Source organism: Lygodium microphyllum, chromosome 3, assembly GCF_053477565.2.
Source record: "Lygodium microphyllum isolate KBCC chromosome 3, Lygodium_microphyllum_v1.1.10, whole genome shotgun sequence".
NCBI lineage: Eukaryota > Viridiplantae > Streptophyta > Polypodiopsida > Schizaeales > Lygodiaceae > Lygodium > Lygodium microphyllum.
In genome coordinates, this window is record NC_141137.1 from 3781331 (window position 1) to 3853419 (window position 72089).

Consider the following 72089-nt stretch of genomic DNA (forward strand, 5'->3'; position numbering starts at 1 on the left):
TTTAATGGATAAAATAAATCGTCGTTTTTCTATTAAGGTTTATCGCCTAATTTAAAAAATCACATTTTGATAATTAAATTATAAAATAAACCTACAATTCAATCCCCCTTTCCCCTCACATTGCACATTTTACCTTTTAATAAACGTGTTACATAGGGTGGGTGACGTTGATGTCAGTTGAAGTCTTTATTGGTAGTCTTGGTCGGTTGAAGTTTGGTCAATAATCAATTTGGTGGGTTTTATTGGTTATTTGATTTGAGTCGGGGATATAGTATGCATTTCTTTTTCTTTTTTTCCTAATACAAGGTTTATGGGTGCTTAAATGTATGCATCACATGAAGCTTTCAGTCGCATAAGTGCAGAGGTCATGTCAAAATTTCTCTAGGATGTGGATTGTTTGGGGTGGTCACTCAGTTGGTCTAGTTTGTGAGAGTTTTTGTGCTTGCTATCTTATCTCTTGTTATTTTTATTGTTTTGCAGGCATTCTTTGTGTGTGGTGTGTGTAAACCATCTAAATGGCGCCTCGTACTCCTCCCCCAGTCCAGTACGTTCCTTTGGTGTCTCATGACTACTCATTATTGTTGGATTTGGATATTATCAGTAAGGTGGGTTTAGCCAAGTTTGTGACACTTTCCTTGCCACTTATCCCAGAGGATACTGATATTTGTGATCAATTTTTAGCCTCTTATAGTAAGAGGTATGGTCCTACTAAGAACAATTATCCATCTGACGCCTAAAATCTTGGGCAAAGCTCTATCTTTACCCTATTGAGGAGACTCTTTTCAGACTGCTCGACAAATTTTCTCTAACGAGGATATCCTCAATTTATTGCAGACTCAGACCCAGGATGTGTTGGACCCTAAGAGGGTTATTACTACTTTAGGAATTAGTGGCTCCATGATCTCTAATCCTGTCTAGAAGCAGTTATGCCAATTCCTTCGGGACAGGTTTATGCCTGCCAAAAAACATTTTGTCCGAGCTACATGGGGTAATGTGACTAATGTCACATTTAGTTCCTATCTTTCTGTTTTCTTGGCGTATGCTACCCCTCCCCAAAGGAAGTTCCTACCTTACTAGTGGATCTACTATAGGTTCCTCTTCCTCCTAGCACTGATGTTGTTATTGAGGATCTTGATCCCCTCCCGCTTGTGGTAATTCAGAGGAAGTGACTTAAACGAGTGGCTGAATCAGTCCATCATCCTCCTCCAGTCTCTATTCCTGTTCAGTCTAGCAGTCAGTTTTGCTAGCTTTCCTCACAATGCTGAATCTTTTCAGAGCACATCGAGATGGCACTCTAGAGATTTCCATTCCCTCTGTACAATGCTTGGTGGTAGGAGACACAATTCCTTTCTTATGCAAAGATATCCAAAGTTTTATTTAACTCTTGGTGACTGCCTATATCGAACAACTCTATTCTTCATGTTATGAAGAAGTTCAACACACCAAAGAAGAGTTGAATAAAGCGAATGATGAGTTAGCTTCTACTCAAGAAAGATTTTCTGATCTTTGTACCCAGATGGAGAAATAGACTAAGTTATTGATGCTTACAAATTGGAGACTAATGATTTGCAAACTCAGTTGACTGACACTAAAACCCAAGTGGTTATTATGACTGAGGAGAGAGATAGATTGTCGCAAGAGTCTCAGGATCTTAAAGCTTTGATAATTGCCCGGACACAAGAGCTTAAATTAGCTAATACCACCCTCGAACAGAGCAACATTCAAATTCACCAACTTAAGGAATAGTTGGTTCAGTCCCGTTCTACTTTACAAAGTCCCACTGTACAACCAGGTACTTCCTTATCCCCTTGGGATTTTGCGATCCTTCAAAGGAATGCTACCTTATGTCCCTTGTTCCAAGCTAAGGTGGAAACACTTCAATCTAGAATGGATTTATTGTGGTCTTCGTTTGAGCAGTTTCAGGAGTTTGTTCCTCTAGACCACTCTTTCTTTGTTCATTATTAGCAACACAAGTTGGCTTTCTATATCAAGCTCTCAATGATGGATTTGCCTCTTTCAAGGATGGTTGGAGTGGAGCTTGGTCTATTGATTTATTGACTAAAGTGGTTAGAATGATTTTTGAAGACTTTGTTAGGCTACAAACACTATGTTGATGTCTTATATGTACTTGACAGATGATTTATTAATTCTAGATGATGAAGATCTAGATGGGTATGTCGGGAATGTGGTACAAGAACTTACATTATATGTCAGATATTTGGAGTTGCAAATTGATCAAATGTTCCAGGCCTATTCTTTTAAAATGGCTTCTTGCCCTGAAACGTCTTGGCATACAATGATTAACTCTGTGACCTTGAATCAATGACAAAAGAAAGCCTCTGTTCATGTGCAGAACACTAACCAATTGAGGGTGGACTTCTTAGCCCACCTTTCAAAACAACCTCCTTTCAGTTCATCTTTCTTTGATGCTGACCATCGTCGATCCGCACCTTAGGTCCATCAATTTCTAGCTTATCTTATTATCAATAGATGGCCCATAGATGTGAAGCTTGTATTGTTGATAATGAAGAAAGAAAGAGTGGTCTGGAGGAACAAACTCCTAAAACTGCTCAAGTGAAGACCACAATAAATCCATTCTAGATTGAATTCTTTCCACCTTAGCATGGAATAAGGGGCATAAGGTAACATTCATGATTGAACCAACTATTCCTTAAGTTGGTGAATTTGAATGTTGCTCTGTTTGAGGGTGGTATTAGATATTTAAGCTCTTGTGTCCAGGAAATTATCAAAGCGTTAAGCTCTTGAGATTCTTGCGACAATCTATCTCTCTAGTGTTAGCCTACTAAGTTTGCAAATAAAAAATCTATTGGAATTAATTGCCAATTGATCTCAAGTCTGGTAAGAGAATCTCCCGTACTCCATCCTCGTCTTCTAGAAATATTCTAATCAAAGCCTGTATACCCACTAACCAATTGAGGTGGATGAGGGATAGAAGCAATATGAGAGGGAAGATGAACCAATGAAAGAGGATGAAGAGATGGGTAAGCAAAATCATAAAAGGAAGAATGTGCTAAAGAGGGATTAGTTGAAAACGTAGGAGAATCCATTAAAAAGGATGTTAAAATCATAGAAGAAAGAATATGCTAAAGAGGGATTAGCTGAGAACTTAGGAGAATCTATTAAAAAGGATGTTAATAAATAGGCTGAAAAATTGGAAGGAATATTTATAGATGGGGAAGGACAAGATGGAGGAGGGGACAATACTTGATCCTCAAGAAAAGAACATTGAGTGAAAATAGGAATTTGAGAAGCACCTTGAAGTTGAAAAAGAAGAGGGGCAAGGTTTGTATATACCTGATGTAGTTGGAAAGCACCCATACATGACGATCAATCCATGCTTGGCCTAGCACTCTCTCTTCTCTCTCAAGCTCTCTCTCTCTCACTCACATTGCTACTGAGACGGAGACTGAGCCTTCACCCCCTCTTTCTTGGGTTTTAACCCCTTGTTCTAGTGCCCAATGTTGCCCTATTCATGCTCTTGCCTTATCAATGGATTTCAACCTCTTTTTTCCCTTGTTTTTGCCCTATTTTGGGCCTATTTACAACAACCCTAAAGCGATTTGCTTCGATTTCTTGGTCCTATCCTACTCTAAATGCAACAAAAATCAAAGCTCAAGTACTGAAATGATTTATCCTACTTGCCTAATCATTAGAAACTCAAAATACTTACTTGCTTCGAGGATTAAACTCCTAAATCTCCTACCTACATTCAACACCGCTCAAAAAAGCTTAGCTAAGCCTTAAGAAGCTCCTTGACAAGTCAGGAGAAAATAACAATAAGCTAGGAGAAGGAAAGACTCAATGCATAGGTTAAAAAGAAGAAATAATGGCTACCATGAAACCTTGAGCCGAAGCTTTGAATTTGGGCTAAAGTAGAGGATGAAGAAGCTCCTCGAAGTTTGGCTTTGATACTAGTTGAAAGGTAAAGCTTGAGTGGAAGCACACAATCAAAAATAAGAGCAAAGCAAGAGTTATGGTGGATGGAGCAAGAGAGCAAGAGATAGAGACACCGTATGTTGGAACTCCAACAATCATAATGTGTAACTGGCCTTCCCTTATTCGATATTCACTAAAGAATAAAAAATGAAGTGACAATGATAGGCACTCGCCACCAATAGTGTACATATGTGCAGTTATGATGTGTGAAGTAAATACGGGGACACACATCTTTAATGAATTCCCAAACGCTAACCTAAGATGCATTGAGTGTAGTATCACTCACATGTATCATGATTGTTTAATCCACAAGATGTCCAATAGTTTTACATCTAGGTCTACAATTCCTAAAATCCAAAAGGTCAAAGCCACAGATACTAACCCAAAAGATGAAAAGTTGATATCTTCGATATATATTTGGGGTCAAGCTAACTACAAAGCAAAAGCTCATCAATGATACTCTCATTAATGGAGGTTTGGATTCCAACATCTTGACTTATGATGCATGGACTGAGATCAAACAACCTAAACTCATGCCAACAAATGTAACTATTAATGATATTAAATTGTGTTGCTTTGGTTATGGAACCATCTTTTAGCCTTCAAGCTTTTGGATTGCAATATAGGAAGGTAAGTTGGTGAGTTCACTACACCTTGAAGCTAGTCGTTCTAATTGTTTTATGTTCAACCTCCTCACCAACACACACACACACACACACACACACACACACACACACACACACACACACACACACACACACACACACACACACACACACACACACACACACACACAAAGAGAGCAGTTGAAAACAATCTATATTAAGGGCTAAAAGGGAAAAAGGAAGACATACAATAAAGGTTGCTTAATGCTTAGTTTTGCAAACTATTTTTTAATGGAAGTCTTGGCCATTCAAAAATGGATGCCATTTTGAGCATCATAATAATTATGACAATGATTATGAGCATGTGCTTATTATTGTCATAATGATTGTCTCAAGATCCATGTGGAGGGCCGATGATACTAACTCGCTATTGCACATAACGAGGTTGTTAATAATGCGATTTTTGTTGTAGAATGGACCAACAGTGCATTGTTATGGCTTATCTTATCGACTTGGAGCACTATAATTGGCTAGCGTGTCTTCAAATCATGCTCTCTTTTTAGTTCTAACATGTCCCTTTCTCAATTGCCAAGTTACCACAAATGTGGGCCTTTTTTGCAACACAACTTAACATTAAAAGGAAATCCTAAACACACTTCATAGCTATGCCTAAACATTGCAATGATATAACATCCCAGTTGCACTAATGCTAAAAGAAAACTCCAACATTTGTAAGGGTAGTATTAGCAACCTTAGAACAAATGCACATATAAGAAATTGGCATTCACACGCTTGGTTGTATATTGTCAGTGTCACATCCTACATTAGTTAACATGATGTGGATCTGGCTAATGCGAGAGAGAGAGAGAGAGAGAGAGAGAGAGAGAGAGAGAGAGAGAGAGAGAGAGAGAGAGAGAGAGAGAGAGAGAGAGAGAGAGAGAGAGAACGAGTCATTTGACTTGCGCAAGTTAGCTCAATTAAGTTGGTATCTTATGTGGCCAATGAACTTGTCTTTATTAAACCCGACCTCTGTCCAAGACCAAGCTTCTCTATAGTGAATAGATTACCCTCCACAATGGTGGATGCTTCGCTAATTAGCCCAAGGAGTGATGAATGTTTAATAGGCATCGACATTCATTTCCTTACCTCGAACGGGTCTTCTCGCTCCTCCTCCAACATGTTCATCATGGCTTGAATAGTTAGGTCCCCACAAGAAAACACTTGGTCGTGTCAACCTGCAAGTTGATGGTCCCTCTAGTTGTCAATGTACTTGCATGTGGAGGAGCTCTAATTACAATGTGGGTTATTGACCTATGTAAGTTCTTGAAGTAGACTTGTTTTGGAGATTGCATTGTTATCAACCTAGTTATGTCCCAAGGTCAAAGAATTTGAAGTTTAGGAGACATGTTTACCCATTTGTTGGCTTAACTAAGGTTGGTTACATACTATCCCGGATAGCTGGGGTAGTGCCAAAACTTTTTGGAGGTTTGCTTACACACCAAAGCATGGCTAATCTCTTTAACAAAACTACCTTGTTCCACTGGTAATAAGTATTTGCCTCTTGTTGATTGGTGCAGGTTCAACTCATGTCAGGTGTGCAACATCCTTTTTGTGTGATGCCTGACATCCTTTTTGTGTGAAAGGGCTTGTCATATTGTGACTTGAGCACATACAAAAATGTGGTCGGGGGAGATTCCCTACCCGAAAGTGTCTATCGTGCGAGAAATGCAGATAAAAAAATAATGGGCCACGTGGCCCTCCAAACACATAAAAAAATAATGGGCCACGTGGCCCTCCAAACATGCAAACCATCCGTCCGCCTTGGTGTGTAACCAACCTAAGATGATGTGTAGAATAACATTTTACAAATGTGTGTGTCATGTGCCTTACGCTAGCTCGTAGTCACGCGGCACGTCACAAGACCTTCTCATTTTAGCTCAAAAAGCTGCCGGCGGTCCCACCTCGTTTTCTCTTCTGGCTATGGAGCTTGCCATGTGTCTTCGTCTCATGTGTTTCCTGTGCGTGCAAGTTCTACCACCCCTGCAGAAGGAAAAGCTCCTGTTTCATCGCCACGTTTCAGAAGGCACAAGCCTCCCGCTTCCATCCACCACCACCTACTCAACCTTTCCCTGCGTCTCTTTTGGCAGCGCAATGGCCGCATCTGTCTGCATCGAATCAATAATATCTACCATCGCCTTCGTATGTAGCAGTTCCTTTTTTCGATTCAGGATCTCGCGCCTGGCCATATCAGAAACGGAGACAGGTTCTCTCTCTCTTTCTCTTTCTCTCTCTGCGCGCTTGCTTCATACTGAATGCCTGCCTGACATCAAATGGAAATTCCTTCCATTCATGATTTAATTGCCGTTCTAATCGATCGCATTATTGCCTAATTAGTGAGGCTATAATATTGCCTTCCAAGCTCGCATTTTTAGAATCCATCTGCATCTGCATGTGTGCCTGCTGCTCCTTTTCAGCTTGCGCACGGTCATGTTTATCCACGATAGCAAGCTGTGTCATCACGTTCTTAACGCATGGCGACCGAGAGACCTCCTGTACTGGGTTGTCGGCTCTCAACTCACGCACGTGAAGAAGGATAAAGGCTTTTTGTCTAACGCTTGCAATTCTGTTTTTCTTACCCTTGCCCCGTCCCAGGCTGCTGCTACTAAGTGACTTGTCCTTCAATGGCTGCTTCCTCACGGCTTGCCTGCGTCGGAGCCACCGACCTTTCCAGGAACTCCATCAGCTGCGCATTTCCGGCCTTTCGCGACATCAAGGAGGTTTGTGAAGTCAGGGCCGCCTGCAAACAGGCTCTCAGAGGAAGCTACAGCTTCAAATGCAGGCGGGAGCCCATAATGATTATTAGCACCGGGCAAACAACTCTAGGCAAGTCCGTTTGTACAATGGCATCATCATCATCATCATCCCTTCTGAATGTAGAGACTGATGTCGAAACACCTGTTGAAGAAAAGGCGACAGTGGATGCAGGGACTGCCACCGATACATCAGCAGACGAAAAGGCAGGGTCAACGTCTATCAATCAGCATGCAGATTTCAGATAAAGGATTGTCTTTATAAATTTCTGAGGATTCTAGTGTACATGTTTGTCCGTCTATTACATGATACCCTTGGACATTGTCCTTTTCTTCAGGAACGGATTGCAAAGTCAATAGTAGAAGTAACCGAGCCAATGACACCACAAGAGCCAGAACGCGATTTTGCAGGCACTCCTTACATACCAATATACGTGATGCTACCTGTGGGTTCACCTAGCTGATCATTGCCTGCATTAGAATATTGTCCTTCCTTTGCTTTTGACTGTACTAAATGATTGCACAAATTGCAGTTAGGTGTGGTGACGGAACAAAACACCGTGAACAATCCTGAACAGCTTTTGAGAGATTTGAAAGCTCTGAAATCCATAGATGTTGATGGGGTGATGGTGGATTGCTGGTGGGGACTCGTGGAGGCTGAGACTCCTCAAAGTTATAACTGGTCTGGCTACAAGCAGTTATTCTCATTAGTGAGGGAGGCAAAGCTGAAGTTGCAGGTACGATTGGGTCTCCGATTCATTGTGGGTGTATCTATACATAATACAGCCACTCGGCATTCTGGTGCTGTCAAGATCCCAGTCCTCAAAGGCCCCCTCACCATTCAGACTATGTCTCTGCTTCATGTTTCAAACTTCTGTATCCAAACTGACTTTTTGAAACTTGAAATTACACTTCTTAATCACTTCACACATGTGCTTGGTTCTTTAGCCTAATTTTGGCAAGCATGTAAATCCAAAACCTTTTTACTTTTTTAATTCTTGGGCTTGCAGCAAGATCATCTAAGATCGTACTGATGTAATGAACTTTGATGTACCACTATATTTTGTTTGATTGTTCGAATTCGACCCTCCAGGTAGTGATGTCTTTCCATCAGTGTGGTGGGAATGTGGGAGATGATGTAAACATTCCACTGCCCATGTGGATTCTTGAAGTTGGCAAACAGAATCCAGACATATTTTTTACTGATCGAAAAGGGAGGCGAAATCCAGAGTGTCTTTCTTGGGGAGTGGATAAGGAGCGTGTCTTCAAGGGGCGAACTGGACTTGAAGTAAGCATCCGCTTATGAAGCTCAATGTAGATAAGTTATGAGAAGAGCTCCATTAGCTCTATACGAGCATACTGTGAACAAAAGTAGCGCATCTAATCTTGCATATTTGTTGATTCAGATTTGCTCAGGCCTTTAGTCCTTGTTAGCTCAACACGTACAAGATTATTAAAAAGAAGCATTAGTACAGGGTCTTCATCAGTGGGAGTAAACTAACATGTTCAACTTTTACTGCTTATTGGACACTTAACTAGGTTAAACATTTCGGTGCTATCTCTTGTTTTCCTTTGATGTAAAGCAGTGCATTCAGAGTAGGGAGAAAGTGAAGATGACATACGCTCCTATTACAGACTGCCATTTGTAATATCCAACGGCAAGTCCTGTTAATGTATTTATAAGCGAAACATTGCTTGTGAGTAATCTAACTAGAGTAATGACAAGACAATGATTGCAAGCTGAACAAACTTAACATTTCTTTTGATTGGAAGTGATTTCAGGGCTTCATGTTGTTTTCTATCCTTTATGTTTATGCTGAAGCTTGAATGGTATTTTAGGAGACAATAAAATGTGTGCATGCCTCCTATACTGTTTGTTTGACAATGTTGATCAGCTAGCTAGCTCTGGTTGTGACCTTTTTTTTTGGGGACCAAATTGGGTAGCCACATGTTATGAGTGGGCGTTTAAAGCATAAGTTTAGGATTATCAGCTGAATACTTACTGAAAATGTTTCAAAGAGTATATCTGAAAGAGGAAAACTGAAGTGGAAGATCATGGTGTTGTTTTCTTTTCAGCTTTACTTTGATTATATGAGAAGTTTTCGGCAAGAATTGGACAGTTTTTTCGAGGATGGCACAATTAGGGAAATTGAAGTTGGGCTTGGTGCATGCGGAGAGCTTCGATATCCTTCTTACCCGGAAAGGCATGGCTGGAAGTATCCTGGTATTGGAGAGTTCCAGGTGTGTTTTTTGCTCTTACACATTTTGCTTCTTGGTAGCAGCTTTCCATGTCCACAAAATAAGAGGTACCTATTTTTTGTACATGCTGAGCCCGCGAGAGAGAGAGAGAGAGAGAGAGAGAGAGAGAGAGAGAGAGAGAGAGAGAGAGAGACATATATTAATGTCTACAAAAGGCTATCAACTTCTGAAAAGTCAAGGAATTTCCCAAGTCCCAAAATAGCTGTCATCTAATGCTATGACTAACTAAATGGAATATAAATAGTAAGCAAGACATAGCTCATGAGTACAAAATGATGTCTAAGTGAGATACAAGGTGAAATTGCTTAGGAGGCACTCTCATCCTAAGATCTCTCTCATGGGTCTATTTAGCATAGAGAAGCTGAAGTGGCGAGATAGGGTCCCTTGATGGCGGTGTAGTATCCTTCGTATGTGCAGATGGTGTCTTCTACAGGGGTGTGGACTAGGCGTGGGTGACGGTCTCTACATCTCTTTGTGGCTATGTCTAGTGTGGTTCCTTGTGGTGGGGCCGCCGATTGGTTTGATGGGGGCTGTGTGTGGTGGAGGGAGTAGTTGATGCTCTGTAGAACTCCGTGAGTGTGGGTTGGTGTATGGTTCCATGTCTTTGCTCTTGGGTCCTTAAGAGGTGCTCTCTATGGCAGCGTAGTTTCAGGAAGAAGAGCCCGAGACATCTCTAATGCGGGAAATCCATCACCCTGGATAGTGGTCCAAATCGCTCTTTGAACAACCAATGGAAGTGCCCTTGGATCTCATAGTATGTCGGGCATCTACATAAGTAGTGCTCTTTTGTCTCTAGCTCAAGCTGATAGAGCTAGCAAATCTTGCTCTCCGGGGGAAGTGAGTTTGTGCCATAGTTACCTATCTCGATCTGGAGCTGCTGCAAGGATGTATGGAGCTGCCTAGTGGCGCATCATACATTATGAGAGAGGTGGGTATCCTTGTGTCTCAAGCGGACAACAAAGCCATCAAGGGAAATGTGTAGAAGATGCTTTTGATAGAAAGACATCCTTCCCGGATCCTCAATAGGTGTCACCCATGTCCTGGTTGTGTGTAGTTGAATAATGTCCATCCTGATTATGTGGTTGAGCTCCAAGTGAGGGCAATCCAAGCTATATTGTAGTGGTTGAGCTTCAAGTGAGGGCAATTAATTCTGATTATGTGGTTGAGTTTCAAGTGAGGGCAATCCAAGCTATATTGAAGTGGTGGGAGGTGATCCATGTGTAATCCATGTAGCAATGATACCTTTATCCAAGCATACCAGCACTCAGTATCCCCTTGTAATGCTAGCTGTCTAGACAACTCTAGTGCGAGCGATGAGTATCTTTGCCTCGGCAAGGTCCAGAGCCTATGTACGAAGGTCACCCTTTGGAAGAGGGTCTCTATCACGTGGGTGGTGCTCCCATCTTTGCTCTGACAATCTCATATGGTACCAAGGGCTTACTCCGAATCATTTGTGAAATCATTAGTACTAGGGGTCTCTCCATCAACTCCCATCCCTCGTATGTCTCCTCCCCCTTGGGTAGTGGTTGATCCTATGTGGCTTTCCTTGTGTGGTAGAGGCTTGATCGCCATCAGTACTAGGGGTCTCTCCATTTGCTCCCATCCCTCATATGTCCCCTCTCCCCTAGGTAGTGTCTGATCCTGTGTGGCTCTCCTTGTGTGGTTGAGGATCGATCCCCATATGGGGGCCCCATGCAGAAATGATTATGTGACTAGAGTGTCGAAGAGCGAGAGCTTTGTCCCGAGGCTCCTAAAACTGTATGCGTACACACTAGCTCTCCATTGACCCTAGAGCGGCATAGCCTTGTGTCAATCCATCCTCTGTTGTGTTAGAGATTGTCATCCCCTAGATAGGCATTTTCCTCAATTAGGTTGTGTATATATGTAGTTTTCCAGTTGGGCAGTCATTCAAGAGAGTTTCGGTGTGCGGAGCAGGCTTGTTCATCTGTTAGTGCCACATCAACAGTAGATGATGAAATCATGCAATGCAAAGGGTGAAGGTATAACCAGGGGGAAGGCCGATGTCGAAGACAAGTGCTAAAACTTGTAGAATACTAAGAGAAGTAGGAACCCCCTCTCAATCTTGAATGTTGATGCCGAAGGAGGAAGAGCCAAATGTAGGGCTTCATATGTGGTACTAAGAACTATGATGAGAATAAGCATCCCAACTAAAAGAGCTAGGTAGAAGTCACCGCCATGATAGCATCAAGAGAGATGTTGTACAATCCGCCTCGGGAGGGGAAGCCTCCATGTTGGTAGAAGAGCAAGAGCTAGGTAGAAGTCACCGCCATGATAGCATCAAGAGAGATGTTGTACAATCCGCCTCGGGAGGGGAAGCCTCCATGTTGGTAGAAGAGCAAAACTCCTAGGAAGATGAAACCAGGAATGGAACGGTGCATATGTAACCAGCCTTCCTCCTCGTATAGGGTGGTAAATAACTTGATTAAGCACTATTTACAGTAATTAATAAATTCACAAAACTGAAATGCATACTTTAGCATACAATCTTGGACATTGGACACCCTGTTGGCCCCAAAACTGGCGCCCGTTTCGGTATTTATTTAACTTAATTGAAGAAGAAGTTGATGTACAATGGGATTCTCCCAATCCCTTTTGGTATTCCAACTCCCCTTGTTGTCCAAAATGACCAGCAAGTCTTTAATTTGATTCGCCCCTTGATTCAGGCAATCAATTGGACTTCATCAGCTTTGATGGAGATGGAAAATGCCCCAAATTCATTGATTTGCTGGTCCCTCCACCTGAATTTGACTGAAAACAGCTTCAGCCCTATTGAATCCAAGTCTTGGAGCTAGCAAATTTTGGCACGCTTCTCGAGGCTACTGCTAGACCCTAATTTTTATTGTAGATTAGGGTTTACAACAGAGAAATCTGAAATTTCTCAGCCTTTGGTGATCTCAATGCTATAATCTTTGGAGCAATGCTGTAGAAAGATTGGGAGATGAGAGAGAATGCTGAGGAGAGAGAAAATTCAGACTTTCTTCGTGGAGAACTGAATAAAATCTGTCATTTACTGTTATTGCCCTGTCTCAACAGCTTGTAGATGCAAAGAATTGAAGAAAATCAGTCAATTACTGTTGCTGCCCTGTCTCAACAACCTGTAGATGCTGTCACCTGCTGTTGATTGGTCTTCTCCTACCTTTGGCTGCCTCGGAAGGTCCTCCAATGGCTACAATTAGTCCAGCAACATCTCCTCTCCCTCTCTTGCAGGGTGAATCCATTAGAATGCCTCTCTCTAGCCTCTAAAGACGTTTTTCAGTCTTGCATGGACCTTTTTGACCAAGTGGCAGCCTTTCCAAATGGTTTTCTCAACATTATCCATGATTAAATATTAACTTTCAGTCTTTAAATATTGAAAATTAATCTAATAGTTATTTTAGTGCCCTGAAAAATAATCTGACTGACCAATAATTAAATTGGCTAGGTAACTTCCATTCCCAAGTGTCTCTGCGCCCATCTTTGACTATTAGATTGACGTTAAGTACCATTAAACGCCACTTCTCTAGTGTCACCAACTAACACTTATGGTCAAATGAATGACCTAGACCAACAACTAGCACTAGATACCACCAAGTACCTGTGCGGCATAACTTATAGTAACTTTTTCCTTTGACATCCTGTGATTTCCTCGAATCTCAGGCTCGTAAATTTACTCTAACACCAGTTACACCTTACATGTGCAACATGAACTTAATCATGCGATTAAAAATTAATCAACATATTAAGTTAGGTTTCAAAAATACATGTTCTCATGACAGCACATCCCATGTCTCTAGCCCAGGTAGGACTAGACAAACCTGCATGTTAGCCCTACAGTGAAAACAAATTCTGCAAAAGAGAGCAAGAGGTAAGTAGTGAGATAGTCTTAAAAAAACAAAGCAAAACTGAAATGGAAAATTAATTGAATGAACAAGTGCAATAATGCAAATGTGTATAGGAGTGTGAATGTAGTGGAAGACAAGACTCATATGGGATTGACTCTAGAGCCTTAAGTCCTAAGAATGCAACAATAAGAAAAAGCTAAGAGGGTGGCCACCATTGTGTGTGCCCACTAGCAGGTAGCTGCTGACAGTGAAATACTTGAGGGGGTGAGGTAGTCCTAGAGAAAGGAAAATGTGATTTAGATGCATAAAGTGCAATGAGATTGGTGCTAGCAAACCAATCAACCAATCCTTAAAGAGCAGAGAAGGATGGTTACTGAGGTTATTCGTATGCCACACGTCCAATAGCGTTGGGGTTTGAAGGAGAAAATGGGGCAATAGTGGGTGGCGTAACCCTACTAGATTGTGTAGACCTAGTAGTCTGCTATGGTTTTCTAGGAGAAAGACCTTGGGCCTTGGTATAATATTTCTCGTCCACATGGCACAATCGATTTTTCTTAGGAATTTGCTGCCAAAGGGGTCGTGTATCTATGTTTCCATTGGAGAAAGTGGTGTCACCCGTGTTTTGGCTTGCCTTTGCATCTTGCGAGTTCTTGCCCCTGTTGGTTTTTCCTTCCGAAGAAGAGGCAATCAACCCTCGCACCTTTGAATGGAAGTGAGTGGACGACTTCTTGTGGACTTGATCATGCAACCTGGCATAATTTCAAGAATTAACACTCAAACTTGTAGAAGGTGGGCGATCTAGATAGTGAAATAATGTGTTGGATAAAATGGAAGTATTTGTCGGAAAACTTGTTTAAGAAGAACGCGACTTGAATTGTCGTCGGACTTCGGAGAGCTAGAAGTGGAAAACTTTATTTAGCCAACTTGACTTTTAGATCATCCGCTTCCTTAATGGAAAACTCCTGAAGCTCAAAGTCAATGTTCAGACGCCAAGTACGATCTCTGGCTGCATAGCGGTTAGTGATATGACTCCAACATTTTGATGCGAGAGGGAAGTGTTGTAATTGAGAGTAAAACTCAGGAAGCAAACCCTACATCAACTCGACATTGGTTGTGGCATTGCAAGCTATCCATTGATGGATGTAATCAGGGTGGTCTAGGTGGGGGGTCAAGCATAGGCAATGACGTCCCAAAGACCTTGCGACTCAAGCACTTGCTTCATATAGTTTGACCAAGTGGTGAAATTTGACCCGTTGAAATGAGTCTTGTCCATGAAGGCATTCTTGGCATGCAATAGGAGGGGTCTGATTGACTCAAAAGGGTTCTACAAACCTAACACAGGGCCTCGCCAAGATGATGAAGATGGATGGCCAGTCATCCCAAATGTCGTTATACCTCCATGATTAGAAAGGTAACTAGCCTTACCAATTGGTTCGAAAGGAGTAGCAAAATTGGAAGAAGGGATGTCTTCTGGTCCATACTTGTTGTCTAGGTACTCCTTAAACTCCTCCTCTGTGAGGTTAATGAAATCTAGAATATTTGGCATGGGTGTAAACATAGAAGGTGATGGTGAGAGTGAATGTGGAGTGTCGTCTTCCTCGCTGAGTCCATAATGCCTTCTTAGGGCCTCCAGTAATGGAGAAAGCTTGATAAGACATCAATGATCATGGGTTCACAAGAAGGTGTCTGTGACATTGTGATTCGGTTAGGAGATGTGTTATTTGCCTCGTGCAAAGACTAGCGCTCCACAATATCTATAGGGAACTCTTTATAAGAGCACTAGCTCTGATACCATTTGAAGAAGACTGTGGAGTCATTGCTAGGGTTTGTGCTGAGGAAACACAGAATGTATGACTACGACAGAAGCACAAGGAGACAAACATGGATATAGAAAGCAAAACTCAAACCCTAAACGCAAAACTCAAAACTCAAGCATAGAAACTCAAACACAAACAGAGAAAGGGAGAGAGAGAAACCAACTCTGAAGTGAATGAATGCTGTAAATGAACATAAGAGTATATAGTGTGCCCGAGGGGAGAGCAATGTGTCGGAGAGTGACGTCCACCAGAGATGGATCCCAAGTCTGTGATCACCAGTTGGAGTGTAGAAAGAAGAGGATGCTGCAAAACGATGAAGCCAGAAGAGCCTGGAGCACCAAAAGAAGCAAGAGAGTGCGTGGAAGAGGGCTGGCCATTGTAGTGAATGACAATGTTTTAGAATGGTAATTTGATTGAGCTAGTTGTCGAGGAAATGTACTAGAGCTAGGCCAATAGCATTGCCGAAGATGGGGTATTTAGTGAATTTTAGTTTTTAAAAGAAAGAAAATAACAATTCTACTGATAAATCCTCTTGGGATGAAATATTTAAGGCAAAATACAAAAGTAGTCATATAAGGGACTTCAAAAAATATAAGGAGTACAAAATAGAAAGGGGTGATATTACAAGGCATGAATGAATAACCAATTAGCCTATTAGGAGGTCTATAATGCTGAACCATGTGTGACTGAAATGAAAAAAGTGCAAGAATCTTAGATCTTGCGAAAAGCTTCTCTCTTTCTCCTTTTAGTCTTTGAATTGCCCTATAGTCTCCCATTTGCTATGGAGATTGTGAACAATCTCTATTTGAATTGTGGGAAGAGCATCCACAGTGGTTATACCTAGTAAATACATAACATAACTATATTTGGCAGTCCAAATAAACAAGCAATGATACTAGCTGTTAGCTCCCATTTGTGATAGTGCCCCTTGATCCACTTTGATTGCAAAAGATCTTGTGTGAAAATTATGCTCAAGAGCTAGTTGGAGATGAGATAGGAATGGTTCTCATGAACATTCTCATGCTCAAGAGCTAGTTGGAGATGAGATAGGAATGGTTCTCATGAACATTCTCATAGCCATAGGCTAGGCCTCTATTTGTGACCCAAGCAACAACCCCCCAATATCAATATCATAGTCTTTGCTTCTTAGGGAGAAGAAAATCATAGCCGTTGCTATGCCATGAAAAATCATATGAGGGCTCTCTCCTCCAAACCTCCTTGAGTTGTGTGACGATTCCATATTAGTGTCTCTTTGTCTCTTCTGACTTTTCAAGTCTAGCATAGATATAAATCTATCATCCAATCTCCTCTAGACATCGACAAAGAAAGTTGCGGATATACGCTATCCAACCCAATACTGAGTAGCAATTGGCATTGCTTTAATCATCTACATTTGGATCATTCTCCCTAATTTATTGGTATATTAAAAAAAGAGGACATCCTTGGGTCTCTCTACAAGGAATGTCTCCAAACCCTCTTCCCATGGTTCCATTGTCTTCTCTGGAGAGGCCTATTTCAATAAACTGAATACCTCCAAACCCACTCCCCATGGTTCCATTGCATTCTTTGGGGAGGCCTATTTTGATAAACCTAATACCTCTAACCTTTCATCATGCACATCATTGGGCCTAGGTCTTGTTGGGGGTAAAGGCGCCTCCGCCTAGCCGCCCGTGTATTACTATACTGACAGTACCCGCCATTGCACATTGCAGGTGGTGGGCGCTTGTTACAGTCACTTATTCTTTATTCTTTTAGTGACAGTTTGAATAAAGGAAGGCCCGGCCACACATTGTGGTTGTTGGAGTTCCCATTTTTGAGTCTCTCTCTCTCTTGGCTCTTGCTCTGCATCCGCCATAGCTCTCACCGCCAAGCTTCTTCCTCCTGGGTTTCACTTCCCTTTCAACTGGTATCAAAGCAAAGGCATTGGAGCTTGCCCAGCATTCTCTTCAGCACGGATTTGAAGAGCTTCAATTCAAGCTTCAATGGCAGCCATGGCACCTTCATTTGCAGGTATATTTTGATCTCCCGCCTTCTCCCCGAGCTTCCAGACCTTCATTGGCTTCTTCGCGGGCTGCATTGGAGCCCCCTTGACCTTGCCAAGTACCCCCGAGGGCTGTTGTAGATCCCCCAGCCCCCAGGAACAGCCAACGTAATTTTCGACGCATTTTTAGGGGGACTGGGCTGATTTGCTCCCTGGCATTTCCCTGCTCCTCCTCGGCTTCCCGGCACTCTTGGCAACCTTCCCAAGCATTGCTCGACTCCCCGGCATTAGTGCTTGACTCCTGGTGATCGATTCGAGTACTTTCCCCTTCAGTCCTTTGCTGTATATACAGTCCCAAGACTGTCAAAACAGGGCAACACTTGTCATTTACTGCTTAATGCTTCTTGGCATTGCCCGTTTGATGCCTATTGATGCCCGGTGATGCCCGGATGTTATGGGATGCTATGTCTATACTTTGGGACTAATTTGGAGCAGATTTGAGCACTGTTTGAGCTTCATATAACAGTAAATTGCTTGCTGTAATACAGTGGGCTGAAGCTCATTTACTTGGTGTATGCATTGGTTCATGAATACAGGGTGCTTCCTGGAGGTTTGAATGATCATACCGATGTATATGGAGGTTGTCAAATGCTTCTTCTTGGTTCCGGAATGCTTTTGAGCTTGTATTAAGCTCCGACTTGGTTGCTCTTCACTGGCATTTGGCTTTAGTTGGCATGCTTTGAACCGGTCTATGCCTATTGTCACTGCTTGACATTTAGGCTTCTTGTCTTTATGCCTTGGTTAGATATGGATGCCACTTGGTTTGCCCATGCTTGACAATTACTTAGAGCTTTATCTTCAGATGTATTTGAGCATTTTGGATCTACTGGGCATTACATTTGGTTGTCAGTTACATGCTCTTTGAATGCTTTCAGGCTTATGCTTTACGGGTTTGAGATAGCTTGGGATTTATGCTCTGGATGTACCGTACTGGGATTTGGCATTTCTGATGCTATGTATTTGATGTATCTTGCTCTTTTTGCATTTGACTTCACTTCTAGTGGGAGCCTCTTGGTATATTCGGATGTACATAGTCTTATTTACAGATGAGCTTGAGCTTGTGGGACAGTTGCATGCATTTGCTCTCTTGAGAGCTTTATGTTTGTAGTTTGTCTGTAGTGGGCTGATTTGATCCACCTATTGGGGCAGGCACCTATCTCTGTCACAAGTTTGTTAGTTTTGTATGCATCTTGGATGGTTATGTATTGAGCTTTTTGCCCTATCAGTTGTGCTTGTGCTTGGTTTCTTCTCTTACCCCGAGCCCCATTACATGCATGACTTCTAGACCTATGAGATGTCTCTTGCTTGACAGGTTATTGGTTTGACAGTTCTTGGTACCTTCTTGCCCCTGGAAACTCACTGTTGGATGTATCTTGCTACTTGGCAGTTGCAGTGACATATGTATCAGTGATTGCTTCATTTTGGGACAGTTTTACATATTGCTGTCATTTATTACAGCAAGCTGAGATCTGCAGATTTTGAGTACTTCTATGAGGGTAATGCTTACTATTTGATGTTATCTTGTTCATATTTGGTGGGCAGGTGCTTCTCTTGGTGAAATCCACCCTTTTAGCCAATTTTAGCAGTGGTTCTAGTGCATTTTGTGCTAATTACAGCAACCTGTAATTTTGCTTTTTTGCTTTTATTTGGGACAGTATGGCTGGTCATCTGAAAGATAAAGCTCTTTTTAACATTGCCAAGTTGGATGGTACCAACTATGGGTATTGGAAGTCCCAAATATGACAGGTTTTGGTGCAGAAGTTGCAGATTAAACCCTTGTGTTTCAAGGGTGTCAAACCTGAGGATATAGATGATGATGTTTGGATGGAAGTTGATGAGCTATGCAAGTCTACCATTATTTTGTCACTCTCAGAAGAGGTCCATCATAATGTTGTTGAAGATGAGAATTAGAGTGCATGGGACTTATGGGAGAAGATTTAGGAGCTTTATGCGCAGCAGAGTACTGCGTCACAGATGTATTGGCTGAAGCAGTTAATGGACCTTCGCATGAAGGAGGGGACCTCTCTTTCATCTCATGTCAGTCAGTTTCATGCTATCATGAAGAGTCTATTGTCACAGGGTATTGAGTTCAACGACAACTTGCACCCATTGTTTCTGCTTGGCACATTGCCTGAGTCATGGGATGTATTCCGTACTGCCATATGTACGAACAAGCTTAATGGGCTAAAAATCAAAGATGTTGAGAGTGCTTTATTGACTGAGGAAATCAACAGGAGAAACAATGATGCTTCCCGCTCTTCACATGCATTGACCGTTAGAGGTGGCAGAAATGACAGGTATGATAACGACCATAAGGGCAGGGACTCTCAGAAGTCCAGGTCTAAGTCACGTGGTCGCAGTAAGTCCTATGGACGGAAGTATGATCTTACTTGTCATTATTGTGGGAAAGCAGGATATATTAGGCCGCAGTGCCATAAAATGCGCGATGATAAGCGCAAGGAAAAGAGAAAAGAAAAAGTACAGAAAAGGTCTTCTGAGCGCAGTATTGTACCTGCAAAGTTCAGTGTGAAGATAGAAGAGGTTAATGTCATGCAGGCCATTGATTTAGATGATGATTATATATTTGCAGCTTTTGCATGTGATGCCTTACAAACTTTTGAGATACATTCTATGTATACGCAGTGCTGGCTCTCGGATTCGAGTGCATCCTTTCATGTGACACCCTGTAGAGATTGGTTTCATACCTATCGTACCAGGTCTGGTTTTGTGCGTCTTGGTAATGACAGGTCTCTTGACATTGTGGGCATTGGAGATGTTAGGCTGCAGTTTCCTTCTGGCAGTTCTTTTGTTTTGCATGATATATGCCATGTACCTGTGTTGACTCGCAGTCTTATGTCAGCTGGACAGCTTGATGATGCCGGGTATTTTGTGTCCTTTGGAGACTTTGCATGGAAGATTACTCATGGTAGGCTTGTACTTGCAAGAGGTGCCAAGTCTGGCAGTCTCTATCCCTTACTTATATCTGGAGCTATATTGGATCATGTTTTATCTGTGGGTTCTATTCTCCATGTATCCCTTTGGCATGCTCGTTTGGGGCATATGTCTCTTAAAGGAATGAAATTGCTCCGTGCTTTGTAGTATCTTCTGCCTTTTGACTCTTCGCATTTTGATTCTTGTGATCATTGTTTATATGGTAGACAGACTAGAAATACGCATAAAAAGTCTGGTAAGAAACGCATGGGTGAGCCCTTGGCTTTTGTGCACTTAGATGTATGTGGGCCCATGCCCTGTCAGTCACTTGGTGGGACAAAGTACTTTGTTACTTTCATAGATGATTACTCACGTAAGGTTTGGGCTTATCCCATAAAGAGAATCCGATGTTTTAGACACATTTCAGCATTGGCTTGCATTGGCAGAGAACTAGTCTGGGAAAAGGCTCAAATGCCTAAGGTTAGATAATGGGAGTGAGTATGTATTACGTGCTTTTGAGCAGTTTTGTGATGAGCGGAGTATTAAGCGTCAATTGATCGCCCCTTACATCCCATCCCAGAATGGTATAGCTGAACGCATGAATAGGACCATTCAGGAAAGGGTCCGTAGTATGCTTAGCCAGGCTGGCTTACCGCAACACTTTTGGGCTGGGGCGGTTACTATTGCAGTGCATCTCATTAACCGGTTGCCTAGCAGTGGCATTGACTTTCAAGTTGCAGAGGAGATATGGGCAGGCAAGTCCCCCTCTTATGATCATTTGCACGTCTTTGGATGTGAAGCATTCTGCTATGTGTCCAAGGACAAACGCAATAAGCTGGATCCTAAAAGTGTCAAATGCATTTTCATTGGCTATGGAGATGCAGGAGAGATGGGTTACCGTCTATGGGATCCATGATGTCATCTTTCATGAGGACAAAATGCATATGCAGCCTGAGAAAGTGGTTGAGGTACGCAGAGTTATCTTTTAGGAGGAGCCACCTACTCCTGTTCAATCTGCTCCACGGCCAGCTAGACAGCGTGCAGCATCACTTGAAGCTCATGGCCCAGATGCTAGACATACTAATGTTAGACATGATGTTGGTTAGGCAGTAGAGCCTGGATTGAGGCGTTCTACTAGAGATAGACGATCTTCTGACTAGTTACAGATACAGGAGAGCCTCTCACTTATGATGAGGCTATGCGCAGGGATGATTGTCACTCTTGGGAGAGGGCTATGTAGTCTGAGCTTGACTCATTGGATAAGAATCAGACTTGGGTTTTGGTTTCCTTGCCTTAGGGTAAGAAGGCTTTGCCATGCAAGTGGGTGTATAAGCTGAAAAGTACCCCTGAACACCCCAAGCCGGCATACAAGGCTCGATTGGTTGCTAAGGGTTTCAAGCAGGAGTATGGTGTTGACTTTGATGAAGTCTTTTCTCCTGTGGTCAAGATGACCACCCTATGCTTAGTCTTGGCCTTGGTTGCATAGCTTGACCTGGACTTGTACCAGATGGATGTCAAGACGGCTTTTTTACATGGGGACTTGTATGATGAGATTTACATGGAGTAGCCTAAGGGCTTTGCAGACCCTGGCAGCAACACCTAGGGAATGGTATCATAAGTTTGATGCATTCATGCAGTTACAGGGCTACAGCCGCAGTGCTATGGATCCGTGCTTGTACACGAAGAAAGCCCGTGACGGTTCTTTACTGATTTTGGTACTCTATGTGGATGACATGCTTTTAGTAGGGACAGCTCATGAGGAGCTAGATGCTCTTAAGGCTCAGCTCAAGAAGAGCTTTGAGATGAAAGATCTGGGACAGGCCTCTCATATACTTGGTATGCGCATTACGCGCGATCGATCTCAGGGACTACTCTATTTGTCACAAAGGGAGTACATTCATAAAGTCCTTGAGCGCTTCTGCATGCAGGATGTTAAGCCTATTGGTTGTCCATTACCTTCTCATGTGAAGGTTTCACAGGCTGATTGTCTGCAGACAGATGAGGAGAGGGCCGAGACGGCCAAGATTCCCCATGCATCAGCCGTGGGCAGTCTTATGTATGCCATGATAGCCACCCGTCCAGATATTGCTTTTGCAGTTGGAGTTGTGGCACGTTATATGGCTACACCTGGCAAGAAACATTGGGATGCCGTGAAGGATATCATGAGGTACTTGAAAGACACAGCAGATATGTGTCTTTGTTATGGCAGCCAAGATACAGGAGTCGTGGGGTACACTGACTTTGATTATGCAGGACATACAGATAGTAGGAAGTCCACTTCTGGTTATGTGTTCACTTATGCTGAAGGGGCTATTTCTTGGATGTCCAGGGCGCAAAAGTGTACGGCTCTTTCTACTACAGAGGTTGAGCATATTGCAGCTACAGAGGCTTGCAAGGAGGCCATTTGGTTAGGCCGTTTGATTGTAGACCTTGGTATGACAGATGTTATGCCTACACTGCATTCGGATTCTATGAGTGCTATTTAGTTGGCCAAGAATCCGGTCTTTCATGCGAAGACGAAATATATTGAGGTGAGGTATCACTTCATTCGCGAGGTCATTGAGGACAAGTCTGTTGACCTTGTCAAGATTCTGACTGAGCAGAATCTTGTAGACTTGCTCATGAAAAGCCTCACTACAAAGCCCTTTGCCTTCCTCAGGAGATGGATGGGCATTGGATGAGATGACGTCTTTTTTCTCATCCTGTTGTACATGTGTACATGTTTTATTGTATTTTTTAAAAAAATTCTCTCTCACACTAGGGTAGATTTGCCTTTAAGTGGGAGGTTGTTGAGGGTAAAGGTGCCTCCGCCTAGCCGCCCGTGTATTACTACATTGACAGTATCCACCACTGCACACTGCAGGTGGTGGGCGCCCATCATAGTCACTTATTCTTTATTCTTTTAGTGACAGTTTGAATAAAGGAAGGCCCGGCCACACATTGTGGTTGTTGGAGTACCCACTTTTGAGTCTCTTTCTCTCTTGGCTCTTGCTCTCCATCCGCCATAGCTCTCACCTCCAAGCTTCTTCCTCCTAGGTTCCACTTCCCTTTCAGGTCTAAGTACTAGCTCTAGACAAAACCATGAGTCACCACTCTAGTCCGTTATCGAGAGCATCCTACAAATTTTGATTTATCTAATTCTTGAGTCCCCTTTGCTAAGTTTGCCATGGTTTTGCCAAGGTTGGTATTTTTGCAGCAACAAGACAAAAACCAACTCCTCAAATGACAAAGCATTGGGATTAACATTTGTCAAACGAAGAATAGATACGAAATTGTGATAATAATCAAGAAGATGATTAAGAGAAATCACATTTGCAACAATTACTTGTTCCTTCAGATCCGTGATCTCTATTAAAAAAAACTATCCATAGAGATAGCTTCATCCGTGTGCTCATTCTCTAATTGCTTATGGAGATGAGCAACACGAGGTTCATTTCTTCCTTGATACAGATGTGTGTATGAAGCTAAAAGGGTGTGTTACAAACTTAAAACCTTAATTAGCTCTTTCAAACAGCCCCAAAACACAAAATTACCATACTTTAGGAGAGAATTACCAAAGTGTGTGTGTTAAGCTAATGCCCAAACTTTGGGAGGACCCACATCTATAAATAGAAGGCTACCCTTCCACTCAGTCCACCTTGTCTTGTAGATTGTTGGTGCCTTGTTCAATGTTGTCTACACCCCTCTCTAGGTGGATATCAAATTGTGGTGTTGTCCATCAGCCAAGCCCTTGAATTAGCCTTCTTCACTATTGCACCTATTGCAGCTCCTCATCCTTAGAATGCCCGTGTCTCGAGCAAGCTCTTGATTTTGGTGGGCTACTCTTTTGAGGCTAAAGTGTACTGATTGTTTGATCCTAAAACAACCCGTGCCATTACTAGAAGAGATGTTGTCTTTGATGATAGGGAGGATATTGTGCAGTGTCTTGAATTGGCTTTTGAGTTGATTCCTTTGCCTACATTACTTGAGATTGTTTTGTCTGAGCTTGGTCTACTTTCCGCTTGTAACCTACCTCTAGAGACTTCAGCTTCTATGCCCCCTCTTAGTAACCCATTACCTCGTTGGTGCCAATAGACCATGCTAGATTTGGGGATTCTTCCATTGGATTCCATCTTGAAGGAACCTAGAAGATTTGGTAGGCCCTCACCTACTGCTACATTTGCTTCTATCTTTATGACAAATTACATGGTACCTTGAGCCAAATAGTTTTGATAGTAGGCTCTAAAGCATCTCCATTGGCAAGAGGCCATGAAAAAGAAGCTTGAGAATATTGACAAAAACAGAACATAGACATTGATGGATCATTTGGGACACAAGAAGGTCATTGCAACCAAGTGGATTTTTAGAATGAGATTGAAAGACGATGGAACCTTGGATAAGTAAGGCTCCCCTTGTGGTACAAGGTTTTGATAGAAGCAAGGAATTGACTTTGAAGAGACTTTGAAGAGACATTTGTGTTCATTGTGCTATTGATTTCATTTCATCTATTTGTAGTACTAGCCGCTCACCATGGTTGGGTTATCCATTATATGGATGCCAAGAGTGCCTTTTTGAATGGTTATTTGGAGGAGGAAGTCTATGTGGAACAATTGTTGGGAATAAAGGGCCATCATGTCTTTTATATGTGCACGGGTGTGAACACACCCTTAGCACATTGTACTTGCATATATATATCTATCTAAAAACCTAAAGTGGTACACTCATCATTGTACCAAAAAAAAAGAAGTGCTCACACTCTATACACTCTACACTGCTTGCTTTCGCTCTCTCTCTCTCTCTCTCTCTCTCTCTCTCTCTGTGTCTGTGTCTCTCACTGTGCATACGACAGTCTGCCTCGATCTTTGTGCCTAATTGATTCCTACAAACTGGTATCAGAGCTGTAGTTGAGGCTTTTTTGTACTTCTCGAAGTTCGTGCAGGTCAACAGGTCACATCTCTGCCAGGCGACAGTTCTAGGGTGCAGGCGTAGGATAAAAATGTCATCTCTAGACAGAGGACAGGTCGTTTTGTGATCTGGCAAGCAGGCATAAACCAGGCGACAGCTCTTAGGCTCGCGGCAGGACAGCGACTGGCAGGCAACAGGCGACTGGGAGGAGTCAGACGAGTTGACAACACGCATCACTGTAGTGGGCAGCAGTCGTCGCGTGGCAGGCTGTGATTGACCTGTGACAGGCGCTGGGACCAGCGGGGCGAGCATGTGACGGGGAGGATGGGAGACAGGCCTGACGGGTCAACGGACCCGTCATCCAAAATCTTTAATAAAAAAAAATCATTTTCTCAAACTCCTTCCTCTAACCAGGGTTTGCGCGTGCAAGCACAAAACATCAAATTTGTGGAATTTTAGCCCAGAAAGTTGGGGCTTTGCAAGATTGAGCATTGTTCGTGAAAAATTGAGGCATCTGCATTGGAATTGCAGACATTGTGTGCATTTGAATTGGGGATTTTGCCAAAATTGTTGAAATTTTGCTCATTTGAGTGAAATTTCTCAACATTTGACCCACAAAATTTGGGGCTTTTCCCAGATTTGGGGAATTTGATGTAGGACAAGCAAATCTGTCTCAGAAATTGCAGGAATTTGGGACATTTTGTCCCCGACATTTGGGGCTTTTAATGTACATGTGTAAATTGGGCTGAAATTTACCCAATTTCTCGACATTGATGCACATTGGACCCCGTGCAACTTGGGTTTTTTTGCAGTTTGGGCAAAATTTGTGCAGCATTTGGTTATTTTATGTACATGCAGGTTGAATTCCGCGCAATTTGGACATCAACACTTGGTAAAATTTGGGGGTTTTGCTGAAAGTGCTTTATTTTGGCAAAATTGGACAGTCCTATGCATGACAGAGGAAATGCAGATGTGTGTTTGACGCTTTGAGCACAAAATTTTGGGGCTTTTGACCGTTCGTGTCAAATTTTATGCCTGTAGGTACATGTGCAACAGAAATTGCAGCTGAAATTTTGGGATTTCTCATGTAATGTGATGCACATGCCCTTGGAACAGCTGTAATCAGTTGGATAATGTTGTAGCACTTGGTTTGGTGCTTCTGAAAACTTAATTACAGATCTGAAATCTGTACTTCTGCATGGTCATTTATTGCTGATTGGTACTTGTTTGTACCTTGGTCACTTGGGTGATAGTTTGGGCTTGCATTTTTTGGTTTTTTGGTCACATTTGGGCTAAAAACCATGGCTGGCAGCAATGACAGCAGTAATTTGATGCATATAAAGAAGCTTGAAGGCGCACATAATTTTGTAGTGTGGCAAAAATAGTGCTACAATATCCTGTTACAAAAGAAGCAGGCAAAGCCGATCAAAACCAAAGGAACAAAGCCTGTGGACATGGATCAGGCCGATTGGGATGAGTTGAATGAGCTTGCACGCTCAACCATAAAGCTATCAATTTCTGATGCCTTGCTCTTCAACATTGAAGGTTTGGATTCTGCATATGCTATATGGACTAGACTGGAAGAACTGTATGCACAGAAGAGTGCTGCAAGCAAAGTGTATTGGCTGAAAAAGCTTATGGATTTGCGTATGATAGAAGGTGTCTACTCACTTGAGTGAGTTTAACTCCATTTTCAGCCAGCTGGTTGCCTTGAAGTTCATGATTGATGAGGAATTTAAGGCTACTTTCTTGCTTTGCACTCTACCAGAGAGTTGGGATACATTCAGGACTGCTATGAGCAATTCTAATGTGATCCTTTTGTATGCTGATGTAGAGAGTGCTCTACTTATGGAAGAGATGAATCGGCATAACAATGCATCTAGTAAGTCTTCCAGTGCTTTGCATACTAGGGGCAGATCACAGCAAAAGGGCAAATATGATGGCAAGGGACACAGTAAATCACGTGACAAAGATGTTGAATGCCATCATTGTGGCAAGAAGGGTCACTTTAAATGTGACTGCTACAAATGGAAGAAAGAGAAAGGAAAAGGCAAAAAGACAAATGATAGCAAGGAAAAGAAAAAGGACAATGAGCCTAAGAAGAGCAGTGTAAAAATTGAAGAGGTGAATGTAGTCACTCATGACAGTGATAGTGGGAGTGATGTACTCTTTGTCTCTTCACATTTTGGTGCACATGCTTTACTTGCAGATACAGATGATGACATGCATACCTGGATTCTTGATTCAGGTGCTTCCTTTCATGTCACCCCTCATCGTGAGTGGTTTTCCGCCTATACAGGAGGTCGACATGGTGTTGTTCATCTTGGGGACAACTAAGCATGTGAGATTGCCGGTATTGGTAGTGTGCAGTTACAGTTTCAGCATGGATCTGTCTTTACACTTCAGCATGTACGACATGTACCTCAGCTCAAGAAGAGCTTGATGAGCACAGGGCAGCTAGATGATGATGGTTTTCATACCACCTTTGGTGATGGAAAATGGAAGATCTGTAAGGGATCTAGGGTTATTGGCAGAGGCTGCAAGAGTGATACTTTGTATCCACTTCATGTATCTAGTGTGTGTGACCATGTTGTTGCTGTGACCGAGCAGCCAAGCGTTTCTTTGTGGCATGGCCGGTTGGGACACATGAGTCAAAGAGGAATGAAAGTGCTTTCTCGTTTGGGTTACTTGCCTTGTCTTCGTTATGCTGATTTTGAGCATTGTGATCATTGCATTTATGGCAAACATGCACAGACGTCACATAAAAAATCTTTCTTTGAAATCTTCTCCTCTAGAGTTAGTACATTCGGATGTATGTCAAATGCCAAGATTATCTTTAGGGGGAAAGAAATATTTTGTCACCTTTGTCGATGATGCTACACGGAAAGTATGGGTTTACCCTATTCGTAGCAAGGATGAAATGCTTGATAAGTTTAAAAAATTCTTGGCATTGGCTGAAAATCAGACAAATAAGACACTTAAGTGTCTTCGCTCTGACAATGGTGGGGAATATGTGTCCAAGGCCTTTCAGGCATTTTGTGACAGCAAAGGGATAAAGAGGGAGCTCATTGCCCCTCATAATCCGCCCCAAAATGGAGTTGCAGAGCGTATGAATCGGAACATACAAGATAAGGTCTGTACGATGCTGTCTCATGCTGCATTAACCCATGGTTTTTGGGCAGAGGCTGTTATGACAACCGTTCACTTGATTAATCGGTCACCAAACAGGTCTTTGGGGAGAGGAGTTCCCCAAGAAGCGTGGTTGGGCAAGCCACCTTCATATGCTCATCTGAAAGTGTTTGGCTGCGAGGCTTTTGTGCACATTCGTAAAGAAAAACGCAGCAAACTTGAACCAAAGCTCTGTAAATGCATTTTCCTAGGATATGGTGACGAGGGTGAAATGGGGTATAAATTGTGGGATCCCGAGAAAAGGAAAGTAGTACGCAGCAATGATGTTATCTTCCGGGAAGATCGCATGCACAAACAGCCGAAAAGACTGAGGAGGTCCGTAGAGTTGTATTTCGGGAAGAAATACCTTTTGGACAGCAAAATGTGGCCGCTGTACAGCAGCAAATACCTGCTGTAAATGAACTTGTAAATGCAGGAAATGATACTGGAAATGATCAGCCAGCTATTGCCCATGAAAATGAGCCATTACATGTGCAGGAACAGCTAGGACAGCAAGCTGTTAATGCTGATTTGCAGGCTGGAATGCCAGGACAGCATGCTGAAAATGGAAATTTGCAAGAACAGCCAGCAAACTTGACCATTGGGTTAGGAGATCGTCTAGGGCTACTAGACAACCTGACAGGTTTGTTCCTGGTGCAATTAATGTGGCTGATTATGTCATGTTGAGAGACTGTGGTGAACCGTCTTACTTCAAGGAAGCAATGGATAGATAGGACAGCAAGAAATGGTATAAAGCCATGTTGTCAGAGATGGAATCTCTTGAAAAAAATGGCACTTGGGACTTGGTGCAGTTGCCCAAAGGGCAGAAAACCCTTCCATGTAAATGGGTTTACAAGACGAAGGTCACTTATGGTTCCTCACCAAAGTACAAAGCAAGATTGGTTGCAAAAGGGTACAAGCAGGAGCATGGAATTGACTTTGATGAGATTTTCTCTCATGTAGTCAAGATGACTATATTGAGAACCATTTTTGGCTTGGTTGTAGTTGAGGATATGGAGCTCATACAGATGGATGTAAAGACTGCGTTTTTACATGGTGATCTGCATGAAGACATATACATGCAACAGCCTAAAGGGTTTGTTGAACAAGGGAAGGAAAAAATGGTATGTAAACTCAAAAGGAGTTTGTATGGGCTGAAACAAGCACCAAGAGAATGGTATCATAAGTTTGATACATTCATGCAGTCCCAAGGCTTTCATAGAAGTCAAGTGAATCGCTGCTTGTACACCAAGAAGGCAGAAGATGGCAGCCTAATTATCTTGGTTTTGTATGTTGATGACATGCTGATTGCTGGCAGGGATACTCATGCCTTGGACTCACTGAAGCGAAGTCTTCATGGCAGCTTTGACATGAAGAATCTCGGTGATGCAAATCACATTCTTGGCATGCGAATGCTCAGAGAAAGATCGAAAGGCTTACTCTATCTATCCCAATAGGAGTATATCGCCAAAGTTTTGCAGCGTTTCAATATGGAGGGGGGGAAAACCATTGGGGTTCCATTGCCTCCATATGTGAAACTTAGTGCAGAGGACAGCCCTATATCTGATGATGAGAAGGTTGAAATGGCCAAGATACCATATGCTTCAGCTGGCAGTTTGATGTATGCTATAGTTGCTACACGTCCTGACATTGCCTTTGCAGTGGGAGTGGTTAGCAAATACATGGTCACCCCTGGCAAGAAGCATTGGGATGCAGTGAAAGGTATTATGAGATACCTCAAAGGCACAAAGGAGTTGTGCATCTGCTTTGGAAAGTAGAAGGCATCTGTTGTTGGCTTTACGGATGCAGACTATGCTGGTTATGCGGACTGTAGGAAGTCCACTTCTGGGTATGTGTTTACTTTCACAGGAGGAGCAGTCTCTTGGAACTCCAGGTTACAAAAGTGTATTGCATTGTCTACTATAGAGGCAAAGTATGTGGCTGCCACTGAGGCATGCAAAGAGGCTTTATGGCTTTCATGTCTAGTGGGAGAGCTTGGCATCACAGAGTTACCTGTTCGCCATTGTGATAGTGAGAGTGCTATCATGCTAGAATGGAATCTTGTCTTTCATGCAAAGACAAAGCACATACAGGTGAAGTACCACTTCATTAGAGATGTACTTGACAGCAAGAGCATTGAGCTTGTCAAAGTGCATACAGATAATAATCTTGCGGACTTTCTCACAAAGGGTCTTCCAACAAAGCGGTTTGCTCATTGCCGACAGATGATGGGAGTTGGATAGATATATTTATTTCAGCTTTGTACATACCTAGACTTAGCTGATTCTTTTCTCCTCTTAAGGCACATTGCCTTTAGGTGGGAGGTTGTTGGGAATAAAGGGCCATCGTGCCTTTTATATGTGCATGGGTGTGAACACACCCTTAGCACATTGTACTTGCATATATATATATCTATCTAAAAACCTAAAGTGGTACACTCGTCATTGTACCAAAAAAAAAAGGTGCTCACACTCTACACACTCTACACTGCTTGCTTTCACTCTCTCTCTGTCTCTCTCTGCGCATACGACAGTTTGCCTTGATCTTCGTGCCTAATCGATTCCTACAGCAATCTCGTGGATTTTCTCTTTTGGATCATAATGATAAGGTTTCTTGCTTGCCAAAAGCTCTTTATGGATTGAAGCAAGCACCACGATTCTAGTTTCATAGGAGGGATGAGTTTCTTTGAACTCATGGTGACCGTTCCACCTCTTTTGACTTGAAACTTGTATATCAAACACACTTCAAAGGGGACTGCATCTTTATGTAGATTATCTTTTCATTATATGCTCAGATTTTGCAACCATAGTAGATATAGAAGCCAAGCTTTGCTCGACTTTTGAAATGAATGATCTCGTTTAGCTATCATATTCTTTGGGCATGGAGGTACTTAGGCATGAGGATGGGAAATTTCATATCCAAGTAGCCCTTCGATTATAGTGGATTAGTATTGCATCGATAAGGCATGGTCCATAGTCACTCCTCTTGATCCTATTGTGAAGCATACTAAGGATCCTCATAGCTAGCCTTTTGATGAGCATATCTATAGATGTGTGGTGGGAAAATCCTTTGATTAATTCACACTAGGCCAGAGCCTGCATATTTAGCTTCATTACTTAGTTGGTATTTCAATGCACCTAAAATGACTCATTGGATTGCTTGCTTGCATGTGTTGAGATATATTAAGTGTACTTATTCATTTGGCTTATATTATGGAAAGGGTTTGATTTTGCAAGGGCACACTAACTTTGATTGGGTAGGAGATATTGACACCCGATGTTCACATGGTGGCTACATCTGTTCCCTAGGCATGGCTCCCATTGTTTGGTCCAACCATAAACAAGCAATATTGGCTGCCTCCAGTGTGGAGACCAAGTATGGGACTTTCTATGATGACACCACGGAGCCATCTACCTGAGGAGCTTTCCGGTAGAGCTACACTTTCCATGTAGTACATTGATTGTTTGTCTTCTGTGACAACCAAAGTGTGATAGCACTAGTTCGGAACCCCGTCATCAATTTGAAGACCAAACATGTTAGTGTTCATTATCATTTTACCAGGGAGCAAGTGGAGCTAAGCACCATCCGTCTAGAATTCGTTTTATCATTAGATAATTTTGGAGATATTTTGATTGAGCAATTCTTGCATATTTATCCGTTTTCCTTCATCAAAGAGTGGTCGACTTGGATCCACCATATTCATAGTAGCTCACGTGGCATCCTCCATGGCAAGACTTCGTTGACAACATCCCACACATATCTTCATATTTTCCTTGCCATCGACACCCATAGGTGGTAGGGATAGCTTTCTATTTTGTGATGTTGGATTTAGCCATCCCTTATTTTTCCCATGGGGGCAAATACTTTTAAAAAAAGAAAGAAAGAAAGAAAAGAAAAGAAAAAGTTCAAAGCAGTTTCGTCACCTTTGTAGGTCTTGGTAGGCCATTGGGCAGTCGACATGCACCCTTTGTCTGATGCCTTGGCTACTTTGGGGTGGGACGCCTTGGGGTTTTATGGGCTGAGTTATGCTTTGCAGTCTCTCTTGGGTTTGAGTTTTGGGCCTAAGAGGGGATGTTAAGCTAAAATGCTGCATTGCAAACTTAAAACCTTTAATTAGCTCTCTAAAACAGTCCCAAAATACAAAATTACCAAACTTTCCTACCTTGTCTTCCAGATTGTTGACAGTCTGTTCACTATTGTCTACAACCCTCTCCAGGCAGATACCTCAATTTGTGGTGCTGTCCATCAGCCAGGCATTGGCATCAGTCTCCTCCACTACTGCATGTGATGTAGCTCCTTCTCCAGTCAGTTCTCAGCTTGGTGACTACTGCAAGGCTGCGTTTTGCTGTCTTGCATTGGTATACAGCTGCTGATGTCATCAGCCAGCTGCCGCCTGGTGTTTTGCAGCTTGTCTTTGGTGTTTGCAGCTGCCATCCTGAAGATACACTGCTTCTAGGGGTTGGTGACTGCTGTAGGTGCTTCCATTTTCATCAGATCAGTCATCTTCAGGCTCAGCCTTGCATTTTTGGGATAGTGCAACTTGCACTGCTGTTTACAGCAGCTGGTCATTGTTTGGAGGCTGCCTGCTATGATTTGGGATCTATTCAAAGTACAACAGTCTCTCCAACTCATCTTTGCCTTGGTCCATTTTGAGATACGAGAATTTGAGGTTTTGTATGCATTCTTGCATAGTGTGTTTACTACATTGAGCCTAGTGTTATTTATTATTCTTTAGTCTTCGTTGTCTCCAAGTTTCTCTTCACCTTTGTGTTCTTCTATTATCATTTGTGTTTTGTCATATACTTGTGTTTATCTTTGGTGCTTGTGTATCTCTTTAGAGTGCAAGTGTATCCTAAGCATTTTTAGCTATCTTGCATGAGCAAATGTGTGGGGTCAGGCATATTTAATAGATAACTCAATCAAGGCATGAGCCTACACACATTTGCCACCCAACAAATCTATTTAGTAGTAGGCAGTGGTGCTCTAGCATTAACTCCAATGGAATTGAACATAGCAACATCACGATGTATATCAATTTCCTAGACAATGTTTCACAACCCTTTTGCAACAATATATGATGCATTATATAAGCCTATTGTAGATAGTTGGTTCCATAGTTTTTATCATTAGTAGATTAGTCAACTCATAAGTGAGTCTGTGCATGTGTATTTGTGGGCTGGGCATAAGAGGTTATTTTTGGCATTTTTTGTTGTTGTCTATTTTTATGGTTTTTGGCATTTTTTTTTTTGGTTGCTTGACTTTCAACCTATAGTCATTTATCACTTGTAGTTTTCTAGAGGAAGTCCTGTTGGAGAAAGGGAGCTAGTGTGAGTGCCTACATGGCTGGTGACTTACTATACGACTATATGGATTCCATTTCCCAAGCCTATCTTCGAGTTGTCTCTTTGTAGTATTACTTTGTCCTTGTGTTTTCTCTTTTCTCTCTCCTCGTGTTTTTTAGTCTTCACAACAATCTTCTAATCTTTCATTGCTGCACCCACTTCTTACATATATCAAATGTGTACGATTGTTGATGTGGACGTATAAAAAATGTGTGAAATTTGGAGTATGATACCCTATTTTAGACTTGACTACTTTTGGGAAAAAAAGGGGCTTGAGAAAGCACAAAAACTTGACAACTTTATCAATAAAGGTGTTGCTTGCCTATAGAAGCATTGCATGGTAATCGTTTGCCATAGTGCTTTAATTTCTTGACCCAAATAATTGGAAATCAAAATCTGAATTTTCTTCGGGAGATCAATGTTGTGTCTTGATCATTGAATGCCTTATTGGAAATAGCTATTTTATAGAATTTGACGTTATTGAAATAGTGAAATTCTAATTTTCATTCAGCTTGTTAGCTTAGTGACTCAGTTTGATATAATGTACTAGATTTAGATACATTTTACTGCTATTTAAAATTAAAAATAGGGCAATATATGATTCAGCCCTAGAGCTTGAATCATGCTCCAATCATACTTTCATGATCGTCTACTTATGATATACGATTTGGTGTATGAAAAAGCTATGGTTGGTTTCATCCAACTTATCCTCAATAGCGAACACACAGAATGTATCATTGTTGTCAGCTATGGCAATTGACTGTAGATGATGCAAAAGTTTTCTCTACAGAGGAAAATTTGCATAAAACTAAGTTGTGCTATAGCACAATACATAATAGCCTGCAAAAGGTCTTGCAAAAAAAGAACCATTTTTGAAAATTCCACACAGAAGGACGAAATAGCCTACACTGTATTGGCAGTAGTACAAATGGAGCCCAAAATAAACTTGAATAAAAGATCAAACAAAAGAGCCCAAAATGAACTTGAATCCCATACTACTAGTTGTCAAATCTTGTGTCAATTAGTGGAGATGAAGTGGAGGGTTTAGATGACTTGGCTTGAGAAGCTAAAGTCTACATTGATGCCAAATGTTGGATTTAGGGTTTCATGAATGCAAACACATAGCTTGGAGAAGAAGAATCTTGAGAGTGCACAATACAAAGTGGATTTAGAAGTATCAATAGAAGATTTACAAGACTTAGGTTTGCCCTAAAGTGGATGGTCATATATACAAGGTGGGGGGAAAAAGCCGCCTAGTGAGTAGAAAAAGTACCTTGGCAGTCCTAAGGGTGTTCACACACATCTCTACCAAAATATGATAACACTTAAGAGGAGCTTGGTGCCTCTACTAGAGGAGAATACTCTTTTGGCAGCTATTCACAATGTATGGAAACTTGGATTGTGAAGGAAAGATCCTTTGTCACAAGGAAGCGAAGTTTTAACTTAGTACTTTTTGGACACTTAAGTTGTGACACTAAAGTTGCACATGTGAGATTAAGTTGAATGAGAGCAATGGTGAGATATTATCCTAGCTAGAGCAACGAGTGTTAATGGAAAAAGTTGTACCAAGTCATGTTGAATAGATACTTGTGTGTGCTTGGTGTTAGTATGGGCACAAGGCATTAAATGGGCCTTTGAAATGTCTTGTGGTGACATTAGGGCATTAGGGCTAGGTATTTAGTTAACTAATTAATGGTACTCTAGGCCAGTTAAAGTTGGAAACGAATTTAAGTCCTAAAGGGGTTAGCACTAGCCAATTAATGGGAAGGGTCAAACGAATAATTAATGTGGGCAGGGTTAGCACATTAAATATGGATGGGTACTAGCCCATTAATGGGTAGGGTCAATTGGATAATTAATGTGGAAAATTGCTTTTGGGCCTCTTGGCAAACTTGCCTATGCAAGCCAAAAGAAGGCTGTTTGGGGCTGGTTGAGTGTGGAGGCAGCCATTTAGAGGCAGAAGCAGGAAGAAGAAGTTGCAAGAGCTGTTGGCGCTTGCTGCCAGGGAGGCTTTCAGCCACCAGGGAAGTCATCTGTTTCAGGCAACAACTTGAGGAAGGCCTAGGGCTGCTGGTGACAGCATTTGCAGCCTCCTATACTGGAAATCAGCATCCTTAGAGGCTGTCTACAGGAGGTGACAGAAAATTGGGGCCATTTTTGGAGACAGGTTTCAGAAATTTCACAACTTCTTCCCCCATTCTTTGGCATTCCCTTAGCAAATCTCAGCATAGTGCAGCCTTTGGTGAAGGAGAGCAGTTATCTAATGATATCAAATCCTGATTTACAGAAATTAGGTTTTTCTCAGCAACCTTGGGATCCATGCACATTGATGAAGACCCAAGCAGAGGATCAACAGCTGTGATTGAAGAAATTGCAGTTGACTGAAAGGGTAGCTTCATCCCCATTTGTTTTGGCCAGCTTGCAAGAGCTTGAGGACCAATTTGTGCCCAAATGTAGCCCAATGAAGGGGCAAATTGGTTCTTAGTGCTGCTGGTCATTTATGACAGCTCATTGTATTGAAGATTGAAGGAGATCAGTTCATATCTTAGTGTACTTCATCTTAAAGCAATACAAGTTAAAGAAATTCAGCATGGGGCACCAATTATTGGGGCAAATCAGGTGTTGGGTGTCCAAGATTAATTGGTAAAGCATGTTTTTTCAGACTTATGAATGTATTGCTTGCTGTAAATTGTGTTGAATCAGGTCAATTACCACCCTATCCAAGGAGGACGGCTGGTTTCACCTTTTTCTTGGAGGGAAATGTGTCATCACAATGAAGGATAGAGGTCATAAAGATGTTTCATTGTGGCTCTTTAGAAAAGATGTTACACATTTTTTGGGAAATTTTCTTGGCCTATTTTGAAGTGCAGTGTGCCTTCAACTAGGCAAAAGAGATACCCCGGAAGAAGCTTTTCAATATTGCAGATTGGACCAAACTAGATGCTTCAGCATGAATTTTAAGTTTGCTTTTTATGTTCTGAGAGTGACAAACATGCAGGTGATTTGGGAATCACAAAATTCCATTAATGAGTCTACTGAAATCTTGTGGCCTATGATTAAAGTCCTCTGGGCTTTGTACTGTTTATGTAGACGTGGAAAGTTATGCCTTTAAAAGTTAATTTTGTAAAAAGGTTCCTGACTTAGTTCTTAGGATAGCTTCTTGTTTGGTTTCAAGTGTTGAGATAAGTACATGCAAAAGCAAGGGAAAATGCCATGTGCAAGTGAAATGGCATGCACAGATCAATGTATATTAATGGTCAGAAGCAGTCACATGTCAACAAACCCTGTTGTGACAGCACATATGGGCCTTTTATACCAGCTCAAACAGCATTAGCAATTTTCACTACATCTGCTTGTGTTAGCTTGTTAATGTACAAAGGTGTATGCATGAAATCTGTTTAAACAGGCTAGTATAAAAGGATACTAGTTAATGTATCAGGCCTCAACTTACCTTACTGGAAAAGTTGCATTCCTTCATACTCCCAATTTGTGCATTTTGTGGGACTGTGTGTGGAAAAGAATCGGGTGCTTTTTCTGCCCAAGCCAATGCCCTTGACTGATTTGTATGTAAGCGATTATGAGCACCAAATCATGGAAACCTTTGGCTTGTTATGTGGTTTGCAGTGCTATGATAAGTATCTTCAGAAGAATCTTAGGAAAGCTGCCGAAGCTCGTGGGCATCCAGCATGGGGCAAGGGCCCAATTAACTCTGGGCATTACAATTCTAAACCTCAAGACACAGAATTCTTTCGCGATGGAGGTGATTGGGACAGTTACTATGGAAGATTTTTCTTGAAATGGTATGCACGCCAGCTAATAGACCATGGTGATAGAGTGCTTTCATTAGCAAATTTGGCATTTGAAGGAACAAACATATCTGCTAAGGTAATGACCTATCTATTCATGGATTCGAACATGTTCTAGATTGTAAAATAAAGTCTTGTGCTCTTCTTTTACTCCTTTTTTTTTTCCCCTTTTCTTTTTCTTTGGTTTTTTGTTTTTTGGGTGTTTCCTCATTACGTCTCATTACTTGTTCAGGACTTTAAGGCACACAACATGCTTTTGAAACGTTACATCTCATTTTACTGCACCCGAATATAAATTTCCCTCTTAAGTTGTCTTTTTGCAGTCCATAGCAGTATTCTACTGACAGGTATAATCACTGTCTGCGTTGCTACAGATATCTGGAATACATTGGTGGTACAAGACTGCCAGCCATGCTGCAGAGCTTGCTGCTGGATTCAATAACTCAACTCACAGAGATGGATATGCACCTATTGCACAGATGTTCAAAAAGCATAATACTGCTTTTAATTTTACTTGTGTTGAATTGCGAACAATGGCTCAAGCCAAAGAGTTCCCTGAAGCTATGGCAGATCCTGAAGGTCTTGTTTGGCAGGTGACTCAAATATAGCATGAATTCAGAAACTTACAGAAGCTTGGCTATTAATAAGCGAAGACCCACTTCCAGTAGTGAAGTAACTGTTTCTTTTTTCCATCGCAGGTTTTGAATGCTGCATGGGATGCAGGTGTTCATGTGGCCAGTGAAAATGCGCTGCCTTGTTATGATCGTGATGGATACAACAAGATTTTGGAAAATGCTAAGCCCAGGAATGATCCTGATGGGCATCATTTATCAGCCTTCACTTACTTGCGACTCAATCCAGTACTAATGGAGGAAAAAAATTTTGCGGAGTTTGCACGGTTTGTCAAGCGCTTGCATGGTAAGTTTGCTTATTTTCTACTGTTTGCTAAACCTTGAATTGGGTTTCTTTCCACCCCCTAGCTTTCCCTTCTGAGAAGTGGATAGAAGGGACCCCCTATGAAGATGGTAGGGGGGGACTTCTTGTGGAATTAGTCAAACCACCTCACGAAATGCAAGAGTTGGCACTCCAAACTCAGAGAAGGTGGGTAATTGTTGTGATTGTGAGAAAGTTTGCTGCCTGAAATTATAGTATTTGGGTGGCAGCTTATTTAAGAACAGAGTAACCTGGTCATCGTTTGAATTTGGAGGGCCAATTGTTGTGAATTCGGCAAGTAATCATGGATGTTTGACCTCATGAAATGCAAGAGCTGGCACTTAAAACTCTTAGAAGGTGGGTAATTGTGATTGCAAGAACCTTTGCTGCCTGAAATTGAAGTATTTAGGTGGCAGCTTATTTAAGAACAGAGTGACTTGGTCATCATTTGAATTTGGAGGGGCCATTGTGGTGAATTTGGCAAGTAATCACCAATACTTGACTTTTCAAGTCATCCTTCTCAGTGATTTTAAACTCCTGGAGCTCATGGTCAAGATTGATGTGGTAGGTATCATCTAAGCTGTATGGCGGTCAGTCAAGTATTTTGAACACTCAAAAGATGTGATCAGTAGAAGACACAATGAAAGAAGAAGAGGGTGGGATGAATGAGAATGTGAGGAGATGCACCCAAAGCAAACTCATTAGAAAAAGCATTTGAATGAGAAGTATTGCCTCTCCTAGCTCGAGAACCACCTCTTTTCATATTCACATAGTGGTATGGGTTTTGGTCTCCATGGTATCTTGTGTCCATAGCTTGAACGTCAGTGGGAATAAAGGACTAACAGAATATGAGCCTTACATTCCCCACACCTAGTTTGGTTGAGACAAAGACATTGGATTTGTGTTGGTGTGTTCTCTTTTAGAAGAGAGAAAATCCGTTTCACCCCTGGTCAGGGCAATTCCTCAAAGCCCACAAAGAGGGGAAAAGTGAACTTGTGGGTGTTGGCTTTGAGGGGAAATGCTTTGGTGAGGTTGGTTGAGACATATCGATAAGTATTTTCCTATGCTCTTGAATGCCAAGCTTTTTGAATCAAGGCTCAAGTATTAGTCAAGAGCACTTGGCTCTGATACCATGTAAGGAAATGCTAGGGCAAATAGGGAGAAATGCAGTGTACAACCTTCAAGAGTGTCATACCTGAACAGATCTCAAGTACAGCAGCTGTTCACCTATGTGATGCCGAAAGAGTGCTGCCCTGCCACATATGGTGCAGAAACAACAAAATGCAGCAATGATCATGATGTGGCAACCTCTGGGAGCATTCAGTGCAAGCAGGAGCCTCTTGATGCAGAATGTACACCACTATGGAGCCTTTGGACAGCACAATCTGGCCTGGATATGCTGGCAATGACAGCCTGCAGTCCGAACAGCAGAAGTTCTACGTGTGTGTGTGTGTGTGTGTGTGGATGACAATGTGGTGATGGCAGCTGACGCAGGGGAGGCAGCAAGTGCAACAACAGATGATGATGATGGCAATGGTTATTTGAGGGAGGAGGGTTGTAGCACGCTTGGTGATGGCAAATAATGATGAGGGATGGAAAGCTGATGGCCATAACTTGTTCTTTTATAGGAGATTCTTGTGCATTTGTCCTATCACCAATCGAGTATCTTTTTCCTTAAGATAATTTTCTTTGGGTCTGTTTTTGTGGAGGACTGCTTTCATGATGACGTCACAGTATTTAAGGCCTTACACCAGTGATCTATCTCTCACTACCACCCAAGAAATGCATGCCATCCTTTCAGGGGCTGCTGCCTTGAATACTCCCATGTGCTGTTTCACTTGTGCTGAGAACTCTTGTTACTCCCATGTCCTGTTTAGTCACACTTGAGGCAACATCCTTCCACTCTACCTCCCCCACTCGAGCCAGATTCCTGGGACACCCACAGCCTACATAGATGCAACCTATGCAGTTTTGTCTTCCCTTCACCTTTCAATGCTTTAAACCTTCTTGCTCACTCACTCCTCACACTGTGCTCTTGGAAGGAGAATGGACCCTTTTCCATGTGGCATTCACTCTCTTTTGTCTTTTTCTGTGCGGTTGGTAGTTGGAATTGAAGAATATTCATGTATACAAGAGGCTGCAGCCTGCCTCCTCTCTAACTCTCTCTCTCTCTCTCTCTCTCTCTCGATGAGTTTCCAGAGCCAGTGGACATTATCGTTGCTAAAAAAGGTTAGGATGTATTGAATTCGTCTTTCGTTTATCTTGCAGGAGAAGCAGTGCATGATTTGCAAGTGTAGGCGGGGCTGTTGGCTGTAGGCGTCCATCATTGATTGTATCATCCTCCCTATCGAGTGGACGATAAGCACCCCTCTAAGACCGAGGGCAAAGTTCGTAAGAAACGCAGGCAGGAGAGGGTGTGTAATCCTCAACTACAAACAACCACAAGACCCCCACAGCCTACAAAATGACTTTTGAAAATCTACCCCTGCCCGTCTCTTCCAAAATTTACAGACTTTTGAGATTGTCTCCTTCTCAGTCTTGTGTTGCGTATATATTACTTTGGCATTCATACATCCTGAAGAGCCAATAATGATAGCCAGCCGAAGTCTAACAGCAAACTACTTTACTGGCCGTGGCCCTTTCTATCCCATGACTCTTAAGAAGTGCATAATATAACATTTGGCAAGAGGGTTCATGGGGAGTTGATATAATGGTTGTTACATATTGGGTGTAAGCCCTCATCCACCCTAAAAAACAAAGGGCCTGTCGCCACTTGGCAAAAATCATTGGTTCCTATATTTGTGGCCTGCTGGACAAATCTGGTCCAGCAATATTACTTGCTCGCGATGCACAATCCACGCCTAACCTACGTAAAACCCAAGCTCCTCCCATTTTAAAAAAAGTGAACCAAGTAGGAATTGAACTCCCGCCAAGAAAAAGGCAGGCAGGTAGCAAATTGAGCTTCTTGAGTTTGCGTTGAGCTTCTTGAATTTTCAATTGGGTGGCTTGTCTATGCGCATGTTCATATGCATTGCATGTATATATACTCATAATATATACATTTGTGTGTGATGTGTGTGTTTGCATTTTTGAAAGTGTGCATATTTGTGAGTGTGCATTTTAAAGTGTATCCATTCCCTCCTCTAATGTCTCTCTATTTTTTCTCTCATATATATGCTTAGATGTGCGAGTATGCATGTGTTTTATACACGTCCATTTGCGTGGTGTCATAAGTATGCGTAATCTCCGCGTTATGTTTCTTTCCTCTCTTTTTATCTCGTTTCTCTCCCTCCCTCCCCCCCCGTCTCTCTCTCTCTCTCTCTCTCTCGTGCATATGAATGTCTTCACACACACACACACACACACACACACACACACACACATTTTTGAGTCTTTGTTTTTCTTATGCTTTGTGTACATGTGCAAATGCATATATATGTGTGTATGTGCGTATCTATGTATGTGTGCGCTTAATGTGTGTCTATTTGCGTGGTCTTGTAAATGTATGTGTCTAATATATGTCTTCGTATGGCCTCATAAATGTGTTATCTCTCTCTCTTTCATAATTTTTTTTTCATATTATTATATTTCTTCACCTAATGTATGTGTATATGTATATGCAGGTATATGTATACATTACATATATGTGTAAATGTATACATTTGTATATGATAAATATATGTGTATGTGTATTTGTAAGTGCATGCTTTATAAGTGTATCCATTCTCTTTTATGCTTTTCATTCTCTCATGTGTGTGAGCATATATACACGTGCATATGTTTGTGTGCGTGTGTACATACATACATACATACATGTTTTTTTTATACTCAATGTGCGCGTGTGTATATACATATGTATGTGTGCACATATGTATGTGTCTAATACTTGTTAATTTGTGTGGTCTCATAAATGTGTATCCTCTGTTTTTCATAATTTTTCTCTCTTTATTATTATTTTTCACCTTGTGTGTGCATATGTACATGTCTATATATGTATATGCACGTGCGTGTGTAGATGTATGTGTTCACATATGTGCATGTGTGCATGTTTATGAGTATCCATTCTCTCATATATATTTATATGTGAGGATGTATGCATGTATACATGTATGTATATATGCTTGTGTTTGTACGTGTATATGCATATATGTGTATTATTTATGTATTTTTATAGTTTGTGCATTTGTGTGGTTTTAGAGTATGTATACATTGCATGAACATGTTCAACCATTAAAATGGTTTCATTTTACATGTTTAATGTAAAAAATTAAACTATTTTTAAATAATGTATACATTTGTGAATGTTTTTGAACTATATATTCATTGTATACACATGCTTAACTATTAAAATATCATATCATTAGCATTGCCCTTTAGGTTATATGATTTATACAATGGTGTGGTGACAAGGTGGTGTATGTCCCAAAAAAATTATCCACTATTAGCTTCAATTAAGTGCTAAACTTACTTTTGATCCATGTGTGGATATTTTACTTTTTGAGAAAGAAGATTGTAGTTTTGAAAAGTTAAAAAAAGTGTGCTCTCTCTCTCTCTCACAAAAAAGGGAAATACTCTCGCATGCAATATTGTATCCTTGTTTTATATGTGTATATGAGAGAGAGAGAGAGAGAGAGAGAGAGAGAGAGAGAGAGAGGGAGAGCCACATACAAATTTTCAAAGACTCATCTATTCTCTTTTCATGATTATATTCTATGTTTCATTTAAAAAGAGAAAGAGAAGAGAGTATATGTGTATGCTCAATTAAAAGAGAATGAGTAAGTATATGTGTGTTGAATTGAGAGAGAGAGAGAGAGAGAGAGAGAGAGAGAGAGAGAGAGAGAGAGAGAGAGAGAGAGAGAGAGAGAGAGAGAGAGAGAGAGAGAAACCCCCATTCACCTTAAAAGAGAAGTCCTCTTTATTTCTTAAATATCAAAGTTCTCCTCCTTGTGCCACACAGGCTTGAGAGTCTAGTTGACAACAAATTTCCTAATGCCCACTTGCTTGAGATTTAGCAGAAGGCTCAACTCTTTAAAGTCAACTTGACACATTACTAGGTGGATGATATGATCAACATTTTAGAAAATGGGTTATTTGAAAGGTTGATTGAAAAGATGGGACTCGCTCAATCTTTTGATTAAGATTTGATCCTATCAAATGATTGCCAATACTTTTAAAATTAGTAACCCCTTAAGATTGTTGAGGTCTAGAACTAATAGTATACAAAGTGCTCTGATTAGTAGAGGTAGTAATACAAGTTTTTTGTAAGTAAATTTAAATTAACTTAGGTTTTATTGAATTTTTGACATTAGCTTTTGAGCATTTTCTCATGATTGAGAAGCAACAACATAATATTGGTTCATCGCATACGAAGAAGACAAAGTAGATTTTAGAGGAAGTTCAGAAATTTGACAAGAGAGTGACAAAGAGGAATGGGCACATTTGGTTTCGATTAGTGTTATCTTATGTTTTTGCTCTTATTAAGTTCAATGCTAATAGAGGTAGGTAGTAATATGAAAGTCTCTTGTTCCTTATAAATGTTATACATATGGGGGGGAAATGACATCTTGCAAAGTTAGCAACATCAAGTTCAACATAGGATAAGTGTGCTATAGTATCTAGTGGTGGCATTGAGATACGAAGAATAGTAGAATAGATGGGAAAGGATTTTTGAAACCTAACCCTAAAAGTCAAGGTAGACAATTACATCTAGGTAGTAGTTGTTTAGGCCTTCCTAGTCTCATTGATCTACCTCCATTTTGAGTTATAATCTCATTTTTTGAGGTTGTACATCTTCAAAACTCTCATCTTTGGCTTGTAAGAACCACCTCTACTTTGTTTATGATGATTAATATTCTTGCATTATATCTTCATGAACCTTCACAAACCTCAACTTTATAAGCCAAAAGGTGTTAGCCCTTTTTATTGAAAACTCCAAAGACTAATGCAAAAGGTTAAATGGTAAAAGAGTCCACCAAGGTGATAAATTTTTGGAACTTACATATGATCTATTAAAATGAATGTACACTTAATACATATTTACAATTCCTTTAATAGCTCCCACTTATATCACCTCCTAATCATAAGCTAATAAGATAATGTTTGCAAAGAAAGTTATTTATACTATATACAAAACCCTTTTAACTTACAAAGTTGAAAGGATTATTTGCCAAATGATGTGCAATTGCCATTTATATGGCTACAATTTTTGTAAATTTTGAGATTTACTTAGAATGAAACAACAAAAGTTTTTTGTGGAAAATTTGCTATTTATTTTACATAAAAACTATGAGTATTGTCCTAGAAGCCTTGTCCTTGACCCTCTAGCATGCATGCTTCCACCAAAATTAACCCATGTTCCTATTGTGGCATTTTTCATGCTATGTAAACCATCTAATACTAAGAATCTAGTGGTGCTCTTAGTTGAATGCATGAATGAAAAAGTGTTAGACATGTGTAGCATGTGACGATCCTTTTCTATCATCATAAGCATTTGAAAATTGTATTATTGAATCCACCCAAATATTCTCCATCTTGCGTAGGCATTGTCTATTTAAGAATCAAGTAATAGCTCAAAATAGTTAGAATCACAAATCCATTTTGGTCTCATCAATTTGTCATCCTTAGTGTAAAGTTCCACTTCAAGGTCTAAACTAGTTTGGCTAGACTTGAGAGAGAATATTCAAAAAGCCATCTATAATTACAATCCTCAAGGCCATAAATATCAACATAAGCATCTCAAAGCTTCTTTGTGAGAAATTTACCAGTCTATTCCAATGGCACAAGCCCAATCTAAGCACTAGACATCATGCATCAATTTGTGTATGCTAGTGAATGAAATCACTTCCTTAGGTACTAAACTTAGGGCCGATTTTGAGGCCAAACAAGCTGAGAGAGAATTTGGATCAATATCTACTACATCCTAACAAGATAAAAATAGGGGAAGAAGGACAACTTATTAGTTGCTTGTTTTTCTCTAAAATTAGGCTTGCGTTAGCATTGGATAATGGTGGCACCTCACTCTTTTTTCTCTCTTCCTATTTGTTTAGTGTTTAATAGTCCCATCAATTTAGTGTTTAGGAGTCCCATTTCCAAGAAACTCGATTATGACCTCGAGAAAACACTCTATTCCTAAATAATTTAGATTATGAATTCAAAATGACCATTCTTGGAAGTTTGACAATGTTTTAGATTTTTTAAATATAATCTATTTTATACTTTCAACATACTTTTTTTAAAAACTTTTGTGCGTTATCTTTTCTTCTTCTTAACTCTTTTTACCATTTCTCTTTCTCTCATATACATGCATCATTGGAAGAAGCCTAATGTATCATTTGAATTGGAAGAAGAAAGAAACTTGTTAATGTATTTTTTGTAATACTAGGAGTACACTTTAACTTTGCGTTTGCATTTACAATGGCTTTATAAGTCTTCTCTTTGACATCTTTATTCTATCATCATTTCTCTTTCTCTTTTTGCATATTTGTACTTGCCATTGGAAGAAGCTCGAGGTATCATTTGGATTGCAAAAATTAAAAGACTTGTCAAGTATTGTTTGGAACATCCATATAAAATTTCTCTTTGTGTTTACATTTGTAGTAGTTTTAGAAGTCCTAACAAGTATATATTTTTATTGCAAATCTCTCTCACCCCTCTTCCTCTTTCTTGCATTATCGAGCACTTAAATATGTCATGAGGAGATACTTAAAACTATCATTTAGATTATCGATAGCACTCTTTCTTTTTGAATCAAGATAGCTATTATCTCGATAAGGCTCTAATTTACATTCAAATTTTATTTTGTGTTTTTGTTTTTTCTTATAGTATAGATTAGAAGTGTTGAATTTTACATGTCTTTCTCTTCCTTCCAAGAGACATGGATGAAACTCCTACAAAAAGGAAGAGTTATACTCATACTAGTGGAATAATCATATTCCACATGGAGAGAAACCACTAGATTCTTTGTGATTATACTAAAGGTGAAGGTTAAGAGATCGAGGCAATAACCATGTTGATCTTTGGATGGATGAAGGATGTAGCCAAGTTTTGAACAACTTACTCTAGATCTTAGACTAATGATAGATCTATGATGTGCTTTTGGCTCTATATGGTCTCTATATGTTGGTTTTAGAATCTATAGGTTAAAAATTTTGAAAAAAATTCAAATTCGGCCCAATAGGTTTGAATTGTAGGGGCTGAATGTTCGATTTGGCCGTTCGAGGAAGGGCCAAGGGCCGAATGAGGAAATGGCTGAATGCAACTCGGCTGAATGTCTGATTATTCAGCTAGTCCGGATGTGGTTGTTTGAGAGCTAAATGGCTGAATGGTAGTGGGCTGAACGCAAAGTTGGTCCGAAAAAATTGTCCTACAAGTCCACCTTGCAAAAAATTGCACATATATTTTGATTTGTAACTTAGATCTCTATGATTTCTTATGTTGTAGTTCTACTTCCAATCCACAATATTGTGAATAACTCAAAACCAAATTCTATCTTTTACTGTGTACAGTCTCAGCCATATGTCAATCTTCTCATCATTGTAACTCTGGCATATAAACTTGGATGACAACCAAACTTGGTAGACCTCTTCCTTAAGGATAAAAGCCCATCCTAGCAGTGACAACTAGCATAAATCCTCGCTCAAATAGAGCAGTTTTCAAGATTTTCAAATTTTCCCCAACCTATCTATTAGAGTGGTATCAAGCATATGCAAGTTCAGATCCCTCATCATCCATCTCCATGTCATCCTCTTCTTCTCTTCCACACTATCATGAATAGACCCTATCTCCAACTCCTGTATCTCGTATGCATCAGGCTCTTGTCTCTTGAAGTGCTTTATCCACTTACCTGCTATAGGAATCCACAATGTAGTCATGTCCAACTCACTGAGTGAATAGATAGCATTTTCATGTACATGTAGTATCACATATGGACCAAAACACTCCTTTGAAACCTTGCAAATAGCACTATGCTAGTTCTCTAAGTTGCTATAATAAATAAGCACCCAATCATCCTCCTATATTACCCTTGGTTTAAGTTGATGCCCCTTATCAAACCTCTTTGTTCTAAAGCCTTGTTATCACAACCTAGAAACTGCTACCTCAATGTCTTCTAGCCTTCTCTCCAATTGTCTAATGGGCAGAGTTAGTAATTCCTCTCTACTCAACCCTTCTTGCCAAGGCATCACACTCCATGTAGTAACCATCTCCTCAATTTGCATAATGGGTTTCTGACCATACATCAATTCATTAGGCATAAAACCTGTTATTGCACTATGTGCCATCCTATCAGCTCATAATGCAAATGCAGCATCCTTGGTCACTCTTTTATCATGCCTTTATATGCTTTTGCTAGTGCCTTAATGATGAGTGAGTGTCCCCTTTCGATCTTACCATTACCTTCAAGATTGTATGCCATAGTTAGAGCCAACTTAATTCAACCATAAGAAGACTCATGAGCCTCATCTGCATCCAATTCCCCTTTGTTAGTTGTAATCTTGCCAACACATCCATATCGGCAAAATACATATTCTAAGAGAAATCTATAGATAGCCTATGTATTCTTTGTATTGAGAGTTCTTCCCTCCACCCGATTTGTTAGTTCCTCTTGTGTGAGTATAAGATCTTGCATCTACCAAAGACCTATAGGCATTGTCACTAAATCAACCACCCATTTATAGTGCATGTACAATGGATAAGTTGACATCAATCTATCTTTGTGTTTCACAACAAAAGTACACCTAGAAATTACTACATGTGTGCTATATCCCTATACATACTTTGCTATTGATATTTTTCCTTGATCTTCTCAAAAGTGCCCTAGACACCTCTATGGCTAGTCCATAGTCTTTCATGAAATTCTTGTATAATCTACAACTAAGTAGCTCTATCCCTAATGACTCCTAATTGAGCCCCATTCTTTTTATTCACATGCTTTTAGAGATAGTAAATCTTTCAAGAGAAATCCATATGCTTTTCTCTTTATTCTTTTACACTTGACATCTGATAACTCCTCTTTCTTGGACATTGTGCTGAGATATTATCCTATTTTCAATAAATCATCTATATACAAGTCCTCTAGAAACTCCTCCATGGCTAAAACATAGCATCTGTAATGCTTACCTCCTATCCATGCATTTTCCCTTGTTGAAAACACTTTATTTTCTGCTAAATTTACTATTATAACAACACCTTTCTCAGTCTACCTATTGTACTTGCTGCATTTTAATGTTGTCCCCACATTTATGACACATGTACTTGCATTTACACTAGCTATCCAATCAACCCCTATAGTAAAATAAACATTTTCAACAGCTAATTCATCATCTACTTCATCTTCTATTATATCCACTTCATCATCAAACCGTGCCATTGATAGCATGTCAACAATTAGATTATCCCTTCCTACAATAGGCTACAATTTAGGAATTAATGACTTAATATACACTATCCACCACAACATAGCAATGTCTGAATTGGTACAACTAGAAAGCATCCCTAATAATGGCAAGCAATTTGTCTCCATAATCACATGAGAACCCACAAAATATACATTATCACATTTAAGGGCTGTCGCAATGCCCCAAAGCTCCCACTTAACTTACATATATCATCTTTGCTGCTCATTAAGCACCTTTGTACCAAACTCTAATGACATACATATTTCCCTCATCATCATTCTGTCTAATTGCCCACCCAATTCCGATCAAGCTTGTATCCACTGTAAGAATAATAGGCCCTCCATTTGAGTAATCCACACCTTTGCACCAAATCTGATCGCATACATATTTCCCTTGTCATCATTTTGTCCAATTGCCCGTCCAATTCCCAATCGAGCTTGTATCCACTATAAGAGTAATAGGGATTCCATTTGAGTAATTCACTTTTCTCAATGTAGGAGTAGACTTTAACAATCTATTCAATTTCCTCATTGCTTTAGTATGCTTTTTTCCCCAAAAGAATATTTTCCCCTTCCTGAACAGTTGATAGAGGTCATCAGTCATGTGCAAAGTGAGGATGTTAACCCCAAGTCAAGATGGCGAAAAATGGAGAAAAAACAAAGGAAGATGAAGAAAAAGAGCGAAGACACGCAAGCGGTCCCTAAAGATGGACCGGGGCAAAAGGAGCAACCATAAAAGAGAAGGCGCCTCAAAAAACTCAAAAAATCTTTGTAAAAGAGCGCCAGGCTCCCTCCTGTGCCCATTGTAAAATATTAGACAGGTGTAGGCTAGAGGCACGGGAATAAAATAGGAAAATGCAAAAAGGACCTTGCCACAATGGCCGGTCATGTAAAAAAGGGATGGGTGCCCATGGGATTTTAGGGTTTGTATATATAAAGTTCAAAAAGTGAATAAGAGATCATTCTTTGGTGTGTGGCAAAAGGAGTCTTCTTCTTCTTCTCTCCTTTTCACCTTCTTGCTTGTGTGTGCTCTTGAGAGAGGGAGTGTGAGAGTGTGAGGGAGTGAGTGTGTGTGAGAGTGAGGGATCAAGAGGGTGAAGCTCTTCACCATCTCCTCTTCTTCTTCTTCTCTTCCCTTCTCTCTTCTTGCGCGTGCGGCTATGGAGGATGGAGCTTGGAGAGGTGGAGGAGGCTTGAGGAAACTTGAGCTAGCATCTAGGATCGTGGAGCTACCGGTGTGTAGAAGAGAGGAGGCAACTCGTATCGGCACTAAGGTAAGCTCACTATACTCATAGGATCGACGGTGCATCGGCTAGGTGAGAGATAGCCATTAAAGCTCGCTTGGAACACTTGAAACAATAAGCGGTCCATGGGTCTTGGCGGTTGAGCGAAAGCTCCCACAATTTGGTTTCGTTGCCGGGACTACGGATTCAAGCTTGAGCACTTGTGCGCCTCATATCGAGCATCGAAGTAAGGGATTCATCCCCGAACCGGAGCTTGAGATCGGTAGGAAGTTTGGGTGTTTTTGATCTTCAAAACAAGTAAGTATTTTGGGTTATTTTGTTTGTTTGATGATTAGGAAACATGGAGAAATCAGTTCAGTATTTTGCTTTCGATTCGTGTTGCATTTAGAGTAGGATAGGATTAGGAAATCGCACCGGAGAAGGGTAGGGTTTACTGTTGCAAAACAGGGCAAAAAGGGCAAAAAATCGTGCAAAAAGCTCGCTTGCGATGCTTAAGAATGGTAAGTGAGTGATTGGGGGCGTCAACACCATACCCAGGAAGGGGTATAAGAGCCAAAAGGCCAAGGAAACACTCATTTGCAACAGTTTAGTGCGAAAGAGAGAGAGAGAGAGAGAGAGAGAGAGAGAGAGAGAGAGAGAGAGAGAGAGAGAGAGAGAGAGAGAGAGAGAGAGAGAGAGAGAGAGAGAGAGAGAGAGAGAGAGAGCTACTAGCCGATTCGATTCAATCGCAGCAACGACAAGCCCGTCACTCCATCCAGGTATATGAATCCCTTCTCTTGCTCCCCTAGGTCGGATCTGGAAGGTTATGTCTGGTATGATTGAGTGAAGCACGAGAGACGATCGAAATCGATTTTTCGCTGTTTAGGTGCGCCGCACTCGGCCCGTCCAAGTGACTACTCCTGGGCCAAGTCCCAGAATCGGCCCTCGGCCACGTGTCGAATTCGGCCCATCCGACCAAAACCCTAATGGGCCCGTCCGAGTCTATAATTCGGACCGTGAACAAACTCGGCCCTCGATCCACTTGCCTCGGACCGTTCGAATAACCTTGTCCGAGTCAACCGCTCGACCCATCCGAGTGACCCTGTCTGAGTGACTCCGTCCGAGTCCACCCTGTCCCAGTCCCTAGATTCGGCCCTCGGTCCATGCGCCTCGGCCCGTCCGAGTAACCCATTCGGACCTTGCAATTCGGACCAGTTGGGCCGAGTGTAGATTTTTGCCAGATCTTCATAAAAATTGGCATGACCCGGCTAGGACTCAACAACTCAGATTGTCGAAAGCCCATAGGGTGCTTAGAACTTGATTCTGGCATACGAAATAGGCAAAGTAGGAGGGCGCTGCTGCTTAGCAGCTAGGAGTGGGCAGTTGCGAGACCTAGAGGCCCAGACTCGACCCGCTGAGTTGTAAGGCCTGATCTGACCAGAAACGAACAAGGCAACATTTTAGGGAAACCCTAAACCCTAACAAGACAGCCAGGAAGTGAGCCACAAGCCTATTCGGCCCAAAACAACGCGAGAGTGCGTAAGACAACTAGGAAGTGGTTGCTGCACTCACGCTGAATTTTTACACTTGAAGTACACTTAAGGAAACAGAAAGCTTGATTAAGCACGAGTGCACGAGGAAAGACACATTGAGTGGCCATGAATCGAGGGCTGTATTAAATAACTGTAGGAACTCACCCAGATAAACCACTCAAGGAACCCATCAATAGGAGGAAACCCACTACAGAGACAAACCGTCAACGATCAGAGGTAGGACCAAGCAAGGGATGCCGACGAAGTAGATTTGCCAAGCCTACTGAACCTAATCGATAGCTTGGGCACGACAACTCGACAATGGCAGAGGAAAGTTCAGACCAAAGATACAACGAGGAATTCAACTTAGGAGCCTTTCCAGATGCAGTTCAACACCTGAACAGTAGTTACGATGCTCATGCTCGGTACGAGCACCGCGGTAGAATAGCGGAGGCTGTCATTGCAGATCTAGAAGAGGAGAGAAAGCTGGCCCGTAAGGCATTACAAAGCATGGCTGAGTACAATATGGATCAGTAGGCTAGAAACCAAAGGCAAATCATGGAGTTGCGAGAGGTGCAGCGGGTACTGGACTTGGCTGGCAGGAATCGAACGGACCATGAGAGGGCACTAGAAGGAGACTTAACGGTGAGTGAGCTTCTAATGAAGCGACTGCTCAATAACACGGTTGCAGAGCAAAGTGCCATGGCTCTAGGGACATCGCTGCTCGCAGGGTTAGGAGCAAACTAAGGCTCAAAGAGCCAGGCTAAAATCCCTATTGTTGCCAAGCAACTCTACAATCCCTACAGCTTTGTCGAGCAGTTTGAGCAAGTCAGCGAAGCCAATAGCCTCAACGACCTGACTCAACGCTCGCAAGCGTTTGGGCTTTGCTTGGGCGACAAGGGTAGGACGTGGTATACGAGCTTAGATAACGCGGAGCGAGCCAACTTTGATGGTCTCAAGGATCTCTTCATCAAGAGATTTTCCGAGCCCGGATACTCCGATAATCTACTCATACGCTTGATGAGCGTCAAGCATAAAGAGAAGGAGGACATTCGTGACTACGTGACCCATGTACGGAGTCTCTTTAAGAGAATCCCTACTGGAGAGCGACCGATTGAAAGAGCAGTGTCGACTATATTCGTCAGCGGGATTCAGAACGAGGAGCTATACAAGGCTTTGGCAGGCAACTCGAGCTTGCAGCGGGATGTGCTAGCCAGGATCTTTGAGGAGGCCATCTGAGTGGACGATCAGCTGAAGGAGCGGAGCTCCAGGAGCGCGAACGTAGAAGAGACCGTTTCGTGAAGCTCAGAGAGGCTGTCAGCCTCAAGTGAGTGATCAGCACCATCAGCCCAGGATAAGGGCAAAGCCATCGAAACAAATCAAGACTTGGCTGATGTTAGAATGGAACTAGCCAAGTTGCATGAAATGTTGAGACGACCAATGCGCCCACACATCTAATACATGTATTGTGGCAGAAACCACTTGCCAGCCGAGTGTCAAGACCCTAGGTCACGACCTTGCGCTAACTGCGGTAGGTTTGGTCATGATGTCGCGCATTGTAGACTGCCAAGGAGACTTCCGTACTCACAACCAGACGACCAACCTTACCTAGTGAGCAGGCCGCAACCATTCTTCGGAAGGGGAGCCCCATTGGCCCTTCTCGCACCCAACGATGTTAAGCCGACTGTTCACAAGATGGAGATAAATCCTATAGGCATTCCTAGGCCACGTGGTCCTTATGTAACCCACCCACCGAGTGACGCTCCTGTCCACTATGTGGAAGAACCAAACGAGGAGGAAGCTTACATATGCCCTTATGTTTCGCAGGACAATGAGGGAAACACTGTCCTCATGGACAATCGACCAGTCCCAGTGATGGCATTAGGAAGAGGACGAGGTAGGGGCCTAGGAGGGCAGGCGCAGGACCCAATTACCTGTTGGACCTGTGGCCACCCAGGTCATGTCTCGTCGCGTTGCCCTGAGAGGGAGCAACAAAATAGAGATAAGGCCGACCAAAGGTGCGCTGAGTGCGGAATCACCCATCTTTTCGTCGATTGCCCAAGGAGGAAGCTGTCACCTGGTTCAGCTAATGAGCTGTCTGTCCCATTGGGGCTGTTCGGTGTCGAGAACCACGACAGGGAGGCCACACCTATCCTGTTGCGGGTCATGACCCGTGCCCAAATGAAGCAAGCTGGCATCTCTCTGCCATGACCTAGCAATCTGGATGCAGCCTCGATAGGGAAAAAGAGCCGTAGACGGCGGAAGAGGAAGTCGGAAGCTAAAATAGCACTAAAGACTAAGAGTGTTACAACTTTGCCCACTGGAAATAAGGTATCCGACGCAGAAGCAGAGACGTCAGCCCCTAAGACGGCCGAAAAGGGAAGCGCTAAGGTAGGGGAGTACCCGCAACCGAAGCGACAACTAGAAGCCATAGAGAAGGTGAGGGAATGGGTAAAGGAAGCCCAAGAACACCTAAAGGACGCTGAGCCCATCATGGAGGATGGGATCGATGACCTCTCTAGCATAAGTGTGCCGACCTCACTCCCACAGCCCAAGTCAAGAGAAGAAATTGCACCACAAGAGGTGCCGTTAAGGCCAAACCTCGACGCTGCTACAGGGTCGCGGTTTAGTCACGGCCACTGGTCAAGACAATCCAGGTTAAGAGAGAGACGAACACCCAATGATCTCCTAACCACACTAGTGACTACCCCTGTAACACTTAGTCTGGGAGATCTACTTAGGCAGCACCCCACCCTATGGCACGACCTTAAGCAGTGGGTTGAAGGGACACAAGAGCAGGTCACGACAGACCCTCAAGACCATGAGGCAGAAACGCAAATACCGAGTTTGATGCTGCACACTGCGCCTAAGTCCTTGCATGTTAATGCCTTTTGGGAAGGCTCCGAGATGCATGCAGTCTTGCCAGTTTTAGCCCTAGGCGACACAACAAGGAAGGGAATCGTAGACACGGGGGCCAGGGTTAGCGTGCTTAGCTACACAGTGCTTCAGACTTGGGGAAACCCACCTGTTGAGACTGCTAGGTTTAATGTCACACTAGCAAATGGTATGAGAGTTAAGCCATTCGGGGTGCTTAAGAATTGGCCAGTGAAGATCGCAGGTGTCCAGTTCTCCGTTGGCTTTATAGTCATGAAGGGAGTGGACTACGACATCCTATTAGGCTGCCCCTGGATGCGCAACGCTAGGGTCATCGAAGATTGGGGTAACGGCTTAATCTTTCTTGGCAATAGGACAGACATCGTGAGAGTAGAGATGGACACCTGGAAGACCTCATCTGTCGACTTAGATGCCATCTCTACTATGCTCAAGGGCAATACTCAGGCCAAGAAGTCCTACGGGCCCTTGACCAGGTATATCCCATGCCCAGAGGACGAGCGGGATTGGATGCATGTCCTTGCTACAATCGACCTGTCATTCTTTGATCACAAAGTATATGAGTAGGCCATCAAAACAATTGATAAGGCTGAAGACACACCCTCCGTGCCAGTCTGCATGATGGCAGGAAGCCTTCAAGGGAAGCCGAAGCCCGTCAACTCCCACGTTCCAACCGACAAAAGGAAACTCTAGGAGATACTGGAATATCTATTGAACAAGCTAGCTAGCAATCCAGCTGCGAATCTCAAACAACTCCGGGATCTCCTAGATGAACCCAAGTGGCAATGGACCAGAGTGCATGACTTAAACCTCATGTATAATTGGGCCCTGGTGCCTGACCAATGACCAATGATAGACCGAGTCCTAGGAGACGACAAGCAGTCTGATGAAGGAAATTCAAACGATGAATACGAAGACTGCCAGTCCTTCAGCGATGAAAGTGAGGGTGAGGTAGATACTGTAGAATACGACACTGAAGGACAAGAAATAGAGCAAATACGGGCAGACTCCAAGCCGCAAAGAAGGAGTATATTCCGGAGGGAACGAGGAGTCATGAGCATGGAATGTGACCGCACCTGGTTGGAACACGTAGGAGCCATAGACCTCGAGCAAGTGGGACTAGCCCAGCCAAGAATGACGTCGGTATCGAGAACTGAATCACCATCTGAACTGCGCCCACCAGGAGAAACCACCTCTTCTAGCGAAGGGGGGGAATTCGACTCTGAATTAGAGGTTAGCTTGGAGAGTGATCGAGAGATCCCTAGGCCGCCCACAACCAAACACACTAAGGGGGACCTACCGGTCCACCTGAGGCACAGGCGATTGAGATAGGAGAAGGCAAAACAACCCAGGGAGGATCGAACGGAAGAATAGCGGAAGCCGCAGGACCTCCCTAAACGATTCACGAAATTCAAAAAGGGGGATAGGATGGTAGTGCTGTTAGGTGCCAAACGTCAAGCACAAACAAGTGAACCAATCGAGGGACCAGCTAGGGTCAAGGAGGTTGACCTAGCCCAAGAGGGGGGACCACCCCGACCAGTCTTCATTGCTGATGATTTGACTAATGAAGAAGAAACGAGTCTCGTCGCTCTCTTGCGAGAGTATGTTGAGTGTTGAAATGACTTGTTTTTTTGGATGATTTTTGTTGTTTTTGAGAGCTGAATGGTTGATTTTATGAGATGATTGATTGATTTGGAAGTGGTTTGAGAGTGTTTTAGATGATATTGATTGTATTTTGGAAGTTCATGATGTTTGTTGGTGGTTTTGTGATGTTCTGATAGGTTCTGTATACCTTCTGTTTTGCTCTGTTTTGGTCTGTTTTGTTCTGATTGTCTTCTGTAAGGAGGGATGAAGTATTGATTGATGAAGAATGAGATATTGTAAAAGTTTATTGAATGGTTTGTGAGAGTTTGGAATGATTTGAGAATAAGTTATGAAGTTTTGATGACCTTCTGTAACCTTCTGTAGGTCTTCTGTAGAGCTTCTGCTTCTGTTCTGTTCTGTACTGTAGCTGTTCTGTAGACTGTTCTGTATGCTTCTGTAAGTGTTCTGTGGAATGTATGTGTGACTTTGGGAAAGTTTTCTAGCCTTGGAAAGAGGTGAATACAAGTGCAAAGGAGCTGAAGGAAGTGGAAGAAGTAGCTGCTGAAGACTCAAGTGAAGACTAGAGTGAAGTGACAGTAGTGAGCTATGAAGAGACACTGTAGTGGCTCTGGTGACTCTTCATATCAGACATACCTCTTGGGAGGGGTATCCACGACCTAAGAGTGATTATTGAGAGTGATTTTTGAGAGATTGTAGTGAGGATATGATGTATTATTGATGGAGTGAGATAGAGAGAGTCAAAGATAGCCAATTCTACTCAAACAGAGTGATTGTATATGAGAGATTGAGAGAGAAGACTATGAAGATATTGAAGATGAATACTATGTGATGTATTTCCATTCAAAGATGGTGTATTCCTTTGCTTTCTTTGTTCCATTGATGGATTTTATGAAGATGTTGAAGAATATGGTTGATTCTATTAAAAACCGTGGGAGATCTACATGATGCTGCATGAAGATTTGTTGTGCCTGGTGTTCTTTTCTTCATTGTGATAATATGAAACATGATAAACAAGCTTTTTGATGTTACAAGATAGATTTTCTTGCAAGATAATTCCCTTTTCCTTGGTGTTCCTCTTGGGGCTCCATGTTTTTGGTGCGCAGCCGGGGAAACTTGCCATCAACAAGCACCAAAAGAGGCTGAAAATGAAGGAAATGGCATTGCCAAGAAGAGAAGAATTCAATGGATGTTTGTAAAGTTCCTTCTTCCACTGAAGAGTTGGAATTTCTCATAATCAAAGCCACTTTCCACAAGAAGTTCATCCCACAATGGCGGAAACACATCACCATCATGATGCATGCTCTATGTGGTGGACAGTTTCCTCTTCCTATTGAAGCAGCAGAAACTTGCATCTTGGTGGCAAACTGTTTGGGAACAAACTGAAGAGCAGAAACAGAGAGAATGAACATCCATGGAAGATTTGGCATTCATTGAGAAGTTTCCAGACAACATCAAGTGGGAGATTGTGAAGAAGCTTCAGGAGTCTTGGTCTGTAGAGGTTCACAAAGACAAGAAGGAAAAGAGTTGGAATTTGTTCGTGGATGCTCAACAGCAAGATACATGGGATGCTTGGTGTACTGATAATCTTCTGTTTGTTCAATTAGCAACCCACTGGAAGTTGGTAGACAGAGTGTTTTTCACAACATACACTATTGAAACCATCAGAACCTGGCATTACTATAATGATGGCACCACCACAATGCTCAGACGTATGCATTTTGACACCTTCAGAACCGAATACCTTCCTCTGTGCAGTGGCATGAAAGCAGAATTTAGGGACGTTGAGAGGAAAGAAGTAGAAGAAATGTTGGCAAGAGAGTCCTCCAGAGACTGAAGTCTTCTGTTAACCCTCTGTGGAGCACTAACAACATAGTGGAGTCAACCCCCTGATGAATGACGCAATAAAAAGGCAAGCGTTGGAACGAGTCCAGAGGTACGTGAGAAGAGAGAAAGCAAGAATCAGAGCCGAGAGCGAGCTCGCAGCAGAAGCTGCCTTTGACGCCCTTGCGGAACTCTTTACAGAAGTCCCAATGGCACATCAAGCCCTTCCTCCTCCTGCTGGAGGTCCACTTCCAAGCCAGATCCGTCCTGGAAATATTGATGACAGGCCAGCAAATGTAGTCCCATTGCCAGTTTTTAAGGGAGAGTACAATGAAGACCCCGATCTTCATGTAGCAGAGTTTATGGTAGCATGTGTGGCTAACAATGCCAGAACCCCTGAGCATTGGTTAGCAATATTCCCCGCCACTTTCAAGGGCGCGGCGTTTCAGTGGTATGAGAGACAAGCAGCAGGAACTTTTGGCACATGGGACGACCTGAAGTTGGCCTTCCTCACTAAATTCAGGCGTGAAGGTTTTGAAGAGCGGATGAGAGAGGAATTTATGAACCTAAGTCAGTCCTCTGGAGAAAGAGTTGAAGCCTATGTCTCACGAATGGAATCCATCCTGAAGAGATGGACTAACCATAATCTAGATGATGGCATTCAGAAGGGAGTGTTTCTCAGAGGATTACAACCAGAAGTCCGTAAGTTTGTGGAGCTGCAAAGACCAGCCACACTGCAAGCTGCAACAGAAGGTGCAAGACTGTACGATGAAGTGGAAGCTCGATTGGCGATGAATTCAGGAAGAGGAGTCCTACCTCCTCTGATGCCAGGAATGATGTACCCACCAAATGCAGTTCCAGGGACTGTTCCCTATCCCTACCAACAGATGCCCTCTGTATCACAGTACAGTGCACCAAATCCATAGTGGCCACAATCCATGCCTCAAATGGTGGTTCCACCACAACAACCATGGTCTCAACCAATTTCCTCAATGCCAAATCAGCAACAACAGTGGAACCCTACCAACTGGAGTCAACAGCCAACAGTTCAAACAGGAGCACTGAATCAGAACCAAAGCAGAGACCCCTCTGTACCAGCCCAACCCGTTTATGCAGTGATTACAGAGACTCCTCAAAACCCTCCTGCCAGTGCCTCAGGAGTAGAAAGCTTGAAGGATTATTTATCTAACTCAGTTGCAAACATTAAGAAGGAGTTGATGGATGTGATTACAGAACAACTACAGACGTTGAAAGTGAATACCGCTAGCATATCCAATGTTGCAGGAGCATGAAGAGATGTGATGCGGTCAAACACTTGGTGTGGTAAGTGTCATCAAGCAGGCCATTTAGCCACTGAATGTACACGGAAACCAACCATTCCTGGAGTCTTTTGTTCCTACTGTTTGCGGAAGAATCATATAGAGGACATTTGCTCCCTGAAGGAGATGCATGATAGGAGAAGAAAGGAAGAAGACGCAAGATTTAACTTGCTGGAATCCAAAATGACAACACAAGATATTGGACCCAAGCCTAGAGAGTTTGGTCCTAATTTCGGACCCAGAAGATTTCCTTCTCAAAGTTACAGAGGAAGACAGTCTGGCGGTGGTCAGAGATCAGAAGTGGAGTGTTACAGATGCGGAGAAAAGGGCCACATCTCACCAAATTGTCCAAATCCTCGAAGGTCAGTGGATTACAAGCTCTTATGCAGTCGATGCAAAGGAGAAGGCCACATTGCAAAAGACTGTCCAAGCCCAGCCCCAGTGAAAAACAGTGCTACTGATAGTCCAGCCAAGGCCCAAGAGCCTACCTCCAATTTGGTGGAATTGGAAGTTGCTGCCATCATGCGTGCAAAGCAGAAGGAACCACCTATCCAGAAAGAAAATAACCCTTCTGCCAGAACAGTGAAGTTCAATCTTCCACCAGAAGAACAGAACAACACAGAGCCTAACAGTGCCGTACAGAGCACTACAGTGCCACAGAGAGTTACAGAGACAGTTACAGAGAAAGGACCAGAGGTCCAGGATACAGAAGAGGAGGACGTGCCACAAGTGGCAGAAGAAGTTCCCATGATACATTTGTTGGAAGAAAGAGGAAAAATGAAAATGGGTGTTGCCCCATTCCCTAACCGATTAGAGAAGCCAGTGGATCCTATTAAGGAATACGATCTGGTCAGAGATCTAGATACCTTTAGACCAAATCTCACATTCCGACAATTATTGATGTTGTCCCCCAGTTGTCGGAAAAGATTCAAAAGTATACTGACAAGACGACGTGGTTTAAGGATTGCTTCCTCAACAACGACAAAGTCCAACAAGGCTCCAGAGCCTGTAAAAGAAGTGGATGTGGCTAATGCTTTCCTAGATCCGGGTACTCCAGAGACTGGCGTATGGATAGAAGGTTGCTTTATTTCAAATGCACTGATTGATGGTGGTTCATCAGTGAACATTATGACGGATGTGACAATGAAGGATCTAGGCTTACAAGGTGTGCAACCAACCCAATGGCTCATCAGACTGGCGGATCAGAGTAGAATCAAGCCTTTGGGCATTCTCCCATATGTGAAGACTACAGTGGCTGGAAAAGATTATTGGCTAACCTATTTGGTGGTGAAGCCAAACTCTTATGGTACATCCTATCCCCTGTTATTGGGCAGACCATGGCTTTTTGAAGCCAGAGCAAGGACGGATTGGTTCAAAGGAACCTTGACCTTGGGCAGAGGACCCAACAAAGTGGTGCTGAAACTGTATGGTTCTCAAAAAGGACATGGATCCACCTCCTTGGAATTATCTTCTGATTCCACTAATGAGGCTACAGATGGAACATCAGCAGACGAAGATGCTGTCAAACAGATCCTTCCCAAGAAAACAGTGGCACATTCCTTAACAGTGGATACTGTAAGCCGACTTCCAAAAGAGGCAAAGCCATTATCAATGGGTGAATACTTCCTGCCTGAATCAGGAATGCCTTCTGAAATCACTTCTGACAGTGAGATAGAAGCATGGATGTACTGCTCTCCTTGTTACATGGTCACAGCAGCAGAAGCAGAAGCAGAGACAGAGGCAGGAGAGGAAACTGAGAATCTGTTCTTCTGTTACAGAGCTCCTACAGAGACAGAAGCAGAAACAGAGACAGAAGCAGAAACAGAAGCAGAAGCAGACGCAGAGACAGAGACAGAGACAGAAGAGGATGAATATGATATGGACGAAGAAGGTGATGAAAGTGAGCCAGAAGAGTCTATCCTACCTGAAGAGGATACATTTGAGGAAGAAGTTCCAGAAGCATCAGAAGCCGATGAGCTCATGCTATGGGACAGAATGGCAATGGTACCATTTGGTTTGGTAAATGGATCTTCTCATATGCAAAATCTTTATAAGAAATGGATTAAGAAGAACAAGCCGTCTTTTACGTATGGCTCCTGCCGTCCTAACCCATCCTTGCCAAAGAAAGATGATGATGATGCACCGTGCCAACAAGCACCAGTCCGACAAACCCAACAGAAATCAGAGGGTCCCTGTTATGTGACGTTCTTGGATGTATCATCTTCAGAAGAGGAGTCTTCAAGTCACGAGGTAATTAATTTTGAAACCAAACCCGAAACAGCTCTAATCCCATTCCAACGTCTTAAGGAGCAACCTAAGTCTCCACCAAAAGAAGAAGTTGGTTCTAGTGGGATATCAGAAGAGGACACCACTCCCTTGAAGGAGTCGGATCTCTACCCAGAAGCAGTCCGCGGGACCTTCATCCGTGAAGTAGAAGGTGAAAGGCAGTTAACCTTTGTGGATGCAGAAGGCATTGAACGCCACTTGAAGGTGGGTAGCAGTCTCCCAGAAGAGGAGTTGTCAACCTTGTACAACTTGTTGAAAGAAAATTTGGACGTGTTTGCGTGGTCTTACAAAGACCTAAAGGGGATTGATCCCACAATATGTCAACATCATATTGACTTGGAGCCTGATGCCAAGCCAGTACGGCAACGACAGAGGCGAATGAACCCGAATTATTCCACATTGGTGAAAGCGGAGCTGCTGAAGCTTCTAGAAGCCGAGTTCATCTATCCAGTGGCAAATAGTGAATGGGTTTCACCCATCGTGGTTGTACCCAAGAAGAATGGCAAATTGCGAATATGTGTGGATTTCCGAAAACTTAATTCCAAGACAAAGAAGGATCACTTTCCAATCCCTTTCACAGACCAACTGTTGGACACAGTGGCAGGACATGAACTTTATTCTCTTCTGGATGGATTCAGTGGATACAACCAAGTCCAAATCGCAGAAGAAGACCAATCCAAAACAACCTTCACCACAGAATGGGGGACCTACGCTTACCGAGTGATGCCATTTGGGCTCTGCAATGCCCCCGCTACTTTCCAACGAGTCATGATGGCCGCATTTCAAAATCATCTACACGACTTTATTGAGGTATATTTGGATGACTTCTGTGTCTATAGTTTGATCAGTGAACACTGGGAACACCTGGAACAATGCTTTGACCGATGCCGGGAGTATGGGATTTCCCTCAACCCCGACAAATACATCTTTGGGGTTTCTTCTGGAGTCCTGTTGGGCCACATTGTCTCTGCACAAGGGATATCAACAGACCCTGCAAAGATCGAAAAGATCGCCGCTCTGACAGCACCCACCAACCTCAAACAGTTGAGGGGATTCCTAGGCCATGTGGGTTACTATAGAAGGTTCATAGCCCATTTTGCGACAAAGGCAACCTCCTTGCACAAGCTCCTGAGGAAAGATGCAGAGTTCACTTGGACGGAAGAATGTGACAAAGCCTTTCACACTCTGAAGCAGTGTCTGATAGAGGCACCCATTCTACAACCTCCTGATTGGACGAAAGAGTTCCATGTACACACTGATGCATCAATTGAAGGCTTAAGCGCAGTCCTATGCCAGAAGGGCTCGTCGAAGCTGGATCAACCGATCTATTACGCAAGCCGAAAAGTCACTGATAGGGAACGGAACTATACAGTGACCGAGCTGGAGTGCTTGGCAATGGTGTTTGCCCTGGAGAAGTTTCGCCATTACCTCCTATCTACCCACTTTAAATTTTATGTGGATCATGAGGCCCTGTCCTTCTTGATGAACAAAGCAGATGTGAAAGGACGATTGATGAGATGGCTCCTTTTATTCCAGGAGTTCGACTTTGAGGTGATTACTAAGCCTGGTCGTTCCCATGTTCTGGCTGATCATCTGTCGCGTATCCCACAAACTGTAGACGAGGAGCAGGATGATCCAGACCTCCCTGATGCTTCCTTATTTTTGGTAGAAACTGTCACTCCCTGGTATGCGGACATTGCCAATCTACTGGCAACCCAACAGTACCCTCCTGGTATTTCTAGTCGGGAAAGGAAGAAGCTCATGCTAGAATCAGCCCCCTACACCCTGCTAGGCGGTGCACTGTACAAGAAAGGCAAAGATGAAGTACTCAGAAGATGTGTTGCAGGAGATGAGATTGGGTTTGTTCTGAAGGCTTGCCACGACGAGCCATGTGGAGGTCACTTCGTAGGAGAAGCTACAGCCAGGAAGGCTGTGCTAGCAGGATATTGGTGGCCTACCATTCACAAAGATGCCTATGATTACTGTAAAAGATGTGATGCTTGTCAAAGAATGGGGAAACCCACCAAGACAAGTGCCATGCCATTGCAACCTATCCTTCCTTTGAAGCCGTTTGAGAAGTGGGGCATTGACTTCATAGGTCCGATCGACCCTCCCACCAGAAGGAAACAGAATCGATACATCCTCGTATGTACGGATTATGTTACAAAGTGGTGTGAAGCTAAAGCCCTAAAGCGGGACGATGGTAACAGTGTGGCCCTGTTCATGTACGAGAATATCATCACCCGTTTTGGCAGTCCCTTAGAGCTGGTAAGTGATAGAGGCACTCATTTCCTTAACAAAGTCATGGAAGAGTTGACAGAGTTGTATAAGATCCGCCATCGCAAGTCCACTCCTTATTACCCCAGAGCCAACGGCCAAGTCGAAGTCACCAATCGTATCCTCTGCTCGATTCTGACAAGAACAATTGCCGCATATCGTCGTGATTGGGACGATCGATTTACAGAGGCCCTCTGGGCGTACAGAACCTCCCATAAAGCAGCAACGTGACAGACACCTTTCCAGTTGGTGTATGGTACAGAAGCTGTTTTTCCTGTTGAACTGGAACTACCCTCTTTGAGAGTGGCGATCAAAGAGCGTTTGGGGGATGATGATTCACTGCAACGCCGTCTCCTGTACTTGGAATGTTTGGACGAAATTCGTCGGATGGCTCTACAGTGCATGGAAGCCACGCAAGCTCGACGTAAGGCTTACCATGACAGTTTTATCAAGCACAAAGAGTTCAAAGAAGGTGATTTGGTCCTAGCCTATGATTCACGATTTGGCAAGTTTCCTGGCAAGCTCCAACAGCGGTGGATGGGCCCCTATAAGGTACTTGCAGTCAACCCTAATGGTTCTGTCCAAGTGCAGACCGTTGATGCCTCTGATGATCCCTTTCTGATCAATGGATATCGCCTGAAGAAGTACTTCCCTCCTTGGGGATCTTGACAATTACGGACACTTGATCCTTTCCCTCGTTGGCACGGCAATGTACTTCTTATGATGCTACTTTTGATAGCCGTTCTTCAATCACTTCTGATGAAGAAGGTGCAACCCTCTGTCCCCTCCAAACCCCCCTTCCAGCCTTGATCTCTTATCCTCTATTTTCCACCAGCGACAGTGGCGAGGTTGGTCTTGACACATGGTTTTTCTACCATTCCCTTGCTCAATTTGCAGAAAAAAAAAACAAAACATATCGGTCATGGGAGAAAATGACTTAGGTCACTGTCATGCCGACCTATTCTTCGAGAAAAGGTGGAAACACCTTTGGGAATAGGGGAAAATAAGAAAAAGAAAAAGAAAAAGAAAACCAAAGAAGAAAGAAAAAAAAAAACAAATAAACAAATCTGTTATGAGAGAAAAGGAAGCAATTCCCTGTCATAGCAGACCTCGTTCCAAGAAAAGGTGATAAACACCCTTGGGCGGGAAGCTGGCTGTGGAAAAGGTGGTAACACCCAGCAGTCCAGAAAGTGGATTCATTAATTGATATCCCTAGGATCCAATTCCGACGCTACCTCCCTTGGTACGCTGTGTCATGGGTCTCTCTGCAAAGTGTCTAACTGTCCTCCAGCAGACAACATGTTCCTATCCAATACAATAATCGATTTGATGGCTACCTCCCTGGGTACGCCTCTTCAACAACTGATGACGCGATCTTCATCGACAACCCCTTGAGTGATGTGAGCTTTCATCCTAACCGGATGGGGAAGTGAGTACGGTTACCCTCTGTATCTATCAACAACGAGTGAGACAGAGGGTGGGGTGAGTGACCAGTCTTTTCCCTTCAAATCGAATGAGAGGTGAGAAGTGTGAATAAAGTGTTGCACGCACGGGATGGGCCTCTCCATGCACAAAGCACAATTTGTTTCTGTGCACTGCACCATAAGGCTCCCTGGCCTTCATTCTCACACCGTATGCCGGCACAGGGCGGGATGCACAGTTGCACCATCAAATGCGCACAAGGCATACAACCTTTGCACAAGTGACTGTGAGGATTACATCAATGGGTTTTAGGAAAAGGCTGCCCTTTTGTATCTATCCACAGAGCGTGAGACAGAGGGTGGGTTGAGTGTGACTGGAGTTTCTTCAATCATTTACCGAGAGGTGAGATTGAGGGACGTTACGACACTTGGAGTCAGGTATGTTTTCGTTTCCCTATGCACCCACGGGATGGGTTTTTTACCGTCAACACAAGACACATTACCCTGTTCTGTACACGGCACTGTAAGGCTCCCTTGCCTTCCTCCTTGCACCTATGCCAGACGGGTTGGACGCACTAATGCACCATCAACTGTGCACCCTGGTATACTCCTTCGCACCATTCCCCCCTTGTTGATTCCTCAACCAGTATCCCTCATCATCATCGACGAATTTCCTGCGATTCCTTCCATCAGCTACCTCCCTGGGTGCTGCCGCGTGGTCCCTGCCATGACGGACGTGTGCCGAGAAGATGCCTTGGTCCCTCCAGCGCCGACAACAAGACTGGACGTGCCATCGACACTCAACCTTGATTCTTGACGAAATGGGCCAAGTTCTTCTAACCCTACACTTTGGTTTTTTTTCGTGCCGGTTATGTTTTAAGTATGGGGAAGTTAGTGGATGGTCTGTGGCGTGGTCCTAGGTCCCTGTTGTTCGGTTAACCCTATCCGTTAAGGTCTTAAGTGTGGGGACGCGTCCCTGCGCGTCTACATTGCATACCCTTTTGCATATGCCTTACCCTGCTCATGCATGTATGCCATGACTTGCTTTTACCCTAATGGGATCCCTTTCCACCCACCCGTTTATGTTCCACCCACCCTTGGGGCTATTCCCTTGCAGTTTTCCTTCATTCCCTGATTTTGCGGTCCTGTCTTGTGAATGTATTCTATGTTCACCAAAGTCCCAATCCAACCTTATAGCCCTGTTCCTCTCTTTGAACTGATCATTTTTCCTTTTTACCTACCCCTGTTCCGGTGCACAGTTTTTGAGTTATTAATTTTTGAAGCATTTTACGAAATTTAGACGGTTTTCCATGTGAACGTGCTTTTCTTGCTTCGGAACCGTGATCTGATGTCATAGCCCTGACCAGCGCTTTTCCCTTGACATTTTTCCTTTTTATTCCGCATCATTTCGATACATGGTTTGTCCATTATTAATTTTCCGGGTTTTTAAGACTTTTTCGTGTGTATTTTTGACATTTTTCCATGTGAACCTGCCCTATTTGCATCGGAATTCAAATTTGATTTGATAGCCGTGTCTCCTGTGCCTTTCCCTACCTTTTTCCTTTTTCCTCCACCCTTTTTCGACTTTCGGATTTTTACTTATTAAATTTTTAATGACTTTTTAGGAGTATTTTTGGAGTTTTTCACATGTGAACCCCTCCTATTTCCATCAGAACTGCGGTTTAACATGATAACCCTGTGCCACTCCTTTCTGTGGACATTTTTCCTTCTTACTGCATGTCATTCCGGTGAATGGTTTGTTCGATATTAATTTCCGATCCCATTTTCGGGTTTGTTTTTTGGGTTTTTCCCATGTGAACTCGTCTTACCTTAGTCGGAATTCTGTTTCGATGTGATAAGATTGTCGGGCACATCTTTCTGCATAGTTTTCCTTTTTTCTGCACTTCATTCCGATGCACGGATCTTTCGATATTAATTTTTAAATTGCGTTTTTGGTTCATTTTTTGTGTTTTTTGCACGTGACCGCCCTTTACCCCTCCCGGAACTCCCGTCCCATATTTTTCTTGTTTCCCCCCTGTCGTCCTGCCCACTTTTTGTTTTCACGATATTTCGTTTTGACGTCCGGATTGGGAGTTATTAATTTTTCTTTCTTTTTACGTTTTTTCTCACGCTCGTTTTGCGCGTGAACGCGCCCTTTTTCGATTTTACGAATCTCCACGCGCCTTGGTCGTGTCCGCGTAACCCGTACCGTCATCCCGGTTCCATTTCAATCCCGTCACGGCAAATTTTTTTTAACCCCGCCCCGCGCTCGTGCGTGGGACGGGGATACGCCCCCTCTTGACACTACCCAACCCCTTGGCCCCTGCCCAACCACCCTGCCCACCCCAACCCCTTGACCATGTCCCCCCTCCCCTACCCCTGCCCGCCCACCCTGCCTACCCCCCTTGTCCCTGCCCATCCTCTCCCCATGTCCACCCTCCCCTATCTCCCCCCTACCCTCCTTTCTCTCTCCCCGTCCCCCAACCGCCATCCTCTCCCTCTGCGTTCTTTCCCTTCCTCCATCTCTTCTCCTCCTTCTCCTCCATTTCCTTCACCTTCCCCTCCTCCTTCTCTGCTCCTCTCCCTCACGCTGCCCTCCTTCCCCTCCCACTCCTCTTCTCCTCCCTCCCTCCTCTTCCGCCATTTCTGCTCCCCTCCCTCTTCCCCTCGTCGCCCTCCATGTGGCCCTACCCCCCCGCCCTCCATCGCCTGAAGCCCGCCTCCCTCCTCATTGAATGCCGCCGACGCCCTGCTCCTCTGCTCGCACCGCCCTCCTGCGCCCCTATGGCGCCCTGCTCCCTGGCGCGACGCGTTGTCCTCCCCGCCGCCCTGTATGCCTAACGCCTCCTTCCTGTCCGCCGATGCCCCGCCTCCCTACTTCGCCGCCTATGACGCCCTGACGACGCCTGCACGCCACCTGCTCCCTGCGCTCCAGCCCCGCCATGCCTGCTGTTGGTCGCCGCTGTGCGCCTGAAGCGCCCCCGCCACGTGGCATGTGCCTCGCTCCCCGCCTCCACCGCCATTGTGCCGCCACGTGGAGCCCGCCTGCACGCTGACGTGCCGTCTCTGCGCCCCTGCCATCCGTCGTTGCCCCTGACACGTGCCCATCACACCCACTAAACCCCCCCCCCCCCCCCCCCCCCCCCCATCTAAGCCCCCCTTCCCTCCCAACCCAAACACACACTCCCTAAACCCCCCCATCTAAACCCCCCTTCCCCCCAAACACACAAATCTACCCTACCCCTACCTAAGCCCCCAATCACACACAAACCCCACCCACCAAACCCCTCCACAAACCCCTGTTCCAATGCAGACCCGCAGCAGGAACCCACCCTTCTTAACCACTGTTCACCCCCGCTGAACCGCCGATCCCCACCCAAACCCCTGTTCTCCCTCGAGACGCAGACATACGCACGTGGCTGTTCGTGCGAGTGTGATTGTGTGTGTTCGTGTGCGAGATCGGGTGCGGGAGATCGTTAGCTGGCTGTTCACACGCAGCTGCCACGCAGTCTATTTCTGGGTATTTTCCCGGATTGTTAATTTCCAATACCCGAAAACCTTAAAAAAAAATAAAAATAAAAAATAAAAAATACATTGAAAAAATTTAAAAAAATCATTAAAAAACACTTAAAATTCTTAAAAAATACATAAAAATCTTGAAAATTTTCCAATCTTTTTGTAGCAAATTGCACTATTTTTCTAACCTGCAAATTTCAGAGAAAAAAATTCAGACCATTTTACATTTCAAAATTCTTTTAAACATACTAAAAAAAAACTGAAAAAAATTCATTAAAAATGCTAATAAATTCTAAATTAATTGCAAAAAAATTCCTAAAAATTCTATTAACATTTTTACTTATTTTTGGCATATTTTCTAAGCTGTCAAAATATTTCATTAAACACCTAAATTCATTAAAAATAAAACAAAATCCTTTTTCCTTCAAAACACAACCTGAAAAATATCGAAACAAATCCAGATATTTTTGGATTGAGAAGAGCGCATTTCTGCATTACATACACACCCCTTCCAGGTATTTATTTTATGTGCTTTATTTATTTTTATTTTTCCCCTTAATCACAAATTACTTGTTAAAATGAATTCTTTAATTCACCCACAGTTTCCACACGCATTCGCGCTAAACACACATACTTTTTAAATTAAAAAGAACCAGCCGTTCACTTAGCACACGCTACGTGCGCTAAAGAGGCACTTTAAAATTTTAAATTAAAAAGAATCAGCCGTCACATGAGCACGGGCTGGCAAAAAAGCGCTCCACATCACCTTAATTTATAATTAATGAATTACATTTAGAGACCCAGTCGGGAATCGAAGTCCGGGAATTGAATAACTGCACCGTTTTAACCTAATAATTGGTAATTTAATTTATAATAAGGAACCGCCGTTTTCTTATTAAGGTTTATCACCTAATAAAAATTCACCCATTTTTAATAATTTCTTAAAATCAACCCTTCATTAAATTAATTCCCCCCTCACTGCACTTAATTCCCTTTTTAATGAAGCGTTTCGTGGGATGGGTATGCGCAGTCATTAGTGTTATTTTCCATGGTCCAGTCTTGGTTCTATCACAGATGTTGTATTGATATGTGTCGGATATGGTATGGTTTTGGTTTCCTGTCTTTGTTACGGTTACAGGTACGGTATGCTGTTTTTTTTTCTTTTATTGCCTGATACGGGGTTCCGGGTGTTTGTCTGATGCATCGCATGAAGCTTTCGGTCGCATTTGTCTCAAGGTCATGTCAAATTTTTTCTAGGATGTGGTTTGCTTGGGGTTAGTAGGTCGGGTCACGTTTGATTGGTAATTCTCTTATCCTTGGTTTTTGTCTGTTGCTTTGCAGGCATTCTCTTTGATTGTCTGTGTTTGTGGTGTGTGTGTAACCATCTGAATGGCGCCTTCTCATGCTCCTCCCTCTATCCAGTACGTCCCATTAGTTAGTAGGGATTACTCGTCCCTACTTACTTTTGAGCCCCTCACGAAGGCAGGACTTGCTGCTTTTGTGGCCACTCCTTTTCCATTACTTCCAGAGGATCCGTCCATGTGTGATGAGTTCCTGGCCTCTTACAGCAAGAAGACAGGCGTAGTTCAAGGAATGTCTATGACTTTGACGTCTCGAGGCTTAGGGAAGGCTCTGTCTTTACCCTTCAAAGGAGAACCTTTTGTGACCACTCATCAGCTCTTCTCTAATGAAGAGATTCTCAAGCTGTTGCAGAAGCAGACAAGGGAAGTCCTTGATGTTAAGAAAGTGATTAACTCTTCAGGAGTTTCTTTTTCTATGATTACTGATCCCGTATGGAAGACGACGTGTCAGTTCCTTCAGAACAGGTTCATGCCTGCCAAAACGCCATCCCACTATTTGTCCAAAGAGCTTTTCACAGCTTCCAGGATGGTGCTAAAAGGAGTTGCTATTGATTGGAACACATACCTCCTTACTAAAATGGATCAGCATTTTGTTAAAGTCACGAGGGGTAATGTTACCAATGTTACCTATGGATCATATTTGTCTGCCTTCTTGACCTATTCAGGTTTACAGAAGACTGTACCTCCACCTCCTCCATCAGATCCAGTGCCTCCTCCTCCACCTTCAGACGAGTCAGCACCTATTGACATTGAGGATGATGATTCTCCGCCTCCCCTGGTCATACAGCGCAAACGCTTGAAGAGGGTAGCGGATAAAGCTCCTTCTGTACTTCCCTCAGTGCCTATCCCTGCTACTTCTGGCAGTGAACTCCCTAAGTATCTCACTTGCAATAACCTGTTCCGCGCACATAGAGAACGATCCTTGGAGATCTCAGTTCCCTCCCTGAACAGTCTCGTCTCAGGAGATGCCATTCCTTTCCTCTGCAAGGATATTCAAAGTTCCATTGAGTTGTCAGTGACAGCCTGTGTTCAACAGCTGTACGCATCTTTCTATGAGGAGCTCATGCAGTCCAAAGACCAGTTGCATAAGGCAACATCTGAGTTAGCATCTGCTAAGGATACCCTAGCAGATTTATTTAAGCAAATGGAACAGCAAACTCAACTGGTTGCCACTCAAAGCGATGAGATTGCTTCATTGAAGACCCAGTTATTCGAGGCTCAGTCACAGGTTACTAGCCTTTCAGCAGAGAAGGAGAGGATGTCCAACGAAGCGAAAGAATTCCAAGTTCTTTTAGATGACAAGCTTTCAGCTTTACAGATGGCTAATGACACAGTGGCCAACCAAGCCTCCCAAATTCAGCAGTTGCAAGATCAGCTTGCAAAGTCCCGCTCTGTTCCTCCAAGCCCTCCTGTTCCATTAATTCCTTCTCTTTCACAGCAGGACTTGGCTGCCCTACAGAGACAGGCTACTTTGTGCCCTCTATTCCAAGACAAAGTGGAAAGATTGCAGTCCAGAATGGACTTGTTATGGTCTACCTTTGAGCAGTTTCAGGAATATGTCTTACCAGACCATTCTTTCTTTATCCACTACCACTTACAGAAGTTGGTCTTCTATATGAAGCTTTCCATGATGGATTTACCTTTTCCAGAGGATGGCTGGAGTGGGGCTTGGTCTGCTGAGTTGTTGACAGAGGTAGTCAGAATGGTCTTTGAAGATTCTGTCACGCCAGACACCATGTTGATGTCATACATGTATCTCCGAGGAGATTTGTTAATTCCAGATGAGGTAGATATGGCATGGTATGTGGGGGATGTGGTCTTACAGGCTGTTCTATATGTCAATCATTTGGAGTTGCGCATAGCTGATATGTTTCAAAGTTATTCCTCCAAAGTAGCTGATTGTCAGGATAGTTCGTGGCATCCCATGATTGATTCGGTGGTCCTAAATCAAAGACAACACACTGCTCCTACCTTTACCCAGAGTACTAACCAACTGAGGATGGATCTCTTAACCTATCTTTCCAAACATAATTCATTTGATGCTACCT

The 72089-nt window shown here is 42.8% G+C and overlaps 1 protein-coding gene across 2 annotated transcripts; it reads left to right on the forward strand.

Moving 5' to 3' along the window:
* The first annotated feature begins 6602 nt into the window (after positions 1 to 6602).
* On the forward strand, positions 6603 to 41389 carry LOC148038017 (beta-amylase 2, chloroplastic-like). Of its 2 annotated transcripts, XM_087667983.1 has the most exons (11): positions 6603 to 6825; positions 7215 to 7445; positions 7539 to 7579; positions 7711 to 7818; positions 7906 to 8109; positions 8466 to 8660; positions 9449 to 9613; positions 37281 to 37541; positions 37837 to 38055; positions 38161 to 38380; positions 40664 to 41389. In XM_087667983.1, exons 2-11 carry the CDS (start codon positions 7244 to 7246, stop codon positions 40690 to 40692), a joined length of 1644 nt encoding a protein of 547 aa, XP_087524109.1. In that variant the 5' UTR covers positions 6603 to 6825; positions 7215 to 7243; the 3' UTR covers positions 40693 to 41389. The 2 variants fall into 2 exon arrangements, with proteins under 2 accessions (XP_087524109.1, XP_087524101.1); XM_087667975.1 differs by having other exon boundaries at positions 6604 to 6825; positions 7215 to 7579; positions 40664 to 41388.
* The last annotated feature ends 30700 nt before the right edge of the window (positions 41390 to 72089 follow it).

What these genes read in the sequence shown, in the direction of transcription:
- LOC148038017 (XM_087667975.1), top strand. Translation starts at nt 7,244, where the DNA reads ATGGCTGCTTCCTCACGGCTTGCCTGCGTCGGAGCCACCGACCTTTCC. An exon ending in CAATATACGTGATGCTACCT is followed by an intron (nt 7,819 to 7,905) that starts GTGGGTTCACCT and finishes CACAAATTGCAG; the next exon opens with TTAGGTGTGGTGACGGAACA. An exon ending in GAACAAACATATCTGCTAAG is followed by an intron (nt 37,542 to 37,836) that starts GTAATGACCTAT and finishes GCGTTGCTACAG; the next exon opens with ATATCTGGAATACATTGGTG.